At 36.0% G+C, this 72,089-nt stretch overlaps 3 protein-coding genes, 2 long non-coding RNA genes, 2 other non-coding genes and 1 pseudogene across 7 annotated transcripts; 6 read left to right on the top strand and 2 right to left on the bottom strand.

The window, feature by feature from the left end:
• Nucleotides 1-25,107: 25,107 nt before the first annotated feature.
• LOC113348132 (probable 3-hydroxyisobutyrate dehydrogenase-like 1, mitochondrial) lies at nt 25,108-26,334 on the top strand. Its single transcript, XM_026591837.1, has one exon. It carries the CDS (start codon nt 25,155-25,157, stop codon nt 26,205-26,207), a length of 1,053 nt encoding a protein of 350 aa, XP_026447622.1. The 5' UTR covers nt 25,108-25,154; the 3' UTR covers nt 26,208-26,334.
• Nucleotides 26,335-33,194: 6,860 nt separating this feature from the next.
• Nucleotides 33,195-34,421, top strand: LOC113348131 (probable 3-hydroxyisobutyrate dehydrogenase-like 1, mitochondrial). The gene has a single exon (XM_026591836.1). The coding sequence runs from the start codon at nt 33,242-33,244 to the stop codon at nt 34,292-34,294; it is 1,053 nt and encodes a 350-aa protein (XP_026447621.1). The 5' UTR covers nt 33,195-33,241; the 3' UTR covers nt 34,295-34,421.
• A 2,626-nt stretch (nt 34,422-37,047) lies between these two features.
• TRNAG-UCC lies at nt 37,048-37,119 on the bottom strand. Its single transcript has one exon. It is a non-coding gene; the product is annotated as a tRNA-Gly (tRNA).
• A 226-nt stretch (nt 37,120-37,345) lies between these two features.
• On the top strand, nt 37,346-39,281 carry LOC113351448 (annotated as a pseudogene).
• A 1,033-nt stretch (nt 39,282-40,314) lies between these two features.
• Nucleotides 40,315-40,755, top strand: LOC113353606. Its single transcript, XR_003361399.1, has 3 exons — nt 40,315-40,379; nt 40,505-40,576; nt 40,662-40,755. It is a non-coding gene; the product is annotated as an uncharacterized LOC113353606 (long non-coding RNA).
• Nucleotides 40,756-40,920: 165 nt separating this feature from the next.
• On the top strand, nt 40,921-41,564 carry LOC113353605. The gene is made up of 3 exons (XR_003361398.1): nt 40,921-40,961; nt 41,124-41,318; nt 41,503-41,564. It is a non-coding gene; the product is annotated as an uncharacterized LOC113353605 (long non-coding RNA).
• Nucleotides 41,565-42,519: 955 nt separating this feature from the next.
• TRNAM-CAU lies at nt 42,520-42,591 on the top strand. The gene has a single exon. It is a non-coding gene; the product is annotated as a tRNA-Met (tRNA).
• Nucleotides 42,592-42,926: 335 nt separating this feature from the next.
• Nucleotides 42,927-44,023, bottom strand: LOC113353604 (nicotianamine synthase-like). Its single transcript, XM_026597151.1, has one exon. It carries the CDS (start codon nt 43,899-43,901, stop codon nt 43,038-43,040), a length of 864 nt encoding a protein of 287 aa, XP_026452936.1. The 5' UTR covers nt 43,902-44,023; the 3' UTR covers nt 42,927-43,037.
• Nucleotides 44,024-72,089: the final 28,066 nt, after the last annotated feature.

Below are 72,089 nucleotides of genomic sequence, written 5' to 3'. Positions count from 1 at the left end.
TTGGTCGAAAGAAATGATCATCATCGAGATCAAGAGACTTGTCTATGATTGGGGGTCGGAAGTAAATTGGTTTAGAATGACATCTCTGAATGATTTGATCTACAATTGGGAAGCAGTAATGAGTTAGAACAGATAGATAAGATAAACGTGTTAATGGGTCATTGGGATAGTGAACCTAATAGTTTTGGTCTGTTCTTGTAATAAATATTTTTCTTTTAATAATATTTCACCTCTTTTCAAAAAAAATTGTTGCAATTGAAGTAGATGATGCTAGATATGAATTGGTGAATGTTAAAGGGCAGTTGATACAATGGTACTGTGTAAGTGATGAGTGCTAAAAAGTGCATATTTCTATATATTTTTCTTGTCATTTAACTCATCTTTTGTGCATTAATTCTACATTTTATCCCATATTCTGTATTTTCATTGTTTTCAAGAATAAATATTTTTCTTAATTAATTTTGCATTTTTAGGTACCAAATAAAGTCTGGATGATTTGCGGAGCAGAAAAGTAGTGAAAAGCCGGAAGAAATTACGCAAGGAAGCCGCAAAGAATGGAGCGCACGTACAAAAAGCTAGGAATGGGCTCAAGAAGGAAGAATTGTTCTTAAAGAAGATATGGGCTTGGCATACCCAAGGCCCAAAACCCTTACCCAAACCCATTTTCTATATCCATAACCGCCTCCATTCTCAGCCGTTAGATGGGACTACATCGAAATCCTACGGTCGCTCCTTCGTAGAGTATCAAAATCTGAAGTCTCTGACAAACACCACAGCGCCTAAATTCCAAGCCTTCAGATTAGATTGTAGTTGAATCCAACGATCGCTTCTATGCCTGTGCATCAAAACTAGATATTCCCGATCTACACTACAGTACCTAACATCATCTAACACCGTTGACTTCGTTGTGTTTCAAAATCCAACGGTTGAATCGATTCATCTCTCATCTCACCGTTAGATCTACCAACCATCTCCACATCCCACGGCTCATCCTCGTTGTTCATCCAATTTTCTACAACCGCCCAACACCCGAGCACCCGATACCTATACCCATACCAAACATCCCCTTCCCCTTCTTCCATCGACATCTCCTCCATACCCTGAGCAGAGCCACCACCACCTTCTCCACCTGCTCTGACCTCGCCACCACCACTCCCTACGCCACCAAACCAACCCTAAACCTAAGCCCATCATCACCATCACGTGCTATCTCTTTATCAACCACTAATTTCTCCAATTTCTCATCTCTCTTCTCACTGAAACCCTAGGTGAGAAATTGGGGAAATAAGTGATGTTAAAGCAACAATTGGAGGCGTGGGGAGCATGAGAATACGAATAAGAAGCATGGGTAGACGATTGATTCGTCTCATCACAGTTGGTGAGTAAAAAAATCAAAACCCTAATTTTACTGTTAATTTGGGGATTTTTGGGATTGAGCTTGCATGTACAAATTGAAGGCATGGGTTGCATCAGGAGAAGAATAAGAGGCATGGGTTGACGTATTAGGGCTGCTATCAGTAGGTTAGGTGAGTCAATTTCACTTTTTGGTGAAACCCTAATTCTCTGATATTTTGGGGATTTTTAGTTTTTTTTGCTTGCTTGTATAAATAGAAGGTGTTGGGTGTGAAATTGGCTTATGCTGGACTAGCCAGTGTCCAGAACTTAGTTCTGTTAAATGTTCATTTTGCTGTTCACTGTTTATCCATTTTAATGTTTTGATTTTCTCCATTTTATGTCACTGTGATGTTGTTATGTGTTGTTCCTGTTATGAACTCCACTGTTGTGTTATGTTTGTTCTTTGCTGTCACTCCCATATTCCTGTTATGTTATGTTTCTGTAATGTTTGTATCATGTTCTGTAATGTTCTTGTTATGTATGTTCTAAACCTCAAATGCTAGGACTAGATGAAACCATGAATCAATAAGATAGTCTTCATCATGTGCAGCTCATGTCCAATGTTGTTAAGCCCTTAGACTAGTTGTACTTTAATCAGACAATTAGTACTTTGGTAACTATCTTAGCTGTGAGTAGAATATCCCTTAGGTTAATGGTGGATTCAACATCCTAGTGTTCTTTCATCACTCTTGTTTACTGTTTTGTGTGAATGTTAGGCTAAAGCCTGTGAAGCATTGGATTGATTGAGCAGTGGGGAGAAACTAGTGCTCACTAGTGACTGTGAGCAAGCTGGTTCTCTTCCCACTCTAGTAGTATGCCTAGGCTCACCTTCACCATTTCACCTTCACCATCTCCCCTGCCCTTGGCTTAGGCCTTGGTTTACTTCCATTGTTCTTGTAGTTTCATTGTACTGTCACATTTACTTCACTATTACCTTGTGTTTATTGTTTTATCATCCATTGCCTCATTATTTCACTACTATCTTCATCACTTTCACAATCTTTTGTCACTGCTTTGTTTAGTGCACTGTTGTTTAGTTCTTTGCTGTTTAGTCATTGTCTTGTTTAATTTTCTTCATTGTCTTTGCCTTAGGCTAACTGCCTTTGTATTATTGCCTCACTGCCTTTTTCCTCTATCTTTGCTGTTTTGGCCTAGAGCCATTGTTGCTCACTGTTACCTGTCTCTCCTGGTCACTTCTTTTCTTCTTGACCAAAAACTCTCTAAGCCCACTGTCCATTGTTTGTACAAACTGAAGCCCAGTTCACTGAGGCAAAGACCCAGTTCAATCCAAAGAACCAAAGCCCAAAAGGCTTCATAGTTAACCAACAACAAATTAGAGCCCAAAATAGCTAGAGAACTCCAAACACACCCAGTCTCTGTGGATCGACCCGTACTTGCACGAGCTACAACTGACGACCGTGCACTTGCGGTATTACTGTAGGCCCGCGTTTCATTTCGCTTCAATTTTATACGCTTTCCCGGGCCCACCAAGTTTTTGGCGCCGCTGCCGGGGATTGGTGCTGTGTTTTTCTTGTAGTTTTATTAGCTATTTTTGCATTTCACTGCATAGCATTTGCATCTGCATCTGCTTCACTTCATTTGTTGTTGGACCTGCTGTTCTGAACCTGTTTTTCCTCTGCTGGGACGCCACCAAGGAAAAGAACCAAAACCCAACTGGGTTTTTGCAACAATATCAGAGCAGCTGGGCTGTGCTAAAAAGGTAACCCATTTAAGAGAACCCGAATTGTGGGCTTCCAATTTTTAATTGTGGGCTTGTAATATTAAAGCCAATTTTTGGGCTTTTTATTTTCTGTTGGGTTTGTAATTAATTTTTGTGGGCTTGTTTGTTTAATTTGTGGGCTTGTATTTAATTTTTGTGAGCTTGTTTAATTTGGACTTGTATTTTGTATTCTGGGTTTTTAAACCCAGCTGAGCTTGTAACCGATCACGCTAGGTTAACTCGTTAGTGGGCCGAGTACCCAAATTCTAGGCCGAGATTTTGGACTCAGTTTCACCAAACGTTTTCAAACCAGCTGAGCCAAAGCAAACACAAAACCAACAGTGGGCTTGCTCCCATTCAAAAACCAAATTTTATTTTCTTTTTTTAAAAAAAAAAAAAAAAAAAAAAAAAAAAAGTTTCCAAATGTCTCCCGCAAAACCAAATTTTTCCCACAAAACCAAATTTTTCCCAAAAATCCAATTCCATTAAAAACCAAATTTTCTTGTAGATAATGTGTTAGTTAAATTTCCTTTTGTATATATTTTGTGCTCATCCATTGTGACTCCGAATATGTTGGAGTTTTGCCTTGGATAACGGAGTTTTAATTCTGCTTTCGCCGAAATCGGGTATTCTCTCTCCTTTTACTCTACTCTCACATGTCCCTTCCATATGTTGCATTTAATTTTTCCATATTTTGAAACATTGAGGACAATGTTTAGTTTAGGTTTGGGGGTATAGAGTAGATACCACGATAATATGCCATAATTGAAAACAAAACTCCTCTTTTTGAAAAAAATGAAAAATGAAAATAAAAAAAAAAATTGAAAAAAAAAAAAACATAAATGGAGCTCATTTACCTTGAAATGTTGACTCTTGTGCAAATATGTATTATTAGGAGTCTTAGTCTAGATATTTAGGCACCCTGATTCTAGCACAATTCACATAGTGATAAGAATTTGCACGCGCACGATCTACCAATACATGTATAGCCTCGATCTTCAAGGTGTTTGATAGGAAGTCGATTGCCAATCACTTTAGAATACTGAACGAAACTTGACTAGCTTGTTCTTTGGTTGGTTGGGATAGAAGGTGGAGGTTACATTAAGAAAACAACCATCGAATTTAACTGGGTGCATCAAAAAGGGCTACCTCTTGCAAAGTGTCATGTAATCTTTTGTTTCCTTTTGTATATGTATCAAAAGTGTTTCTTATCAAAAAAAAAAAAAAAAAAAAAAAAAAAAAAAAAAAAAAACGATGTATATATTCAGAAAAAATATCAGAAAATACAAAAAAAAAAATCAAGTATTTATCAATTCCATCCTCTCTTGTTCCAAAATAAAAGAGAGTAGTCAATGTAAATAAGAGTCATGTAAATAGTCATTTTGTTGTTTCATTGTAATAAGCAAGGAGGGTGTATGCCATTGATGTACAACGCGAGTAATTGTGAAATACCTCCAACTCATTCACAATTCTCGTAAAGTCCGGACAGCTAGCTAGATTTCGACCTTGGTTCTTAGCCTGAGAAACTATCTCTTGGTGATTAGTAGTCATAACTTCAGATCTTTCTTTACACATGTGTAGATACACTTTACACTCTTATCACATGTCTTTTTTGTTATCAGTGCTAGGATTGTGCCTTGATAGCTAGATTGACATCTCCATTTTGCTGTGAGCTTAAACTGTCTTGCACATGTCACATTTGATGGAATCTGAGCTTATATTTTGACCTAGAACTTTGTAGGTACGTTCTAAGCAAACCTTCACGAGACTTCACTCGTCCACTAGGGACACTTAGTGGTTTAAAAGGCTTAGTGCATACGCTAAATGCATTCGAGAGACCAGCGACAGTGGTATAGTTAGGATTTCCTTAGTTTTGTTTTACTTGAGGACAAGTAAAATTCAGGTTTGGGGGTATTTGATGAGTGCTAAAAAGTGCATATTTCTATATATTTTCTTGGCATTTAACTCATCTTTTGTGCATTAATTCTACATTTTATCCCATATTCTGTATTTTCATTGTTTTCAAGAATAAATATTTTTCTTATTAATTTTGCATTTTTAGGTATAAATAAAGTCTGGATGATTTGCGGAGCAGAAAAGTAGTGAAAAGCCGGAAGAAATTACGCAAGGAAGCCGCAAAGAATGGAGCGCACGTCCAAAAAGCTAGGAATGGGCTCAAGAAGGAAGAATTGTTCTTAAAGAAGATATGGGCTTGGCATACCCAAGGCCCAAAACCCTTACCCAAACCCATTTTCTATATCCAACCGCCTCCATTCTCAGCCGTTAGATGGGACTACATCGAAATCCTACGGTCGCTCCTTCGTAGAGCATCAAAATCTGAAGTCTCTGACAAACACCACAGCGCCTAAATTCCAAGCCTTCAGATTAGATTGTAGTTGAATCCAACGATCGCTTCTATGCCTGTGCATCAAAATAGATACTCCCGATCTACACTACAGTACCTAACATCATCTAACACCGTTGACTTCGTTGTGTTTCAAATTCAACGGTTGCATCGATTCATCTCTCATCTCACCGTTAGATCGATCCATCATCTCCACATCCCACGGCTCATCCTCGCTGTTCATCCAATTTGCTACAACCGCCCAACACCCGAGCACCCGATACCTATACCCATACCAAACATCCCCTTCCCCTTCTTCCATCGACATCTCCTCCTCCATACCCTGAGCAGAGCCACCACCACCTTCTCCACCTGCTCTGACCTCGCCACCACCACTCCCTACGCCACCAAACCAACCCTAAACCTAAGCCCATCATCACCATCACGTGCTATCTCTTTATCAACCACTAATTTCTCCAATTTCTCATCTCTCTTCTCACTGAAACCCTAGGTGAGAAATTGGGGATATAAGTGATGTTAAAGCAACAATTGGAGGCGTGGGGAGCATGAGAATACGAATAAGAAGCATGGGTAGACGATTGATTCGTCTCATCACAGTTGGTGAGTAAAAAAATCAAAACCCTAATTTTACTGTTAATTTGGGGATTTTTGGGATTGAGCTTGCATGTACAAATTGAAGGCATGGGTTGCATCAGGAGAAGAATAAGAGGCATGGGTTGACGTATTAGGGCTGCTATCAGTAGGTTAGGTGAGTCAATTTCACTTTTTGGTGAAACCCTAATTCTCTGATATTTTGGGGATTTTTAGTTTTTTTTGCTTGCTTGTATAAATAGAAGGTGTTGGGTGTGAAATTGGCTTATGCTGGACTAGCCAGTGTCCAGAACTTAGTTCTGTTAAATGTTCATTTTGCTGTTCACTGTTTATCCATTTTAATGTTTTGATTTTCTCCATTTTATGTCACTGTGATGTTGTTATGTGTTGTTCCTGTTATGAACTCCACTGTTGTGTTATGTTTGTTCTTTGCTGTCACTCCCATATTCCTGTTATGTTATGTTTCTGTAATGTTTGTATCATGTTCTGTAATGTTCTTGTTATGTATGTTCTAAACCTCAAATGCTAGGACTAGATGAAACCATGAATCAATAAGATAGTCTTCATCATGTGCAGCTCATGTCCAATGTTGTTAAGCCCTTAGACTAGTTGTACTTTAATCATACAATTAGTACTTTGGTAACTATTTTAGCTGTGAGTAGAATATCCCTTAGGTTAATGGTGGATTCAACATCCTAGTGTTCTTTCATCACTCTTGTTTACTGTTTTGTGTGAATGTTAGGCTAAAGCCTGTGAAGCATTGGATTGATTGAGCAGTGGGGAGAAACTAGTGCTCACTAGTGACTGTGAGCAAGCTGGTTCTCTTCCCACTCTAGTAGTATGCCTAGGCTCACCTTCACCATTTCACCTTCACCATCTCCCCTGCCCTTGGCTTAGGCCTTGGTTCCATTGTTCTCTGCTTGTAGTTTCATTGTACTGTCACATTTACTTCACTGTTACCTTGTGTTTATTGCTTCATTTCCATTGTCTCATTATTTCACTACTATCTTCATCATTTTCACAATCTTTTGTCACTGTTTTGTTTAGTGCATTGTTGTTTAGTTCTTTGCTGTTTAGTCATTGTCTTGTTTAATTTTCTTCATTGTCTTTGCCTTAGGCTAACTGCTTTTGTATTATTGCCTCACTGCCTTCTTCCTCTATCTTTGCTGTTTTGGCCTAGAGCCATTGTTGCTCACTGTTACCTGTCTCTCCTGGTCACTTCTTTTCTTCTTGACCAAAAACTCTCTAAGCCCACTGTCCATTGTTTGTACAAACTGAAGCCCAGTTCACTGAGGCAAAGACCCAGTTCAATCCAAAGATCAAGCCCAGTTCAATTCACATCAGAAACCAACTGAACCCAAGTTCAGCCCATCAAAACCACTGAAAGCCCAACTCATTCCAAGGGTATTCATAACCCATTAGCACTCAAAAGCCCATTGATTATTCATAGCCCAATAGCAATTTAGAGCCCAAAGTAGCTAAATACTCCAAACACACCCAGTCTCTGTGGATCGACCCGTACTTTCACGAGCTACAATCGACGACCGTGCACTTGCGGTATTACTGTAGGCCCGTGTTTCGTTTCGCTTAATTTTCACGCATCTCCGGGCCCACCAGTAAGGATGTTTGAGTGAATCATGAGAGTTCTGAGTTACAAATCATGAAACAGATATTGCTGAAGCGAATGCTTGGTAGGCTTCTAAAAGGTCCTAAAAATTATCCCCGGCAGCGGCACCAAAAACTTGGTGGGCCCGGAGATATGTATAAAATTAAGCGCAATGAAAACGCGGGCCTACAGTAATACCGCAAGTGCACGGTCGTCGGTTGTAGCTCGTGCAAGTACGGGTCGATCCACAGAGATCGAGTGTGTTTTGTAGTGTTTAGCTATTTGGGTTTCTAAATTGCTATTGGGCTATGAAGCCTTTTGGGCTTTGGACTTAGGGTACCTTTGGATTATAGGCTTGTTTGATAGTGAAATGAGCTTGGGCTTAGTTGGTCTTGAAATGCACTAGGCTTTGGCCTTAAACTTAGACTTGGGCTTAGTGAACTGAAATTAGCCTTGAAGGCACTGGGATTTCACAATGAATTGGGCCTTAGCTTTTTGGAGTGAGCTGAGCTTTGGGCTCAGTTGGATGGGCCTTGGGATTAAACCTGGGCTTTTAGCCTTTGGTTTCACTGAATTGAACTTGGGCTCAGTGTTGAAGTGAGCTTTGGGCTCAGTTGCAGCAGCAACAGCAGTGGAAGGGAGGCAATGCAGCAATGCAAAGGAAAGCAGCAACAGCAGGGTTGCAGGGCAGATGGGTTGCAGCAGCAGCTGCACAAGCAGTGCACAGCAGCACAAGGCCAAGAAAACAGCAGCAACAGCAGTAGGAAGGAAAAAACAGCTGCAGCAACAGCAGCTGCAGAACAAGGAGAAGAGATGGAAGTGCAAGTAGTGGTGGCACTAAGCCAAGGTAACAGTGGCAAAACAAGGTAATGAAGAACAAAGGCAGTTAACAGGAAAGACAATGGAGAAAATTTACAAGACAATGACTAAACAGGCAGAGAACAATGCAAAAGAACCAAGGCCTAAGCCAAGGGCAGGGATGATAGTGAAACTGAAATGGTGACAATGCAAGGCCAAGGGAAGAATACAGGCAAACAAATAGAATGGGAAGAGAATTAGCTTGCTATGAGCACTAATTTCTCCCAATGCTCAATCAAATCAGTGCATCTTAAGCATACAAAAAGGAATGGCAAGATAATCAGCTTGCTATGAGCACTGATTTCTTCCATTACTCAATCAGTTCAATGCTTCAAAGGTAACTAGCCTAGCATTCCATCAAACTAACAGCAAATTAAACATAACAGTAAACATTTACAGTGAATTAACATGACACTAACATGACATTAACAATGAACACAAACATCAACAGGAACATCACACATTAACATCACACATGTAACAGGAACAACAATTTTAACAGGAGCACATTTAACAGGAGACAAACAGGATATGAAAAATATTAACCTAAACATGAACCCTAAACAGAACACTAAACTGGACACTTAAACAGAACAAGAGCAGGAATTACAGTGAGCAAAACATAAGAAGAATAGGAACAGTAAGCATTAAACATCAAGTAACAGGACATGGTATTCAGAAATTAAACAGGTCATGGAATTATAAAAACAGCAAATATTAAACAGAAATATAACAACAAGAATTAAACAGCACAAAATAACAGAATTGAGAACAAATTAAACATAACCCTAAAGATTTAAATTGATTTGAAGTTGAAATTGAAAATTAAAAGTGAACCTAACCCAAATTGGGTGGTTACTTGGCTAGTCCAAGAACACCTTCTACACATACAACACCCCCTCTATTTATACCCAAAAATGAAGAACCCTAATTTACGAAACCCTAATTTTCAACAGTGACCTAGGGATCGATTTTGTAACCTGATTTGATGTGATGAGACCATTCCATCTTCGACCCATGCTTCCACTTGTTCTCCTGTATCACCTCCATGCATCAATTGCTTCTCTAGCACACGTTAATCCATCAACCCATAACCTAGGGTTTAGGTTAGGTAATAAGTTGATGGGATAAAGGGCTAGAATGATGGGGGAAGCTTTCAATCACGTGTAGGATGATGACGGAGGTGGTATGGTGGTGTCAGGGTTGGTGGAGCAGGTGGCGTAGCAGGGTTGGTGGAGTTGCTGCTAGGGAAGGAGGAGAAGAAGAAAAACTATGGGGAAGAGATTAGGGGGTGTTTGTTTTGGGTATAGGTGTTGGGTTTCTAGGGTGTTAGGCGGCTTCATCAAATTGGATGAACAGCGAGGATGAGCCGTGGGATGTGGAGCTGGTAGGTAGATCGGACGGTGATGCGGAGGCAAGCGGGGAGCGACCGTCGGATGAAGGGATACAACGAAACGAACGGTGCTAGATTAGGTTAGGTGCTGTAGTGTAAGGCGGGGATATCAAACTTTGATGAACATCAAGGAAGCAACCGTTGGATTCAACTACCATCTAATCTGAAGGCTTGGAATTTCAGCGCTGTGGTGCTTGGCAGAGACTTCAGATTTTGATGATCTATGAAGGAGCGACCGTCGGATGCTTCTGAGAACTGATCTGATGGCTGAGAACGGAGGCGTTTTTGTGTGTAGAAAATGAGGTTGTGCGCACCATTCTTCGCGGCTTCCTTGCGTAATTTCTCCCGGCTTTTCACTACTTTTCTGCTCTTTTCGCTCCGCGACTCATCCGAACTTTATTTATTACCTAAAAATGCAAAATTAATTAATAAAAATATTTATTCTTGAAAACAATGAAAATACAGAATATGGGATAAAATGTAGAATTAATGCATAAAAGATGAGTTAAATGCCAACAAAAAGGGATAAATATATACAATATTTGGCACTCATCAATGCTAATGATGGATGATTGTGGGATTATAGTTTGTGACTCAGTGAAGGCTTGCAATTACTTTAATTGCAGGTAAGTTGAGTTTGTATTTGGATGTGGTGCTGAGAGTTATAGTTGTAGACAACTATAAACTGAAATGCTAAAGATAAATTGATATTGTATGAACAGGGGCTGAAGTGAAAATATAACTTAGTGAGACTTTTTCTCATCCTGAATTTATTGTGTTGGACCATTTTGGTGCAACATTTCCTTGTAATGCGCCATCATGGCGCTATAGAATTCTGGCTTATGCAATGGCTTTTTCCTTGTGCCATTTTATCCAAGTTAGATGACTCTTCGGTCTGAATCAATCCTTGATAGGTGCAGGTGCACAATTTACATGATTTTAATGTCTGTTCCATACTTGTTTAGCTATAAATCTTGCATATTATCTTGTTATTACTCTTGTTTTCCTTTATTTGTTTCTATTAGGTGAATCATCTCAAGAAGATTGGAAATGGATACAAAAGAACTAGGAAGTGGATTACTTCAAGTATCTAAGTGGTCAAGTCAAAGAGAAGGGGAAAACATGCGATGAAATGGAGTAAAAAATGCTCACAAACATGAGAAGATCCAATCACCAAGTTCAACTCACTCAAATCCAGGAGTTCTTCATAATACCATTTTGAAGAGAACAAAAATACAAAATGAACGTAGAAAGAACGAGGTCATTCTGAGTTCGGACGAAGAAATTACGGCCAAAATAGACGAGATGAAAAACGATAATCTACAACACTACAGTATGCCGACTATAGCAATATTTTTGGGTAGAAAAGGTGTATTTTAGACACCTGCAGTCGGCATTGCTCATGGAGAATCGACAATAGTGACAGGAGAAATTTTTAGGGCAGAGAGTTAGGTTATTTTGAGCCTTAGAGTCGGCATTGTTCATTGGAAATCGCCTATGCCGACTGAGACAAACCTATTTGGCCCCTTTTTGGCGTATTTTGACTTCCAAATCAATGAAACTTGGTCCCAGGTGTATTTTAAGACCTAGATCTCATGAATACTATATAAGAGGACTCCCACAACAATTAGAAGACATCTTTAACATTATTTTGCAAGATTGGAGAGGAGAACCAACACAACAAAGTAAATGCTAGGGTTTCAGAGCTGGTTCTCATCAATCGTAACAATATATCTTCACTTTTCTTACATATATAGTATGGATGCTACTACATCCATGAGTAGATAAAAATCCAATTTATTATGGATGAATTATAAGTTCTAAATATGATTTTATTTAGTATATGAATATATTTTGATTTTTTCATATGATTATCGATTGTCTTTGCTAGTAGTGAATGTTTATGGTTGATTGATAGATTGTTTTGGTGGCTAATTCAATTTGTTAATTAATCTAAAGATAATAAAGGACAGTGAGACCCGTAATTTTTTAACGACCTTTTAAACAAGTAATAAACGTGAGAATTTGCAAAGGGATTTTGTGGAACAATCACGTGTAAAGACTGCCAGAGCAATGCTCGGTTGAACCCACAAATTTTTATATCTCAAGCTTGTTGTCAATGTTAGATGATCAAAACTATATATTGATTTCTAGTATACTAAGTCAAGTCTCGGACTAGGTTAGAATTTGGTAGTTGAGTATCAGACATCACCCTCGAAGACTGAAGATAGACGAAGACATTTGGAGAACTTCCATGCCCCGTATGTGAAAACTGAACCATCCTATTTACTTATTATCTTACCATTCTATATGTTGAGATGATATCGTATGACTTCTAGTAGATTTAAAAATAAGAAGTTTCGAGTCAAGCTTGTATTATTAAAAATGTCGAATATGTCTTTAGCAAAGATGCTCAATGATCCTTAAACAATATTAGTTGTAAGAAATTTATTGTTTCAATTAATTTGTGAATCAATTGAAAATTTCTCATGCAAATGATTTTATCACGTGGGAATGCTTCAAACATCATAAGAGAGAAATATTGAACTATATGATATTTCTGCTCAGGATAGGTTGGCGAACCAACTCGAAAACCATAAATATCTGAGTTTCAGAAATACAAGAAGGTTGGTGAACTAGTACCCAAACCGTGAGTTCAGTTGGGCCCGGTTCACGAAACATTGTGAACTGAATTTTGAAGTTGGTCTTGTAGGATAGCAGTTGGCGAACCCGGTTCACGAACCGTGGTCAACTAAGTTCGGTAGCCTCGTAGGGTTCGCAAACCCGGTTCACGAACCTTTGCACCCTGACTCGTGAACAAGCCTAATGGTTCTCGAACCGTTGTACCAACCGTCCCAGTAGATTTTAGCAGATGCTCAAAAAATTATTATTTTTAAATATGTTTAACATTACTAGAACTCTCTAAAACAGTTATAAGACTTCATTGATCACTCAGACACTTATATGTGTGCATCGTGATTAAATTCTTAGTCAAATTTCTTTTAGTTCTTTGGCATACTTTCCAAACTGAACATTCATCATATACGGTTCCAGAACCGGTTCCTAGTGTATATTCTTCTATTGTATTTTCAAGACCCAAAAGTGTTTGCTTGATTCTCAAGTTATCTTATCTTGAATTCTAAGAAACCCCTAGTCTTTGAAAACTATAAATAGAGATGCTCTGTGAACTGGGAAAATCAATTCCTGAAACTTTGAGTCCTAGTTGATTTTAGAATCGTCCTCTATAGACCTAGGTTTCCTCTGATAAACATAATTAGGTCTACGACTAAAAGACTTCGCTTTGGAGATTCGTGAAGCCAGTTCGACTATTTTGAAATTGATAGTTCGTGAATCCTGATCTTGCTTTTCTGTTATCGAGGTTTTCATAATCTCTTTCAGTCAAGATAGATAGTAAACGCAAAGTTCTCTTTGTCTCAGACTTTGTGACTCCTCAAAATAAATTTATGAAAACTGATCTTAATTGATCTTTTGAAAAATTTCCTTGGGAGGTGGTTAAGAATCTAGGATGGTCTTCGGGATTCGTAAGTTCTGGATTTGTGAGGTTGCTAGATTTGTCTATTACGAAGATATTTCCGCACCTTGATCTTTGATATAAATGAATCAAATAGGCTTATCCTTTAGAGGCATAATGGTACCAAAAGTATTCACTTAGGTTGAGGTAACTCTTAGGATGTAAAGGATGTCAGCTAATGGGGTTCAATTGCGTAGAGCCTTGCGAGATTCTAGAGACGTAAGGAGCGCGACTGTAACTGAATATCTTGGAGCGTGGATTCGGTCTCAACTACATTCCAGTCCGACGTCTCATAGTAGGCTAGTGTATGTAGCGGCTTAATACAGTTTGGTGTTCAAATTTGGTCGAGGTCCCGAGTTTTTTTTTTGCAGTTGTGGTTTCCTCGTTAACAAAACTTTTAGTGTCTTGTGTTTTCCTTTTCCGCATTATATTGTTTATCTTTATAATTGAATTTACACAAGTTGTACGTATTCAATCTTAGTAGATCCGTCCATCTAATCGTGATTGATTACGAGACTCGTTTCTTGTAGAATTAGTATCTTGAAAGATAGATAACAATAGGGATGCCAACGAGTACCCGATTACCCTGAACCGAATCGGACCCGGGTATATCGGGTCCGGTTCCGGGTCCTAAGATTGGACCCATTAGCAAAATTTCTACTCGACGGGTAGACCCGTTAGGAACCGATAAGTTTTAGGGTCATAACGGGTACCCGCCGGGTATCGGGTACCCGAATATTCATCATTTCCTTGTTAATTCTACTTCAAATGGAAAGATTTTGTATGGTTTTGCTTGAATTTTTTTTATTTTCTGTTTATTTTCTTACTTTTAATGTTAGTTAAAACATTTATATAGATATAATAATAATTTTATATGAAAAATTATAAAATTCAAGCTAGCATAACAAACATAAAAATAAATTATCAAAAAATATAGTGGAATTTATAGGACCCGATAAATACCCGGATCCGACAAGTAATTAAGGTTTTTAACGGGTCCGTTTCCGGGTCCATCAATTTAGGAACCGGATCCGGAATCGTTAGGACCCGGTACCGATTAAAATTAACGGTTCCGGTTCCGAGTAGTATACTACCCGGATCCGATAGGACCCGTTGGCATCCCTAGATAACAAGTTTAATTTCTTGAGAGCATTTATTCAGTTTGCATGTCCTGAATTCTTATCTGCTGCACGAACTTCGGATAATGATTGCAGGTCCAGTTTCAATCTCTGCATTGAACATATATTGGGCATGTGATACTTGAAAGGTTCATATGTTACAACCTACATATGAACAATTTGTTCCTTCGAAAACCATTTTTTGTTGTTCTAACAAAACCACAGGGATTTAAACCAAATATGAAATGGGAAACACATATTCAAAAATCAAAGACAATTATCTTTTACCTTAGAACTGGTAAAATTTTCAAAGAGTTCCTTACAACTGTAGATATATTTTACTGAAACAAAAATTTATGAACTAGCTTCTGAATGCTAAAACTTATTGTGATCTCCTCATTGCTTTTGGACTGTGATTCTAAAAAATGTCTCTTTATTTCCTTAACTGTTATAGGAGAATAAGATCACAAATACCAACAGGAATAAAGAAAAACAAATGTTTCATTATTCCTAGTTCTGGCGGAAGACCGTCATACCATCATTTTGTACTAAATTTTGAAGTGAGTTCAAATTAATCAGCGAAAAAGCAATCAGAAGTTCATCGAGAACCCTGAAATTCTAAATCCCCGAATGATAAAAGGAATAAGATGATTTTAGAAGTAAATTTTGAAAAGGATAAGTGAAGCAGAGAATTATAATGTTTCTATTTGTCTCTTTTTATGGCCTCAGCTGTTTAGCAAATAACTTGCTTGGACCTTTCTTCAAAAAAAGATATGCAAATATTCATGCATTTTTATGGTCCTTGTGGAGAGAAAGAAATAGAAAATTTACGCCTCCGAACATATTGCTCCCATATGTAAGAGTTCATCCACGTTGAAAGAATAATCCTAACCAATATTTAAGTTAATAGCAATATTTTTTAAAGATGATTAACAATTGATAAAAGTATTTCTACTTGCTGTCATATCAAACTAAAAGAAGCCAATTCACATGTAGCTATGGTCCTAAAGATATCCCAAAGCAACATCTTTTTGCCATTTTCCACCTGAAATACACAAGGCACAAAGACTATCTTTTAACTCGATCATTGTAATCAAAAGTATATACTACAAAATATACCCATCTAAATTAGGAGCTCCAACATTCCAATAACAAGGGCTAAATGAAGCTGATTTCACTGAAATGTTGTACAATTTCTAACCCTTGTTGGAAGAACAAATGGAGTCCCTATGTGACGAATTAGTGCAATTTTGTCCATCACGATTTTTGTATAAAAATAAAAAATAAAAAATTCTGGAATTTGAGAAACAAATGCAGACAATTCCTAAAATTGATCATGTATTTTGATCGAACACAATCAAATGAACATCTTTTAAGTTCAAACTTTTTAGAAAAAATAATACCATCAATCAGATGATTCGGACTCTAACAAAAAGCCATGTTTCATGAAAACCAATGTTTTTGGATCTGTGTCGGGTAAACCCATATATCACCCACGCTTTATATTTTCACCCCTATTCTTCTCTTCCTATTTCCCCCTTTTCATCTCTTGTTCTGAAAATCAATTTCTTTTAAACCACTGTATTGAGTTATTCAATTTGAGTTTTGATGTTGAACAGAACCATCATATTGATCTATTCAAATTGAACTATTCAATCATTGTATACTTCAATCACTGTGAGCATACATTTAACTGAATCACTCATGACTAGTTCATTAGTCATTTTCTTCCGTAAAATAACAAAATACACGTTATCAATTAAAAAAAAAAACATTGATCTCACTTCATCAATTACATCATCTCCACAATTCCAATGTTTTTGGATCTGTGTCGGGTAAACCCATATATCACCCACGCTTTGTATTTTCACCCCTATTCTTCTCTTCCTATTTCCCCCTTTTCATCTCTTGTTCTGAAAATCAATTTCTTTTAAACCACTGTATTGAGTTATTCAATTTGAGTTTTGATGTTGAACAGACCCATCATATTGATCTATTCAAATTGAACTATTCAATCATTGTATACTTCAATCACTGTGAGCATACATTTAACTGAATCACTCATGACTAGTTCATTAGTCATTTTCTTCCGTAAAATAACAAAATACACGTTATCAATTAAAAAAAACATTGATCTCACTTCATCAATTACATCATCTCCACAATTCCAATTACCCTTACAAACATCTTCTACTAAATATCTGATTATCTCCCTCCTCCTCCTTTATTTGTATTACAATCCATTTGTTCTTTTCTTTTTTCTACTCTTCTAATTTTTCTTTGCACCCAAAACATCAAAAATCAACAAAACCCACCATCTACCATGGGTTTATTCAATAAATAGAAGAAGACGTAAATAACACTAACATGGGTTTATTCAATAAATACTTTTATAGATTTGTAGATATTTAAAAAGAGCCACGAAAATTAATAACTTTCTGAGAGTACTACGAAATTAAGAAAAATCTTGCGGAGTTATGCTGAGTTGTCTAATGTTTTACAAAGATCTGCAGAATCATGAAGAGCTGTAAAAGAATTATATAAAAATGACATATAATAAATACTAACTTAACTAGATTAAAAAAATATATTATTATATGTACAACATTTTTTTTTCTGTTCAGTAAAATGCAATAAATCGTAATAATAATAATTATTATTATTATCATTATACATTCGTACATAATAATTAAAATAAAAAATGTTTAACCATATCATATAATTAATATGTATTAATGATATGGGTTTTGTAGATTGTATTTCTTAAATGAAAAAAATATATAAAAGAGAGTAAAAAATATCTTTAATTTTTTTGGAAGCCTTCCAAAATCTTACATCTTTTGCAAGACTTTCATCAAGGCAGATATATACAGAAAAGTCACTCAAAGTCTTGAAAAATTATGCAAAGTCTTGGAATTTTCAAGTTTATAACGAGTAACACAAACTTTAAAAGACCTTTTTATAATCCACAACTAGTAACATAAATTTTGAAAGAGATTTTAAAAGTAGACAACCAATAACACAATATTTTGGAAATTTATTAAAGTTTTCGGAAGGCATTAAAGTATTTCTTGAGTAAACCCCCGCAAGTGTTTTGAAGAAAATAAATCAAGAAAGAAAAAAACAAAAAATGAAAACTTAAAAAACCCATGATCAAAATGAAGATTCTTTTGCTTTTTTAGTGTTTTCTCTATATACGACGCCTCAATGTCTGAAATTGAGTTTATTGGTTGTTGATATAATAAGAGGTTGTGTAAGTGAAGAAAAGAGTACAAGAAGAGAAATATTTTTTAGAAAGGGGTAGAGAAGGAGGAAGGATCCATAAAGGTAAGATTAGGTTCCTTCTCATATTGTATACCAAAATAATAATAAAAACTTTCTTGTAATATTTCCATGTATATGCATTTATTTACATCATACTTCTGAAATAGTATTTGGAGTTCTTCAAGTTCGTGATAATGATAAACATCACACCAGATCTGCCTCTAACTGTTAAATACATTACCACGTTGTGATCACTTACACACAGTCCGTAACCGCCCCGTTCACGACTGCTAAAGATGATCCATCAGCCACGCAGTGGAGATTTCCTTGAGGGATTTTTTGCAACCTAACTCCAAAACCTGTTTTTATTAATCTAACACCAACATGTTCAAGAAAAAGGTTCAAAATCCAAATCCAGGACTGGCCCTTCCATACAAGCACGCAAATCCTTGCTTAAGACACAAACAACAGGGGGCCACACAATATTTTCTTTCCAGCTATGTATAGTTTGGCTAAGGAGTGGCATTGTGACAACGAATCACGACAGCTGGTTAAGTGAACATAGTTATTTACACTTGATTCTTGGGATAAAATTAGTGTTAAATGTATCATTTATCTTCCCCTGATTCGAGTAACACATATTCATGCCACATACATATGTACATATATATACCTTTATTAAGGTAGTTTTTTCTGGTAAGGAATCAACTAACTAAAGACGGTTTTTGTGATCGGTAATTTTTTTGATCTATAACGAATTTGGTGTTGACAAGTTTAATTAAATTCAGACTAATGGCGTCATTACCCAATGGCTCTACCACTATACTATAATGAGATAATCTCCTCTTTAATTTTTTATTTGTTTATTACTCATGTACTTGAGGAGGTTGTATTACTCGTGAGGTTGTTTACTACCCATGTACAAAGAATGTGAAGAATAATATGATATTTTGGTTTGAATATTTTTTTGAGAGTAATATGATGGCTTGACGCACTACAAAACCGAAAAATCCATAGTATATGATACAACATACATCTTGGATTATATGCCCTTTGCTTAGAAGTTAGAACCTTGCCTACAAGATTGCCTCAGACCAATGACCTAGCATTGAAGATCCAAATATTGTTCATTAAAGTTTAAGTATGAAATAATTGATACATATTGAAAGATGAAAGTATTGATTGTTCTTTTTAATTTAACTAACCAGGTAATATGAAATATTCACATCATAATAAACATCGTAATTTTCGAAGTTTACTGCTAATTTTATAAGATTTTGCATATTTTAAACATTTTTTTGGTTGAATAACGCTTGGATTTGAATTCCCAGGCCTATAAGACAAGAAAAATATGAGTATTGCTCAAATAACCAAGATTTCGAAACATATGGTCCTATTATCTTTTTTGGACATTATGCCCAAAGTAAAATCATCTTATGTAACTTCAAGTTACCAATATGCCCTTGTATAGAAAAGTTAAAGCCACATCTTTTTAACGTGAAGTCTTTTATCTCTATCTTCTATTCTCTCTCTAGTTTCTACATCTTCTGGGTCTTCCCAAAAAAATACAGAAGAAAAATATTAACCAGTCAATTGGAAAAAAAACTCAAATCAGTCGGAAAATGTTCGAACAGGGAGGAGTGGTTATATTTTCCTTAATCACTTGATTGCTTCAACTGAGGTTATAATTTTGATCCTTTTTTCTTAATTAATTGATTTGCAGTGGTGTGTTGTGATTAATTATGGGATTTCAGATATAAAAATTGAAACTTTATCTGATAGTACCACGGTTTGGCTTTCTTAGGCTTTGGGTTTTTCAATTGGATTAATTGATTAGGATTTTCGAGCTAGATGTTTCCTTGTGTTGTTATATGTGTTCGGATTATAAGAATATCCTTTTCCATTTTCAGGGTTTCACAATAGTCCAATCAGTTGAGTTCTTGAAAATAAGAGGGTACCAAGTACGCCACCAAATTTTTGTTCGGATTGTGTACAAGAATTCTTGGGTGATCTCAAAAATCAATAATTATGATCAACCTAGTATGTACCCGAACTGTACAAGATCAAAATTCCAACAAGATCAAGTCTTATAGTCTATGTTTCAAGATACGAATTAAACAAGAACAACTCTTGTATGATCTTAGCCAATCCTGGCTCTAAAACTAGCCTAGGTTGATTATTAAATAAATTGCTTTTACTTTAGTTATAAAAATCACGATTGTAACGCGGAAGTAAAAAAAATAAAGACACAAAGAGTTTTGTTAACGAGGAAAACTGCAATTTGCAGAAAATTTTTGGGACCTAGTTCAGTTTGAATTCCAAACTGTATTAGACTGCTACAGACACTAGCATACTATCAGACTTCGGACTGGAATACAATTGAGGCCGAATTAACCCTCCAATAAATTCATCTATAGTCGTGCTCCTTACGTCTCTTAAATCTCGCAAGACTTTGCATTTGATTCCCAAGCTGACTTCCTTTACAGTCTAAGAGTTGGATAACTATTCTCCACCATTAATAATTTGTTCCATCGAAGGCTGGTGGTACATTAATAGAGATTTAACTCTTGTCCATAGATTCAGATAACCGTAAACACAGGCTTGTAGGTATGATGGTGGTTGTCTGCTCTGATCCTAATTGGAAAAGGAGAGGGTACCAAGTACACTAAATTTTTTTTCGTTCGACAACCTATATGGAAAAAACCTGATACTATAGCAAATAAATCTAATTAAAAATCCTTGAACAATATGTATATAAAGTCTTTCTCTTTCTCTTCCACAATCAATATGTCAAGGAAACAAAGTCCGTGAACCTGATTGTGTAGAAGAGTTTTTCTATGTATCTTCCACATTCAATATGTCTAGCCACTTCCCTTGGCTATTTTTTTTTTTGTTAATCCAATAAAAATGTTATTTATGCAACGCTTCATGGCAATTTCATAACTAGCTAAGATGACTATTTCATAACAGAGAGAAGCAATAATCCCTGGAAAAAGTCAGGTTCTTTTTCTTTTCTCTCTGATGGCCTGGTCTGCTAGTAATTTTGTCTTTTCTCTTTTCGTCAATATGTGATGCTCTTTCCAATTAACTTCCTAAACTGTTGTGGCCTTAAGGTTTTTAGGTTTCCCGAAAAAGCCTTAGAAGGCCCAAGTCTTATTGTTTGGAAATTGAGGCCCAATTTAAGTTTTACAAGGAGTGTCCCACTTTTCACATGACATACTTAATATATAGCACGTTTGGATACACATTAAGTAGCTTTTCGATTATTATAAGTCAAACAACAAGTATAAAATATCACTCATTTCATAGACAATACTTAATTAATAGCGCGTTTGGATATACATTCAGAAATAGCGAAGTCAGAAAACAAAAAGTTAATTTTTTTTAGAGGGGAAGTGATCTGAGGAGAGCAAAAACCGTAGTCAACTCACTGATTAGGACCAATTCTAATCTTTTGTATGAATCGGTCTGAAATAGCCTTAGTGATTTACACACCCACAATTGAAATGATTTTATTGCCCACTGCCGTATCCGCTCCACCACAATCTTCGTTCCACCACCAATACAACCTTTCTAGCGTTCATTATTAGCCATATACCTTCAGAGTTCCTCTTAATTGAATCACATGGTTTTTTGGCTTTAACCTTTTTTGGTCCGCATACCGCAAGATCATCCAAAAGCAATCACTTTCTTCTTCTACTACTAAATAATAATACTTGACTTGAATCGAAACAGGTACTTGTGAATCAAGTTACATGCTTGTTTGATGTGAATACATATGCTTGTTTGCTCAGTAAATGAAGACCTTAAGTTTTATAATCAAGTTAGATGAACAACTTAGGTTTAAATCATGAAAATTAATTAATATAACTATATAGAGAAAAAAGTTGAGTGATTATATTTAGGGTTTGTTTTTTTATACGCCTTGACGCGAAGATAAATACAAATGATTTGAGAAGGGGATCTCTTATTTTTCCCGCATCCTGATTGCAGTGTCACTAGACATTTAAGTAGAGATCTTACAATCCTAAGACGATGTTTAGTTGCTGATAAAAGCTCTTGTGTCTGGAAAGGCATTTATAGACAGATTCAGTTCATTAAGGATAATACTTTTTGGGAAGTTAGGTGTGGTACAAGAATCAAGATTTGGCTAGATAAATGGGTAGTTGGTCTAGACAACCCACCTGTTCTTAAAGCTGGATCTAATGCTTTGTTTAATCTTAACCATGTTCATGAGCTTTTTTTGTCAGGCACTAGAATTTGGAATGTGCATCTCATTCAGAGTTCTTTGAGTTGACCACATCTAATAAAATTATCTCAATGCAAATTCCTAGAAGTGGTAATGACACTCTCAACTGGGTTTATCGCAGAAAAGGTATGTTTAGTGTAAAAAGTGCCTATAAAGTGCTTAACAGACACTCTGCTGATGTCCCTAGACCTCAAAGGGTAAGTAGTCATGTTTGGAAGTCTCTCTGGGAATGTAAACTCCCACATAAGGTTAAACTATTTGTTTGGAAGTGTCTTAAGGACATAGTTCCTACAAGAGACAATATTTCTAAGTACAAACATGGAATTGATGTGCACTGTAGTGTCTGTAACGCTACCTTTGAAACTATTGAACATATGTTATTGGATTGTCCTTATGCTAGATCCATTTGACTTGGTATTAATGTGAATGTAAGTAATGTTAGGAATATGCATGGCAGTTTGATTGATTGGGTCATTAGTTGGTTTAATACTAGTGTCTCTAACAATGTTGTTCCAAGCACAGACAGAATACACTTTCTGTATTTACTTATGATTATCATTTGGACTATATGGAAAGATAGATGCACAGTTGTATTTCAAAGTAAAAAGCCTAACATGACTTTTAATATTAATAGCATTCTGTCTTTACTGGATAGTTGTAAGAAGAATATTGCTATTGCTTCTAACAGATCTTCTAGTCTACAGGTGCAGCCTCAATATTGGTATCCACCAGAAGGAGAATACATCAAGATTAATATTGATGCTTCCTTTCTAAAAGATAATTTGACAGGAGGTACTGGACTAATTGCTAGAAATTTTGCAGGGCACTGCTATGGAGCTAAAGGGAGATTTTACAATAGAGGAATGATTAAAGATCAGGAATTGGAGCAACTGGAGTGTCTAACATTGCATAAAGCAGTGAACTGGGCCATTTCCAAGAATCTCTCTAAAGTCATTTTTGAATATGATAGTGAAGCTCTAGTTAAGTCAATAAAGGAAGACATCTCTTATGTTTATTGTCTAAATCAAGGTTTAGTCCTAGACATTACGTTTTTATTTCAAAGTAAAGTTAATTTTGTTTGTCAATCAATCAGAAGAACTAAATATAGAGTTGCAGATTTAATTGTTCAAAGAGATTTAATTGCTAAGAGTGTAGAACTAGTGGTACTAGTTTTGAATAGGCAGACAACTTTCCTCCATTAATAAATAAAGGGATATTTTGACTTTGGGTCACAAAAATGTGACCAGAATTGCGTTTGGGTCACCTAGATATTTTAATTAGAGTTTGGGTCCCAAGACTATGGTTGACCATGTTGACAGTTAACAAACTGGTTAAAATTGGAAATGACCAAATACTATTAAGTTTTTCAATTTCTTTACTAACTATACCTCCCGTTTCTGTTTGTACACGTGTGGCTATCTACCAAAACCTAAACCATTCTCTTCCAGAGTACGTCCTTCCTCCCCGCAACTCTTTCTTTTTCTTCGGAGAATGCATAGGATACTCCAAATGGTATTTCTATTTACTAGGGTACTGAAGCAGAGATTGAGAGAAATTTTGTATTCGATTTTGTTTTGAGAGATTTAAGAACACAGATCGTGGTGAAGAAATGGTGGGGAAGTTGAAGTATGTGAAAGTGTGAGATGGGGAAAATCAGTGAAGTTGTTTGGTGCTAAATTGGTTGATTTTGATTGAATAAATGAATCAATTGATTTCAATTTACTTTTGCTATTAGTCGTTTAATTGAGAATGGTGGAAGAATCGATTGATTTTGAATTCGAATTTGGTCTCCTCAATTGGTTCGATTTGATGAAGGGGGTTTGGAGTCTGGTGTGATTAAGAAGAGATGGGTTTGTGGTTGTTTGATTTAGGGTTCTTTCTGTTGATTAGAGTCAGAATTCAGTGAAGGAGAAAGGGTTACTGCCGTATTTGGAATTAACTTTGTTGGTTGTTTGGAATGATGAACGAAGTGGAATTTTGGGTCGCGAAATTAAGGGTTGAGAAACGAATTTTGGGGTTTAAGATTGAAGCCGTAGCAAGATGGTCTTGGTACAGATAGTATTTGGTGTGATTGATAACAAGAGTTGGAGGTGATGTTGTTATTTCCCATGGTTCAAGGGATAAGTATAAGATGTATTTGACAGACTAGCTAGTTGGTGCTACTGAGATTGAAAATGAATGGTGTTGGTTAGCTGGGTTGCAAAAGCTACAAAAATGGGTTAATGGATTAAGAAGAAGATGGCGGTGATGTTGTTGCTTGAATTGGTGGAGCTGGTGAAGGTGCAAGTGATAGTAAGAAGCTGCTGTTGCTATTGCTATTGATACAGAAAAGTCGAAATGGAAGTGGTGATTTAGATGGATTTACCTGTTAACAACAACTAACACTATTAAATAAATTGAAAATAATTTGAAAAATAAATAATTAGCTAACTGTCAACACGGTCAACCATAGTCTTGTGACCCAAACTCTAATTAAAATTTCTAGGTGACCCAAACGCAATTCTGATCACATTTTTGTGACCCAAAGTCAAAATATCCCATAAATAAACCCTATTTTGAATCAAATAAAGAAAAAGTGGGAGGCATGGCCTATTACGTGGTGACAACCTCAAAAGTGCCAAACTGCATTATTGAGGAGGATCCCTTATTTTATTTTTAAAAGATAAGTCCACGTCTCACTCTTAGAGCATCTCCAGGAGAGGGTGGATCTATTTATTTTTAATGACACATAGGATTTTAGACCTCCGTTTGGCATAAATTCATCTCCAACAATAGGATCCTACAAGTTAGGAGAAACCAATTACTAATTATCAAGGTGTTCAAGAAAGTGTTATCTACATCTCCGGTTGCACCTCCACGTCATGTTTTTAACCAATTTTCTTTTAATTCTAAGATTAAAATTCTCAATGTTTGAGATGGTGTTTTAGATATGAGGTCCTATATTTATTCTATCTGTAGACCTCATAAATAAAAGGATTAAATAAAAAATTCACGTAGGATTTTTTACGAGACTTCTGTTGGAGATGCTCTTAGTACTCCAACTCCAAAAAAACCTATTCACAAATGCGATCTTCTCCATCAGCACTCCTCCGTCCTTACACAACATCCAGAACAACAACCATTTTATCTCTCACTCGCACTCTCAACAACCACCACCACCACCGCTCCATGGCCACCACCACCACCACCACCACCGATTCAATCAATCCAACAAACACAAGAATCGGATGGATCGGAACAGGAGTAATGGGAAGATCCATGTGTTCCCATCTAATCAAAGCTGGTTACTCACTAACAATATTCACTAGAACTCGATCAAAAGCTCAACCACTCCTTGACATGGGAGCTCAATTCGCTTCATCTCCACTGACAGTCGCTTCTTCATCAGATATCGTCTTCTCCATCGTCGGATACCCATCTGATGTTCGTTCTGTCCTTATCGGTTCTTCAGGTGCTCTGAATTCTCTCCGTCCAGGCGGTATCCTCGTTGACATGACTACTAGTGACCCATCCCTTGCGGTGGAGATTGCGTCTGCTGCGTCCGCAAAGGGTTGTTCTGCAGTTGATGCCCCGGTATCTGGTGGTGATCGTGGTGCGAAAAATGGAACATTGGCGATATTTGCAGGAGGCGATGAGTCGGTAATTCGTAAAATTCAACCAGTTTTTGATTGTTTAGGGAAAGTTAATTATATGGGTGGTGCTGGTAAAGGGCAATTTGCTAAATTAGCTAACCAAATTACAATTGCTTCGACGATGGTTGGATTAGTTGAGGGTATGGTTTATGCTCATAAAGCTGGTTTAGATGTTGGTTTGTATTTGAATGCTATTTCTACTGGTGCTGCTGGATCGAAATCGTTGGATTTGTATGGGAATAGGATATTAGAAAGAGATTTCGAAGCGGGTTTTTTTGTGAATCATTTTGTCAAAGACTTGGGAATTTGCATTATGGAGTGTCAGAATATGGGTCTTGCTTTACCTGGTTTGGCACTAGCTCATCAGCTTTATATTTCTCTTCAAGCTCATGGTGAAGGGAATTTGGGTACTCAGGCTCTCATTTTGGCTCTTGAGCGACTTAATAATGTTAGTTTGGAAACGAAGAAGGCTTCGTCTTCTTAGTTTCGGTAACTTCTATCTTTACTTTACTATTGTTGTGAACTGAAATGCAACTATTCTCTGTAAGAAAAACCATTTGTGAAGAATAATGCTTATAATGGTGAAAAGTATGGTACTTCTTCTTGGTCAATGTGGTTTCCTTCATGGCTGTTGTTTGTGCTCTATTCAGTAAAAATAGGTACATTGTGATGGAGGGGTGGTAATTACGTGATGATAAATTGTTTGGTTTTGATTTTACAACGTTTGAGGTTTTGAACTATGATATGATATACTATGAATTCTTCATTTTATGTTATTACAAATCTGGTGGCATGTTCTGCATTTTCATTTATGGTTTTTGGTAACTAAATTACTAATTTTAACTAGATTCTTGGAACGTAGCTAGTGTAAAGTGATGTTACATGGATGAAACATGTAGATTGCCTTTTCTATTCCTCTACTTAGGTGGTGTTCACGTAGCTATGTGATTTCCATGGTTAGCAAGTATACTTGCATTGCAGTATGAATGTTTTGAGATGTTAGCAAGTTCAGATAGCCAACTTCTTGGCCAATTTTATATCAAAACGTGCATGATCTGGGATATGCTGATGTCCTTTTAATACCTATTAACCTCTCCGTGTTATATTCTTTAACCAACTTTGACGGTGTTAAATTGACAATTTAAGTTCCCCCTAGAGGATCTGCCTTCTGTCATCAGATAGCTACATCCTCTATGTTGCTCCCATTTTAGTCCTGCCTGCAGCCTAGTCACTTCTTAGGAGAGGCTGGTGAACCCTAATTACTAATAGAACTACACGTCTATACCAACAAACTACATGCCTGGTTGCTTCTGAGAGTTTCTTCCGCAGTGGCGTGGAGGAACTAAATGTCTATGCCGATAAACTTACTATAGTGACTGTTGAGTCTGACATACTGGCTTAAGGGGGAAATGTGCTAATTTTCTTTTTATCAGAAATTCTTTCTTGGATGTCAAATCCAAGATCTAAATTAACTGTATAAGGGAAGCATGATGTGGTCTCAACGTGCATATGGAGTAATGATGGAGCTGATTCAGCTCATCAAAATACTATCGTAACAACAGAGGTGGGATTAGTTGTGACTTGTAAGTATTATTAATGCTTATAAAGCTGGTTTATTTAAAGTATGCTATTTCTTTCTGTTGATAATTTTGTTCAAGTTACTAATATGCCCTTGTATAGAAAAGTTAAAGCCACATCTTTTTAACGTGAAGTCTTTTATCTCTATCTTCTATTCTCTCTCTAGTTTCTACATCTTCTGGGTCTTCCCAAAAAAATACAGAAGAAAAATATTAACCAGTCAATTGGAAAAAAAACTCAAATTAGTCGGAAAATGTTCGAACAGGGAGGAGTGGTTCTATTTTCCTTAATCACTTGATTGCTTCAACTGAGGTTATAATTTTGATCCTTTTTTCTTAATTAATTGATTTGCAGTGGTGTGTTGTGATTAATTATGGGATTTCAGATATAAAAATTGAAACTTTATCTGATAGTACCACGGTTTGGCTTTCTTAGGCTTTGGGTTTTTCAATTGGATTAATTGATTAGGATTTTCGAGCTAGATGTTTCCTTGTGTTGTTATATGTGTTCGGATTATAAGAATATCCTTTTCCATTTTCAGGGTTTCACAATAGTCCAATCAGTTGAGTTCTTGAAAATAAGAGGGTACCAAGTACGCCACCAAATTTTTGTTCGGATTGTGTACAAGAATTCTTGGGTGATCTCAAAAATCAATAATTATGATCAACCTAGTATGTACCCGAACTGTACAAGATCAAAATTCCAACAAGATCAAGTCTTATAGTCTATGTTTCAAGATACGAATTAAACAAGAACAACTCTTGTATGATCTTAGCCAATCCTGGCTCTAAAACTAGCCTAGGTTGATTATTAAATAAATTGCTTTTACTTTAGTTATAAAAATCACGATTGTAACGCGGAAGTAAAAAAAATAAAGACACAAAGAGTTTTGTTAACGAGGAAAACTGCAATTTGCAGAAAAATTTTGGGACCTAGTTCAGTTTGAATTCCAAACTGTATTAGACTGCTACAGACACTAGCATACTATCAGACTTCGGACTGGAATACAATTGAGGCCGAATTAACCCTCCAATAAATTCATCTATAGTCGTGCTCCTTACGTCTCTTAAATCTCGCAAGACTTTGCATTTGATTCCCAAGCTGACTTCCTTTACAGTCTAAGAGTTGGATAACTATTCTCCACCATTAATAATTTGTTCCATCGAAGGCTGGTGGTACATTAATAGAGATTTAACTCTTGTCCATAGATTCAGATAACCGTAAACACAGGCTTGTAGGTATGATGGTGGTTGTCTGCTCTGATCCTAATTGGAAAAGGAGAGGGTACCAAGTACACTAAATTTTTTTTCGTTCGACAACCTATATGGAAAAAACCTGATACTATAGCAAATAAATCTAATTAAAAATCCTTGAACAATATGTATATAAAGTCTTTCTCTTTCTCTTCCACAATCAATATGTCAAGGAAACAAAGTCCGTGAACCTGATTGTGTAGAAGAGTTTTTCTATGTATCTTCCACATTCAATATGTCTAGCCACTTCCCTTGGCTATTTTTTTTTTGTTAATCCAATAAAAATGTTATTTATGCAACGCTTCATGGCAATTTCATAACTAGCTAAGATGACTATTTCATAACAGAGAGAAGCAATAATCCCTGGAAAAAGTCAGGTTCTTTTTCTTTTCTCTCTGATGGCCTGGTCTGCTAGTAATTTTGTCTTTTCTCTTTTCGTCAATATGTGATGCTCTTTCCAATTAGCTTCCTAAACTGTTGTGGCCTTAAGGTTTTTAGGTTTCCCGAAAAAGCCTTAGAAGGCCCAAGTCTTATTGTTTGGAAATTGAGGCCCAATTTAAGTTTTACAAGGAGTGTCCCACTTTTCACATGACATACTTAATATATAGCACGTTTGGATACACATTAAGTAGCTTTTCGACTATTATAAGTCAAACAACAAGTATAAAATATCACTCATTTCATAGACAATACTTAATTAATAACGCGTTTGGATATACATTCAGAAATAGCGAAGTCAGAAAACAAAAAGTTAAGTTTTTTTTAGAGGGGAAAAAAGTGATCTGAGGAGAGCAAAAACCGTAGTCAACTCACTGATTAGGACCAATTCTAATCTTTTGTATGAATCGGTCTGAAATAGCCTTAGTGATTTACACACCCACAATTGAAATGATTTTATTGCCCACTGCCGTATCCGCTCCACCACAATCTTCGTTCCACCACCAATACAACCTTTCTAGCGTTCATTATTAGCCATATACCTTCAGAGTTCCTCTTAATTGAATCACATGGTTTTTTGGCTTTAACCTTTTTTGGTCCGCATACCGCAAGATCATCCAAAAGCAATCACTTTCTTCTTCTACTACTAAATAATAATACTTGACTTGAATCGAAACAGGTACTTGTGAATCAAGTTACATGCTTGTTTGATGTGAAGACATATGCTTGTTTGCTCAGTAAATGAAGACCTTAAGTTTTATAATCAAGTTAGATGAACAACTTAGGTTTAAATCATGAAAATTAATTAATATAACTATATAGAGAAAAAAGTTGAGTGATTATATTTAGGGTTTGTTTTTTTATACGCCTTGACGCGAAGATAAATACAAATGATTTGAGAAGGGGATCTCTTATTTTTCCCGCATCCTGATTGCAGTGTCACTAGACATTTAAGTAGAGATCTTACAATCCTAAGACGATGTTTAGTTGCTGATAAAAGCTCTTGTGTCTGGAAAGGCATTTATAGACAGATTCAGTTCATTAAGGATAATACTTTTTGGGAAGTTAGGTGTGGTACAAGAATCAAGATTTGGCTAGATAAATGGGTAGTTGGTCTAGACAACCCACCTGTTCTTAAAGCTGGATCTAATGCTTTGTTTAATCTTAACCATGTTCATGAGCTTTTTTTGTCAGGCACTAGAATTTGGAATGTGCATCTCATTCAGAGTTCTTTGAGTTGACCACATCTAATAAAATTATCTCAATGCAAATTCCTAGAAGTGGTAATGACACTCTCAACTGGGTTTATCGCAGAGGTAGGTGTTTAGTGTAAAAAGTGCCTATAAAGTGCTTAACAGACACTCTGCTGATGTCCCTAGACCTCAAAGGGTAAGTAGTCATGTTTGGAAGTCTCTCTGGGAATGTAAACTCCCACATAAGGTTAAACTATTTGTTTGGAAGTGTCTTAAGGACATAGTTCCTACAAGAGACAATATTTCTAAGTACAAACATGGAATTGATGTGCACTGTAGTGTCTGTAACGCTACCTTTGAAACTATTGAACATATGTTATTGGATTGTCCTTATGCTAGATCCATTTGACTTGGTATTAATGTGAATGTAAGTAATGTTAGGAATATGCATGGCAGTTTGATTGATTGGGTCATTAGTTGGTTTAATACTAGTGTCTCTAACAATGTTGTTCCAAGCACAGACAGAATACACTTTCTGTATTTACTTATGATTATCATTTGGACTATATGGAAAGATAGATGCACAGTTGTATTTCAAAGTAAAAAGCCTAACATGACTTTTAATATTAATAGCATTCTGTCTTTACTGGATAGTTGTAAGAAGAATATTGCTATTGCTTCTAACAGATCTTCTAGTCTACAGGTGCAGCCTCAATATTGGTATCCACCAGAAGGAGAATACATCAAGATTAATATTGATGCTTCCTTTCTAAAAGATAATTTGACAGGAGGTACTGGACTAATTGCTAGAAATTTTGCAGGGCACTGCTATGGAGCTAAAGGGAGATTTTACAATAGAGGAATGATTAAAGATCAGGAATTGGAGCAACTGGAGTGTCTAACATTGCATAAAGCAGTGAACTGGGCCATTTCCAAGAATCTCTCTAAAGTCATTTTTGAATATGATAGTGAAGCTCTAGTTAAGTCAATAAAGGAAGACATCTCTTATGTTTATTGTCTAAATCAAGGTTTAGTCCTAGACATTACGTTTTTATTTCAAAGTAAAGTTAATTTTGTTTGTCAATCAATCAGAAGAACTAAATATAGAGTTGCAGATTTAATTGTTCAAAGAGATTTAATTGCTAAGAGTGTAGAACTAGTGGTACTAGTTTTGAATAGGCAGACAACTTTCCTCCATTAATAAATAAAGGGATATTTTGACTTTGGGTCACAAAAATGTGACCAGAATTGCGTTTGGGTCACCTAGATATTTTAATTAGAGTTTGGGTCCCAAGACTATGGTTGACCATGTTGACAGTTAACAAACTGGTTAAAATTGGAAATGACCAAATACTATTAAGTTTTTCAATTTCTTTACTAACTATACCTCCCGTTTCTGTTTGTACACGTGTGGCTATCTACCAAAACCTAAACCATTCTCTTCCAGAGTACGTCCTTCCTCCCCGCAACTCTTTCTTTTCTTCGGAGAATGCATAGGATACTCCAAATGGTATTTCTATTTACTAGGGTACTGAAGCAGAGATTGAGAGAAATTTTGTATTCGATTTTGTTTTGAGAGATTTAAGAACACAGATCGTGGTGAAGAAATGGTGGGGAAGTTGAAGTATGTGAAAGTGTGAGATGGGGAAAATCAGTGAAGTTGTTTGGTGCTAAATTGGTTGATTTTGATTGAATAAATGAATCAATTGATTTCAATTTACTTTTGCTATTAGTCGTTTAATTGAGAATGGTGGAAGAATCGATTGATTTTGAATTCGAATTTGGTCTCCTCAATTGGTTCGATTTGATGAAGGGGGTTTGGAGTCTGGGTGATTAAGAAGAGATGGGTTTGTGGTTGTTTGATTTAGGGTTTTCTGTTGATTAGAGTCAGAATTCAGTGAAGGAGAAAGGGTTACTGCCGTATTGGAATTAACTTTGTGGTTGTTTGGAATGATGAACGAAGTGGAATTTTGGGTCGCGAAATTAAGGGTTGAGAAACGAATTTTGGGGTTTAAGATTGAAGCCGTAGCAAGATGGTCTTGGTACAGATAGTATTTGGTGTGATTGATAACAAGAGTTGGAGGTGATGTTGTTATTTCCCATGGTTCAAGGGATAAGTATAAGATGTATTTGACAGACTAGCTAGTTGGTGCTACTGAGATTGAAAATGAATGGTGTTGGTTAGCTGGGTTGCAAAAGCTACAAAAATGGGTTAATGGATTAAGAAGAAGATGGCGGTGATGTTGTTGCTTGAATTGGTGGAGCTGGTGAAGGTGCAAGTGATAGTAAGAAGCTGCTGTTGCTATTGCTATTGATACAGAAAAGTCGAAATGGAAGTGGTGATTTAGATGGATTTACCTGTTAACAACAACTAACACTATTAAATAAATTGAAAATAATTTGAAAAATAAATAATTAGCTAACTGTCAACACGGTCAACCATAGTCTTGTGACCCAAACTCTAATTAAAATTTCTAGGTGACCCAAACGCAATTCTGATCACATTTTTGTGACCCAAAGTCAAAATATCCCATAAATAAACCCTATTTTGAATCAAATAAAGAAAAAGTGGGAGGCATGGCCTATTACGTGGTGACAACCTCAAAAGTGCCAAACTGCATTATTGAGGAGGATCCCTTATTTTATTTTTAAAAGATAAGTCCACGTCTCACTCTTAGAGCATCTCCAGGAGAGGGTGGATCTATTTATTTTTAATGACACATAGGATTTTAGACCTCCGTTTGGCATAAATTCATCTCCAACAATAGGATCCTACAAGTTAGGAGAAACCAATTACTAATTATCAAGGTGTTCAAGAAAGTGTTATCTACATCTCCGGTTGCACCTCCACGTCATGTTTTTAACCAATTTTCTTTTAATTCTAAGATTAAAATTCTCAATGTTTGAGATGGTGTTTTAGATATGAGGTCCTATATTTATTCTATCTGTAGACCTCATAAATAAAAGGATTAAATAAAAAATTCACGTAGGATTTTTTACGAGACTTCTGTTGGAGATGCTCTTAGTACTCCAACTCCAAAAAAACCTATTCACAAATGCGATCTTCTCCATCAGCACTCCTCCGTCCTTACACAACATCCAGAACAACAACCATTTTATCTCTCACTCGCACTCTCAACAACCACCACCACCACCGCTCCATGGCCACCACCACCACCACCAACACCGATTCAATCAATCCAACAAACACAAGAATCGGATGGATCGGAACAGGAGTAATGGGAAGATCCATGTGTTCCCATCTAATCAAAGCTGGTTACTCACTAACAATATTCACTAGAACTCGATCAAAAGCTCAACCACTCCTTGACATGGGAGCTCAATTCGCTTCATCTCCACTGACAGTCGCTTCTTCATCAGATATCGTCTTCTCCATCGTCGGATACCCATCTGATGTTCGTTCTGTCCTTATCGGTTCTTCAGGTGCTCTGAATTCTCTCCGTCCAGGCGGTATCCTCGTTGACATGACTACTAGTGACCCATCCCTTGCGGTGGAGATTGCGTCTGCTGCGTCCGCAAAGGGTTGTTCTGCAGTTGATGCCCCGGTATCTGGTGGTGATCGTGGTGCGAAAAATGGAACATTGGCGATATTTGCAGGAGGCGATGAGTCGGTAATTCGTAAAATTCAACCAGTTTTTGATTGTTTAGGGAAAGTTAATTATATGGGTGGTGCTGGTAAAGGGCAATTTGCTAAATTAGCTAACCAAATTACAATTGCTTCGACGATGGTTGGATTAGTTGAGGGTATGGTTTATGCTCATAAAGCTGGTTTAGATGTTGGTTTGTATTTGAATGCTATTTCTACTGGTGCTGCTGGATCGAAATCGTTGGATTTGTATGGGAATAGGATATTAGAAAGAGATTTCGAAGCGGGTTTTTTTGTGAATCATTTTGTCAAAGACTTGGGAATTTGCATTATGGAGTGTCAGAATATGGGTCTTGCTTTACCTGGTTTGGCACTAGCTCATCAGCTTTATATTTCTCTTCAAGCTCATGGTGAAGGGAATTTGGGTACTCAGGCTCTCATTTTGGCTCTTGAGCGACTTAATAATGTTAGTTTGGAAACGAAGAAGGCTTCGTCTTCTTAGTTTCGGTAACTTCTATCTTTACTTTACTATTGTTGTGAACTGAAATGCAACTATTCTCTGTAAGAAAAACCATTTGTGAAGAATAATGCTTATAATGGTGAAAAGTATGGTACTTCTTCTTGGTCAATGTGGTTTCCTTCATGGCTGTTGTTTGTGCTCTATTCAGTAAAAATAGGTACATTGTGATGGAGGGGTGGTAATTACGTGATGATAAATTGTTTGGTTTTGATTTTACAACGTTTGAGGTTTTGAACTATGATATGATATACTATGAATTCTTCATTTTATGTTATTACAAATCTGGTGGCATGTTCTGCATTTTCATTTATGGTTTTTGGTAACTAAATTACTAATTTTAACTAGATTCTTGGAACGTAGCTAGTGTAAAGTGATGTTACATGGATGAAACATGTAGATTGCCTTTTCTATTCCTCTACTTAGGTGGTGTTCACGTAGCTATGTGATTTCCATGGTTAGCAAGTATACTTGCATTGCAGTATGAATGTTTTGAGATGTTAGCAAGTTCAGATAGCCAACTTCTTGGCCAATTTTATATCAAAACGTGCATGATCTGGGATATGCTGATGTCCTTTTAATACCTATTAACCTCTCCGTGTTATATTCTTTAACCAACTTTGACGGTGTTAAATTGACAATTTAAGTTCCCCCTAGAGGATCTGCCTTCTGTCATCAGATAGCTACATCCTCTATGTTGCTCCCATTTTAGTCCTGCCTGCAGCCTAGTCACTTCTTAGGAGAGGCTGGTGAACCCTAATTACTAATAGAACTACACGTCTATACCAACAAACTACATGCCTGGTTGCTTCTGAGAGTTTCTTCCGCAGTGGCGTGGAGGAACTAAATGTCTATGCCGATAAACTTACTATAGTGACTGTTGAGTCTGACATACTGGCTTAAGGGGGAAATGTGCTAATTTTCTTTTTATCAGAAATTCTTTCTTGGATGTCAAATCCAAGATCTAAATTAACTGTATAAGGGAAGCATGATGTGGTCTCAACGTGCATATGGAGTAATGATGGAGCTGATTCAGCTCATCAAAATACTATCGTAACAGCAGAGGTGGGATTAGTTGTGACTTGTAAGTATTATTAATGCTTATAAAGCTGGTTTATTTAAAGTATGCTATTTCTTTCTGTTGATAATTTTGTTCAAGGTTTATCAGAGTGTCAAAGCATAAGTATTTCTTTACATGGTCTAGCTTTAGCTTATCAGCTTAATATGTCTTTTCTTGCTTATGCTGCATGAAAGTTTGATATTCTTACACCTATTATTTCGGAGTAAGTGAAACGAGACTGCCCCTCTATCTCTCTCATCTAGCCTTGTTTGCAGAGCCGATCATCATGAATAATGTAATTTTATTTGATTGTTCGAGTCTACTGCAATTGTGTTAGTTAGATGACAACTTAAAGTTGTTCCACTCAATGGATTCAGTAAAAGGTTGAGATTACTGTTGGTGAATATCTGCAAGTTACCGAGGTTCAATTTTTATCCTAGTTAGGTTATCGTGTTTAGATGAATAATAATGGTGCTTTAATAAGTACTAGTATGCAGTGCTTTCTTTATGCTTCCTCTTGCTGATAATGGTAGCAGATATTGAACTATTACAAAGATTCCATTTTGGTTCTCATGCTTTGCAACGGTGTTTGGTGTTACTTACACATCACCTCAGCTATATCATCAGTTAAGCTAGTCAGTTTATCTGTGTGTATGTGATGCATGAGACACCAAGTATGCTTTAGACGTTTTGCAGTCAGTTGGTGTTGGTGCTGTTTGTGTAATTTGAGCCATTAGGTACTGACTGTGTGAGTGTACGTAAGGTGAATTTTTTCTGGGGTTCTTAGTGGAATACAAGCATGGTTGTTACATTTATCATCTCTCAACAGTCTCTGCTGCTTCTCGTGCCATCCAACCTGCTGAACTGCTGCCTACATGATTCTGTCGTTTGCTTGCTTTTAATACTTCTCGTTGCTAGTGGATTTCCCAATGTTAACAATCTTATGTGCTTCAGTTGGTGATCCTAGGAAGCGTGTTCGCTATTTGGTTGCCGGTTCTGTTTTTCTTTTCCTTCTAGTATCGAGTGTTGTGTGCAGGTCTTCTATTGTATTGCCACAACCATCTGCAAGTTTATTCATTGTGCCTTCATTTACAAGGGTTTGGGAGATGCACAGACATCACAATTCAGACACCTACCAACTACTCTCTCTTATGCTACTGCCATACTTCCGCACCAACTGGTCCTGTTCTGCGTCAATTGTGTCTGTCATTTGGTTGTTTCGTTGTGCTTCTTGATTGTTAGCTCCATTATTGGCACTTTTCAGATTTATTGCTGCTGGTGCTTTCTGAACGTTCCGCACACTTATCCAACTGCTGATATATTGTCTGTTACACCAATTTCTGCAATATAATTGGTGGCCACTCCTGACTCACCTGCAACTGCAATAATGCAACCTCCATCACTAGTTCTTGCAATGAAACCATATCCCACATCTCCTGGATTGCCTCTTAAGGCTCCATCACAGCAGATGAGGATTTTTGGAGCGCAAGGAAGTCTGAAACAGCATTGAGTAACTTTGACAGATTGAATATTACCGCATTTCAGTCCAAAAAATCTCAAAATTTGTAGATTATATGATTATGAGGAGTTCCACATTGTGCCCTTTGGTCTGAAATATATATATCAACCAAAACTGAAATATATTCTTCCATCTGACCGCATAAAAAGAAATATATTATGCGTCTGCCGGGAGTCGAACCCGGGTCTATTGCTTGGAAGGCAATTATCCTAACCGTTGGACTACAAACGCTGCTTGGTTAAGTAGCATTTCATATATCTGTAAACAGAGTCTTTACTAATCAATCAAAGACGGATTTGTCCTCGTATCTCTAAATGTTTTTATTTAGAGGGAAACCTCAGGATTTAGGGGTTATCTTAATTTTGTCTCCTTTTCTTTTTCTTCAAGATTTTCATTTTTGCTCTTTTGATATCAATTTCCCAACTTCATATTTCTCTGTAACACCTGCTAGAAAACAATGGATCGTCAATGTCATTCTAGTACGAATTTTCCAGTTCCTCACAAAAGATATCTGTAGATATCAAGGTAATCTATATATCTTGTGTTTATATTTTCAGTTCTCGATTTTGTATATTGAAAATTTTCCAGGAAACCACCAAAATATCTAGGTTTTAACATGAATCAAATGTTACTTGAGAATCAAAATTTGAATTAGTTTTATGTTTATGTCTAATTGTCTTGCTCTTAAATTATAAGAAGTTTGAACTTCAATCAAGGTAAGAAATTCAATTTTTTTAGTTTACTGCACACAGTACATGTTTGATGCAATGCTTATGTATACAAATCCATCAATATCTGGAGAATTCCTGTTTTTGAAACTGCAAAAGAAACAAACATATAATGTCATCAGTGTTAATTTTGAATTCTAGTTTGATCTTTTTCAAGTTATTATTCTCAATCAATTCTGGGTATGTGACTTTTCGTTTTTCAAGGTTGAGCACGTACTTTTGGTTTATGAATCAGGAATTCTTACATTATTTTTTTTTCCAGAACTTTTTGACACTGAATATTAAGCTGGGTATGTTTGGTATATTACAGGGAATTAAAACGGATATAATAACATCCGTCTATGACGATCATATTCTAGTGAGTATTAAAGTTAAGTTTTATTGGATTTTGAAAAATTAGTTTCTCCAGAAGAATCGTTCTAATCGATACATTGTTAGGTGATGGCAACTCAGATTGGAGCTATGGGAACGATACTGCATGCAAGGTTTATACATGATTTCTACATCTCCTTAAAGATTGTGTGCCTTTTTCTGTTGAGTATATAGTATCATGTTACAACCTTTTTTTTCCTCTGCTAGGAAAGAGGAAGGGATGGCCATTCATCCAACTTTCAGTGTGTCAGTAATTTTCGGTAAACGAGATGAGGTAAGCAATTCACTCTATCAGCTCGTGTAACTTCTGAATATGTAGATTATTGAGCTTAAAGTCTTCTAATGTACAATCTTTGCAGCCAATGCTAGTGGCATGTGCGCGTCAGCTAATCGAACAGATAAGATATGTTGCTTTTCCACTATGTAAATTATTGGTGAACTACTTACGGTGATGTATTGGTTGTACGAGCCTTTATTCTGTTGACACCCCAAAGAGGTCCAGCCTCATGACCAAAAGAAATTGTGAGGGTGATCCTTTACTGGGCAACCACCATTAGTAAAGATCAGTGACTTTTCTATTCTGATTCTTCCAATCTTGTAAACGTCAATTCACGGATAACCATTACCTGCATTACTATTTGGATTCCACATTTTGATATGTCTAAAATCTCACTATGAACTAATATCTGAGAACTAGATATCATCCATTGTGTTACCATAAGAAGAAGAATCATAATCACCATATATTAGCTGTTGTGTTACCTTCATGTGAGACCAAGAGTTTATGTGATTACGTGTACTAAATCACACACCAGTAGATTCCAAGATTAGACACATGTGTTTTCTGTGGAGACGCTGTTACTGAATATGGTCACCGTTGTGTTACCATAAGAAGAAGAATCGTAATCACCATATATTAGCTGTTGTGTTACCTTCATGTGAGACCAAGAGTTTATGTGATTACGTGTACTAAATCGCATACCAGTAGATTCCAAGATTAGACACATGTGTTTTCTGTGGGGACGCTGTTACTGAATATGCTCAATGCTGTCATCCTTATTTTGTGTTGCAGTAGCTCTGGGTCTCCCAGGACATTACTGCTCTCTCTTGGTCTCAAAGACCACTCACTGGTACTACCTTGAAACTTTACATTTTTCTTTCATATATATATATATATATCTCAAAGAAAGTAATAGTAGGCAGTGATAAACATTAAGATTACTCTGTTCTGCAGGATACATTAAAAACCATTGTTTCCTCTGTAACTGAGAATCGCGTCTGGTAGTTAAATGTTTCCCTAGTAGCACGCCTGTTTCTGCGTTCATCTATAATACATCAAGGAATCAGTTATTTAGTGGGAATAAGAAGGAGGTGGATCAGTTCCATAGGTTCATGATCGAGACATCTTGTATTCCTAAAAAGAAAAGAAGAAAAGCATCAAACCTTACACTTTGGTTTTATCGTTTCATTTTCATCACTCTTTTCTTGTTCTTGTAATTTGATAGTAGTTAACTTTGCATGTTTGACTATAGTTTTATTAATCAACAATATTAATTAAGCTCTTTTTTTGCTAATTTGTTCCATTTCTTCTTGGCCAATTTTATATCTCGACATGCATGATCTGGGATATACTGAGTGCACTTTTAATACTAATTAACCTCTCTATGTTAATAACCAGCTTTGACGGTGTTAAAATGACAATTTAAGTTCCCCCTACTAGAGGTTCTGCCTTCTGTCAGCAGATAGCTACTTCATCTAAATTGGTCCCGTATTAGTCCTGCCGGGTCGCTTCTCAGGAGACTGGTGAACTCTAATTGCTAACAGAACTACATGTCTATACTTATCTGGTCGCTTCTGAGAGTTTCCTTCGCAGTGGTGTGGAGGAACTACATGTCTATACCAATAAACTTACTACAGTGACTATTGAGTCTGACATACTGGCTTAGGGGAGCAATGTGTTTATCAGAAAATCTTGCTTGGATGTCAGATCCAAGATCTAAATTAACTTTTTATAAGGGAAGCGTGCTGAGGTCTCAACGTGCATATGGAATAATGATAGAGCTGATTCAGCTCATCAAATTACTACTGTAACAGCAGAGGTGGGGTTAGTTGTAGCTTGTAAGTACTATTATGCTTATAAAGCTGGTTTATTTAAAGCATGCTATTTCTTTCTGTTAATCACTTTGTTCAAGGATTATCGAAGTGTCAAAGCATAGGTCTTTCTTTACCTGGTCTAGCTTTTCGCTCGTAATGTTTAGTTATTCGTTTTCTGGTACTCAATAAGAAATAGGAAATTCCGATTTAGTGGATTTTAGGATTTCAATGGCGAAGATAAATAAAAGCAACATGAAGAGGAAATGGCAGGCCAACAACAAGAAGAATATCCCAAATGTACGCTCCCCTCTCTTTGTTTCTTCAATTTAGATGTTTTTCTTTTTTCTTAGGGTTTTATTGAAAAAACTGAATTTATTATTCAATCTACACACTGTATTATTGATGAATTACTATTGTTGTAGGAATCTACTGATAAAAAAGAGCCAATTACTCAACCTGCTCCTTATTTTATTGTAGTTCATGGACCTCCCAAGGTGATTTACTTAGTAACTGTGAGTAGTTTTTACTTCTTTACTGGAAATTTGGATTTGAAATTTAAAGCCTAAAACTGATGTGCAGGTTGGGAATTCCATGTTGATTTAGCGTCTAGTAAGGCATTATACCAACCATAATCTTAATGATACTGCAGGGCCCCATTTCGGTCATAGCAGGTATGTTATCTTCATAGTTTTGACTTATTTTAACTAGTAGACATTAGTTTCACAATCTCATTGTGCTTTTGGTTGAGTGTTTTTGTTAGGTGAACAAAGACGGATAGAGTTTGCAGAGTGTCCTACTAATATCAATGGCATGATCGATGCTGCAAAGTATGCTGACACAGTGATATTCGTCATCGATGTTTGTTATGCATGCGAAATGGTATGTTACACACTTACACTTTACTTTTGTGATACACAAGTTTAGGAAATTCAGCATGGGTGTTCCAAGTATGTTCAACTTTTAAACAAGCTATAACCAATATGTTTGCCTTACTATAACCAATATGTTTGCCTTACTGCAATATGTTTTTGCTGATTTCAGGAAACACTGAGTTTGTCAAACTTTAAAAAGTTCATGGCATACCCATGGTTAGTTTGGGTGTTTACACATCTTGACTGCTTTGAAGATATAGGTGAAGATAATGAAGAAATACGAACAGCACACTTCAAAAAAGATTCAGGAATGAAATATACGAAGGAGCACAGATTTCTGCCTATCTGCTCCAGTTGACGAGATGTAAGTATATTTGGATGGACATATCTAACTAACTTCATAAAGTTCTTATTCCAACACCCTAGCATTTTGTTCATAACATTATCCTACTTTTGATTCCAACGGACTCGCGAAAAGGGTAAAAGGAATATGAAAGTAAATTCAAGGAGTGTACAACATGATTTCTTATCCATCTTGTGATCTGCAGGTATCTGGGGCAAGGTATTCGCGTACCGGCAAGCTTCATATTGGTTATAGAGTTCCATCCTTTGTCATGGCGATCTGCACATCCTTTTGTGCTGGTAGATTGTTTAGAAGATATCACTCCTACAGACAGATTGTACATGGATAAAAACTGCAATAGAGACATGATTTTGTATGGTTATCTCCAGGGTTGTGATATCAAGAAAGGAACTAAGGTACTTCTTTTGGCTACATTCACTGATAACGAACTTGATTTTTATTCCCATCACTATACATGAGTTATTTTAGATAAAATAATGTGTCACCATCTATGTTATCATGAAGAAAACAGCAGTGTGTCTTATGTTTCGCTTTCATTCATCTTCTTCTATTATATCATGCTTAAAAAAAAAATTTGATAACAAAGTGTCGTTCTGACACAGCTATCTTATTAATGAGAGCATATCCGAATGAATCTGCTATAACATACTCCTAAATCACAATTTGCTCATACTTTTGCAGTCTTTATTTTCCTTCATATTTTCCTGACTTGTGCAAATTTGTTTAATTGAGAAGGGTACTGAAAATACGATATTCAGTGCACATTTTAGGTAATAAAGATAAAGAGCGGCCTATTTGTTGAATTTTATGGACTTCTGGACAGGGCTCATTAGCGGAAGAATGGGAACAAAAAAAAGGTCATAGTGATTATTAGTAAAAAATTATCCTTGTGAAAGTTGTACTACTGTTCTAGTCCATTCCCCTTGGTTTTTTGCACTTTCTTTACTTCTTTTGGCACAAGTTGTACTTGCATTTTGTTCCGTCAATATATGGACTAATTAGCTGTGTTACTTCAGGTGCAGGTGCATATTGCTGGCATCAGTGATTTCCCTTTAGCTGGCGTTACAAGCTTAGGTGAAACTCGTCCTTTACCACATATTGATGGCACTGATCTGAAGGTACCCACTGCAGATGTTTTAGTTTTTACTTTTTGCTTGAGATAAACAATTCTTCATACCTATCTTCAATTCTTAAACAACAAATCAGAGTGGCGCAGCGGAAGCGTGGTGGGCCCATAACCCACAGGTCCCAGGATCGAAACCTGGCTCTGATAATGATTCTTTTTTTTTCCTGCTCCTGATCAGGAGCTAAATGAAATGGCTGGATTGGTGGAATACTAATATGCCATATTCTCGGTATGCTAATTCATTTTTTGACTTTTGATTTAAGTAATCCGTTGGATAGCCAATTGGCAGATAGAAGTTAATTGGTATATCTCAACATAAGTTGAAACAGTAGGTGCAATACCCCTTTGCTGGGTTTGAACTATACTATATTTATGTGGAGCTTGAATGACACTGACTGGAGTGGACTAGACTAGAAGTAGAAGCAGATAAACATGTTTATTAACCAAAGAAAGTGGCACTAGAAACCATGCATCCGAAGACATATCAAACATAATTTTATTGAACTAAAATGGGACATACACCTCACACGCTCACAACATCCATAATAGGAATTTTATTGAAGTGGACATTTCTCACTTTCACATGTTGAAGACTAGTACTGGTACTTACTCTTACTTTTACGTGCAACAATCACCGAGTTTATGACGTCGTCCATCGGATGAAAAACAGCAAGAACCTCGAAACCTGGTAAATCACTAGGCTCAACAATTGGGTATAGAAAACCACGAGCACCATGAGCACTCCTCAACATTAATAAGGACCCTGGTTCCATATACTTAGCTAGATGATCAATCACTTTGCGCTTATCTTCTTTGTTCAAACCAACCAAAGCAGCTAAGAAAACGACTTCATAGTCGCTTAAACCAGTAGTAACATCCATGATATCAGTATCATGAAATAACATACGCTCGGACAAGTCAGGATCTGCAGCTACCAAGTTAGAAGCCAGAGCATTGGCTGATCGGTCGATATCATAATTGTGAAACGTAGTGGTTTTCAGGTGGTTTGAAGCCAATACTATCGACGTGAGAGGGAGGGGTCCGGATCCGATGAAAGCGATGTCACTTGGGTTTGCATTTGTGATATAATTGCTCATTATAGTATATTCAAGACGGCCAAGTTTGATGTAATTGGTGTAGTATGGAAAGATGTTAATATGATCAAGTGGGATATCATAAGAACCTAATAAAGATGAGAAGTGTGATTCTAAGAGACCTTCAGCTTCTCCACAGAGACGAATGAGTTTGGAACGGATTCCTTGAACTTTTCCTGGTAATTTGGTCACATCAATTGGAGATGGTGGCATACAAGTTAGGACAAGTCGAGTGAAAAGAGTGTCGACATCTTTTGAAGGTTTGAGGCTTTGTAAGGTTGATAGGTTGTCATAGATCTCACAAACATTTTGGATCAGAACTTCTTCTTGATCACATGAAACCAATGAACCCAATGAACCCATGCTGACAATCTAGCTGTGTGTGTTGTTTCTGGATACTGAGAGCAAAAACTTGAAGTATCTTTAAAGCGGATGAAGTATTGATGCTGAAGAGAATTTGATGACTGTTTGATTGTTTAACGTCCAAATATAGTGGCTATTTATGGACCGTATTTGCAATGATATACACAATATAATATGGCTGTTGTGAACATGAGCACGGCGTAACATAGATCTTAGGTCAGAAAAGTGGTCATGTGGTTTTTAAGGCGCATATGGCCTCATAGCTTATGGAACGAGTATATCTGTTGACATATATAACACACCAAATAGTATATGGCCTCATAGCTTATGGAAAACATCAAAATCAAAATCTATAGAAACATAGTTTATTACGGTATATTCATTTTTACATCCAACTTTTCTTTGCAAGGTCGTTGTCATATGATTAGGTTTATTTAACAGCCAAAAGATATCACTTGTGGCAAATAATACCTGGATTAGGTTAATGTGACATTCAAAGATCACTTGTGACTATAATACCTAAATTTCGAAAAAGATATATTTCACATTCTCTAAGACTCATCTAGGTGTAACAGTTGATGTTTACTAAGGCACATGAGTTGAGAGTGGCAGTTGTTTTCTTCCTGTTTTTCCTCTTAATTCATACCAAATACAATGATATTTTCTTCCGACCCACAAAACCAACTGAGAATAACTATCAAACCATTTTTAATCTTCATGCCGCTCAGTTTTTCAAATGCATACGTTCATTTTTCTGGAGACATACATAGAACCTTATATGGCCAAAAAGCTAATTTTGTATATTATTTTATGCTTGCAACCATTTTCATTACATGCATATCCAGCATATTGTCTAGTGGATGCATATAACATGTTGTCATTTGTTCAACGAATACATTATACATACAGATACAACATTCAACCATGTTTTGTAGGCCCAAAAATAAGGCTAGCAAATCCGTGCAATGACGCAACATCCCAAAGGGAGCATCAAAGCTCATAACTTATGTGAAGGGTTTTGTAAACTCGAGAATGAGTTTTGAGCTTTCATGAATTTCTTATACTCCGCAGTAAATAAAGCACTCCATATATAGTTGCTTTCTTCAACTGGTGTGTCTCTTTTTCCCGGCAAAGTGTAAACATCCACTTAAGTTGCGCCTAATTTTTGAATTCTTTTTTGTCTGACTTCCGTCAATCTTGTGAGTTGAACTTTTCTTTTTCTTGACAAATTTTAATTTGTTCTTATTCAAAGTACTTAGTACTTTAAAAGTGCATTTATAACACAATTTTCATGCATATAATGTTAATTATTAGTATATGAAAAGAAAATCGTTGGTAATTGCTTAAACGCGCTGCTGAAAATTAACCAAAGTCAACCGTTATAGAGAATAGTGTTTTGCTTCCTTGTGCAAGGACCTTGTGCTGCACTTTCGATCTCTGCAGTCCAGGAGCATCAACAGGCATGACCATAGTAAAGCGGCTAACTCACGGGGCATGAAGAATATCTGACTAAAAATGAATGGTTTAGGTTCGGTGTAACGATTCCTAGTGAAATATGGGAAATATAGGACAAGTGGGAGAAACTGCTCGAGCTAAAAAAAAAAAAGAATCTCCCAAATTATCTTTTTGTCTTCTTTTGTTTGTTTGCCTAAGTTTATCTTCAAATCCTGACTCCTCCACAACGAGTGATCCTAGTTCCCCGAACACCCACCACTTGTGAGAGTTACATCTTTGCATGCAACAAACAACTCAAAATCTATCTCTCTTAAATTGGGTTGAAACGGTAAGACTCTGTTGTTGGTTGGTAGAAGAAAATTCTGTTCAAGGATCCGTGTATTTGATTCAAATTTGAAATCCTAAAACTAATTCAATTTCAACACATCCCACAATCCTTCAACAACAACTTTATGTTTGACCAAGTCAACATTGTAAAGCTCAAATGACAAAATCCTATAAATACTCCCACATATCTCATTATATTCCAACATCATCGTAATTAACCAAAAAATATAGAGAGAACTAAAATATATATTCATAAACCTATAATTTCCCTATCATATTAACCATCTCCAAGAAAAAAGAAAAAAATATAGAAGAAAGAGCTAAGATATATCCACTTAAATCTCATTTTTCTCTTGTATCAACAAACAATCATCAAGAGGATATTGTCATTCACAAACATGGGTCTAATCAAAGAAAGAAGAGATGTTCTCAACGTAATCGTATTTACTGTCTTATCCATTTTCTTGTTCATCAACAGTTCCCAACATGTTGAAGGGATAAGGATATTACGAGAAGACAGAGATTTGTTATTGATGAAAACAGAAAATGAAGGCGTTACCGACTCGAATAACCAGCTTGAATTTACAATTTATCAGCAGTAACTACAAAATAGGTGGCTTCTAGGGACCGCCATTTTCCAAAACCGTCCCTAGAAATTGTTATTTAGGACGTTCATGATCTGACCGTCCCTATAGGTCACGGAATAATTAATTTAAGGCTATTTTTAGGCCGTCCCTAAGAGAAAGTATGACAAAAAAGTATTAGTGACGGTAGAATAGGGGACGGACACAAAGCCGTCACAAATGCTTTTTGGGACGGTTTTAGGGCTTCTTGGGACGCTTTTTGGCCGTTCCAAGAGGCCTTCTATTTTGTAGTGAGTCATTACAAAGTAGGACATTTCCGAATCCTCGTTCACCTTCTCCGTGCACTAATCTCTCTGGTAGAGGTAACAGTGGTAGATGTCCATCGAGTGCCATGACGACCATGAACATTGCTGGTAGCCTTGAGGATAATGAAAATGTGAATCAGAAGACTGACGAGGTTGAAAATAGAAACAAGATTGAGCTTGTAATTCATCCACAGTCCTTACAGAGAGCAGTTCCAAATCCTCGTACACCATCTTCATGTACTAACTTTCCAAGAGGATCTGGTGGTAGATGTCCATGAAATAGTAAGATAACCAATGACGGTTATTAATCCAGCTCGGCCATCTGCCATCCCAAAGAAGATGAAGTTGCATAACTAGATCGTAGAGAGCTTAATCTATACTAATATATAGGATTTGATTGGTATGCCGTAAATATCCGATCCTTAATTAGTCCACTCTGATATTTTTTTATTCTTTTTTCTTTTGCATGGGAACACATTTTAGGCAAAAGTCTCCGGTTGTGTGAACCATGCAAAAGGTGCATGATCAATTGACCATGTTAATTAATAATTTTTTCCCAATTAAGTTGGGTAGTAAATAATGTAATATAATATTACAAAATTTGATGATGTGGTTTCTTTGTTTCCAAACACAGATATCAATAAATTTCACATGGTTGTTATTACGGGTACTAATTTACTTGAAGTGTACCAATTCAAAGGTGTTTTGTCTTATTAGAAATTTGGTATATTCCAAATAATTCGGTACCCTTATTAGTAACTTTGTAAATTTCAAGGTCATAGTCTGAATAATCATTTTTATCGACATCAATGGTAGATTTTTTTCTTTTTCTGTTTTAAATTATTATTTTAATAATTTGGCACCCCTTACTATTGATGTACCACATCAATGGTAGATATTTAATAAAATGGGTTTAATTAATTTTCTACAAACAAGTTAGAAGGAATTTTTTATAGATTAAGTGGGTTAAGCATGACCTCCATGAAAGACAAGACAAGAAAATAAGAGAGACTACCATGTTATAAATACCAAAACCTATAAATATAGAGTCGTTAAAGACTAGACCAACAATAACGCGACGGATAACATTTCATATGTTGTATTTTGTGTCTTGAATACAAGTGTTAGTCTTGTATGAGCCTTATTCCTTTAGAGCCCAGGTGATAAACTTTTGTTGCACCAAAATTAGGTATCAGGAGAATAAAAGGAAAACCTATTTCCTTTTGTTAGTAAGGGAAACTCATGTAATAGAGAGAGAAAGGGAAGCACCAAAAGGGGGCTAGGGTTCTTGAGAGGGGATTTGGGGAAAACACCTTGTAACCTTGTTTAATCATAGTGGAATCGTTTCATTGTCTTCGCAAGTAGATATAGATCATCTTGATCGAACCATTATAAATCATTGTGTTGTGTGTGCTTGATTTTACTTTGATTTCATTTCCATTTTCAATTCTTGATTGATTGCGCTTGATTGAGCCATTTTTTACAACAAATTGGTATCAGAGCTCCGGGTGGGAGCGATCTAGGATGACAGCAAAGTATGAGATTGAGAAATTTGATGGAAGGAATGGTTTCAATCTATGGAGGTTAATTTGAGGGCTGTTTTAGTACAACAAGGTTTGGTGAAAACTTTGAAGGGGAAAACGGGTTTAGGAGCAACATTGAAGGATGAGGAAAAGGATGAAAAAATGGAGAAAACACATGGATTAATTTTATTGTGTTTGAGCAATGAGGTCTTGAGAGAAGTTGCGACGGAAACGACACCGGACGGGCTATGGAACAAGTTGGAAAAGAGGTATATGACTAAATCCGTAATTAATCGTTTGTATCTTAAGAAGAAATTACGTACTCTTAAAATGCATGAAGGAATGTCTATTATAGATCATATTGATGATTGTAATAAAATTCTCCTGGATTTGGCAAATATTGATGTCAAAACTGAAAATGAATACCCAGCATTGGGTTTTCTTTGTTCCTTACCACCATCTTATGATAATTTTGTTGATACCGTAATGTACGGAAAAACCACAATTTCCATGGAAGACGTTAAAGCGGCTTTGAACTCTAAGGAGTTAAATAGGACGGGTATTGATGGTAAAGATATGGATTGTTTGTAAGAGGAAGAGGAAACCAAAAGGGTGGTTTAGGTAGAAATAGATCAAAGTCAAGGTCTAAATCTAAATCCGGTAAATTCTATTGCTACTTTGTAAGTAACAAGGGCATTTTAAGAAGGATTGTCCAAAAAGGAAGAATGTTGAGAAGACTATGGTTAAGTGCAAGCAAACCCAATCCGGTAAATTCTATTGCTATTCATACTTAATCACAAAGATGAAACTTTTGTTAAGTTCAAGCAATGGAAGACTATGGCTGAGAAGCAAACCGGAAGACAAATCAAGTGCTTGAGGACAGACAATAGTTTGGAATTTCGTGGAGGTGAGTTCAATGAGTTCTGCAAGGAGAAAGGGACTGTGAGACACCGCACAGTCAGAAAAACACCTCAGCAAAATGGTGTTGCAGAAATGATGAACATAACCATAATGGAGAAGGCAAGGTGCATTCTCTCCAATGCAGGGTTATCAAGAGAGTTTTGGGCAGAAGCAGCAAACACATCAGCTTATTTAGTTAACAGATATCCATCGACTGCCATTGAGTGTAAGACTCCAAATGAAGTTTGGACAGGTACACATGCTAATTATGAAGACTTGAAGGTTTTTGGATGTCCAGCCTATGCTCATGTGAATGAGAGGAAGCTAGAGCCTAGAGCAAAGAAGTATATATTTCTTGGGTATGCAAAGGGTGTGAAAGGCTACATGTTATGGTGTCCTGAGGAAAGATCAAACAAGTTTCTAATCAATAGAGATGTGAAATTTGATGAGCAATCAATGTTGAAGCAAAAGAATGAAGATCTAGATGGAAGAGCAGAAGAGGGTGTTAGCGATAAGGTGAAGCTTGGTGACCAGGTGGAACTTGAGATGCAAGTTCAAGGAAGCAATGCGACTTCCGATGATGATAATGATCAAGACATTGTGTAAGAACCTGCCCAAGAAGAAGAAGCACAAGTTCATCAATACAATCTTATAAGAGACAGAGATAGGAGGCAAGTTAAAATACCTCAAATATATTCATGCTGATTTTGTTGCATATGCACTTGCAGTGGGTGAGAGCATAGATAGGGATGAGCCAAGAACCTATGAAGAAGCAATCAGTGGTGAAGAATCAGCAGAATGGGGAGCTTCTGCAATTGAAGAAATTGAGTCTCTTGACAAGAATGACACTTGGGAGATAGTTGAAAGACCTAAGGGACAGAAGATTGTGGGAAGAAAATGGGTCTTCAAGAAGAAACAAGGTACTTCATATGGTGAAGGAACAAGGTACAATGCAAGTCTTGTGGAAAAGGGGTTTACACAAAGAGAAGGGATTGACTACAATGAGGTATTTTCTCTCATTGTTAAACATAGTTATATTAGAACATTACTTTCTATGTTTTCTTTGAATGATCCAGAATTGAAACAACTAGATGTTAAGATAGCTTTCCTTCATGGTGATTTGGAAGAGCGTATTTATATGCAACAACCAAGAGGGTTTGAAGTTCCTGAAAAAGAAGACCATGTATGTTTGTTGAAGAAATATTTGTATGGTTTGAAGCAATCTCCAAGGCAGTGGTATAAAAGTTTTGATACGTTTATGTTGGCAAATGGATACGACATGAGTAAGTATGACAGTTGTGTATATCACAGGAAACTCCAAGATGGTTCATTTGTGTATTTACTCTTGTATGTTGATGATATGTTGGTTGCTTGCAAAGACATGTTAGAGATGCAGAAGTTGAAAGTGCAGTTGAATAGTGAGTTTGAGATGAAGTAATTGGGTGCAGCAAAGAAGATATTGGTATGAAAGATGCGAAACCAGTAAGTACTCCTTTGGAAGCTCATTTTAGACTCTCTAGAAGGCAATCACCTCAAACTGCAGACGAGGCAGAGTACATGTCTCGAGTTCCATATGCAAGCGCAGTTGGTAGCATCATGTATGCTATGGTTTGTACAAGGCCGGATATCGGAAAAGCTGTGAGCGTGGTAAGTAGATACATGGGAAATCCCGGGAAGGCTCATAGGCAAGATGTAAAGTGGATTTTAAGGTATCTAAGGGGAAGTACAGATGTTGGTTTAGTGTTTGATAAACACTATGGTGATTCGACAGATGTTGTGGGTTATGTTGATTCTGATTATGCAGGTGATCTTGATAGAAGAAGGTCGTTGACATGTTATACTTTTACATTGTGTGGTAGTACTATCATTCGGAGGTTGGTTTTGAAAATCACAATTGCATTGTCTACAACTGAGGCAGAGTACATGGAACCCGCGAAAGGAGTGAAGGAAGGTATATGGTTGATGGGTTTGGTTGGTGATCTAGGATTCAAGCAAGAGAGTGAAGTTTTGTTTTGTGACAATCAAAGTGACATTTACTTGACCAAGAATCAGAAGTATCATGAGAGAACGAATCACATCGATGTCAGGTATTATTTTATCAAGGATGCAGTTGAGGAAGGGAAGATAGTGATGCTAAAGGTTTCTACATCAGATAACCCTGCAGAATTGTTGACGAAGACGGTTCCAAGTATCTTCTTGAACTTGGTGTTGAGAGCCCTTGAAGGGCTACGCGAAGACGATGATGATGAATGGTGAAGATATTCAAGTAAACATGGAGATTTGTTGTATTTTGTGGCTTGAATACAAGTGTTAGTCTTGTATGGGCCTTACTCCTTTATAGCCCGGGTGATAAACTTTTGTTGCACCAAAACTAGGGCATCAGGAGAATAAAAGGAAAACATATTTCCTTTTGTTGGTAAGAGAAACTCATGTAATAGAGAGAGAAAGGGACGCACCAAAAGGGGGCTAGGGTTCTTGAGAGGGGATTTGGGGGAAAACACGTTGTAACCTTGTTTAATCATAGTGGAATCATTTCGTTTTCTTCACAAGTGGATATAGATCATATTAATCGAACCACCTTAAATCCTTGTGTTTTGTGTGCTTGATTTTACTTTGATTTCATTTCCATTTTCAATTCTTGATTGAATGTGCTTTATTGAGCCATTTGTTATAACATGATATAAGATAAAAATTATATTAGATTTTGGCGGTTAGATCATCCAATGGTACACGTCTGACTAAGCTTGGTATCCACCTTTAGAAATCATGTCAAAACAAGAAATATATGACCTCTCATTCCCATTGCTGTAAGAAGAAATTAAAAATAATACAATAATGAAAACGATAAATTATATTTGTCGTCCTATGGATTTAGCCAATTTATAACATGTTTTTCATATTATATTTTTTTTCAACTTTCTTCTCTTGTTTAGGTGTTTTTTTTATTCTTTTTTGTTTCTTTTTGAGAAAAGGATTCCATTTTATTAATAGCAAAACATGATTAGAGTGCCATAAATTAATAAGTAGCAAAGAATCGTGGAACATCAAGAACATACAAGTACATGTCCGAGTATTACGACAAGAGAAAGAGAGGAAATACTAGGCAACGACACGTTACAAGCATAAAAAGCCGATTAAATTAGAAGAGAGGCGGTTTTCTAGACATAGTCTAACCTTATGCTGAATCTTTTTTGAAAAGAGATATTTCAAATCAAGAGTTTTTTTCCTAATTCTTCTTGATCGGAAGAGTCCAGGTTTAAATGCCAGGACCAACAAAGAACAAAATATTCACAAATGCAAGGAAGAAATATGGAAAACACGTATCAAAAAACTCTATGAAGATGCAGTACAAATGGTCAACAACAAAACAAATAAATAAAAAGTTTGGTCAAATAACTCAACACAAATTACCGATTAATGAATCTCGAAAACCGATTTACAACGTTAGGATTTTCCAAAACTTATTAGCCGCAAGAGCTTAAATAACACATATGATGTGGGACAGTGTATACAAGCTACCGGACCATTTATCTCTTCGGAAACCAAAAATGTAATAGAAATTTGTTATATTATAATTTAGTGTTTACTAAATCTGAGTTCAATAGTTTATTTCTGAGTCTTTAAATTATTTCTGTAGTTCTAAATTTTTCCGTTCATTCTCCAAACATGCACACGGTGCATGATCAGTTGGTTAGGTTAACTTGTTCATTTTCTTTTCTCCCCAAAAATAGATAAATTCCAACTGTTAATATGTACTCCATCCATATATAACAAGATTAAAGCGAAGGGCCCAAGTGCATGACCAATCTAGACTAATCTAACGGATATTCGATCGGCATACTGTAAATATCCCCTCCTCGTTCCACCCGATTATTTTTTATTCTTTTATTTTTTTTATTTTTTTTTTGCATGGAACACATTTTCGGCAAAAGTCTCCCATTGTGGGAACTGTGAACCATGCAAAGGGTGCATGTTCAATTGACCATGTTAGTTTACTTATTTAAATAGGGCATCAGAAGAATAAAAGGAAAACCTATTTCCTTTTGTTGGTAAGAGAAACTCATATAATAGAGAGAGAAAGTGACGTACCAAAAGAGGGTTAGGGTTCTTGAGAGGGGATTTGGGGGAAAACACCTTGTAACCTTGTTTAATCGTAGTGGAATCATTTCGTATTCTTCGCAAGTGGATCTAGATCATCTTAATCGAACCACTATAAATCCTTGTGTTTTGTGTGCTTGGTTTTACTTTGATTTCATTTCCATTTTCAATTCCTGATTGATTGTGCTTGATTGAGCCATTTGTTATAACATCAAATAAGACAAAAATTATATTAGATTTTGGCGGTTAGTGTTGGAAAATGATTAATAAAATATGATTTTTAAAGTTTTAATAAAAAGTTATAATTTATTGTTTTCTTTTGTGAATGAAAAAACTTATTAGTCCCACACCGTGGAGTTTCCACTTTTTAGTTGTTTTAAGAGACTATATAAGCTTTTTAGTCCCACATCGGGGGGAGTTCATCTTTTTAATTTATATTGTTCCATTATATAAAGAAATTCACTACTTTTGTAAAATCTATGGGAAAGGGGATTCTCCAGTTTTAAGAGAGAAACCTCCAAGAGAAAATATTTTATAGTGATTTCTTTAATGTTCACGATTTTCCTCAAGTGTTTTTTTCGGAGTTGCCAAGCTCAAGTTGAGCATCTACTACATATGCTAGTAGTAGGTGTAGTAGGGTGTTTTATCCTGGAGATATCCATCCTGTGAGGGCTATAGCATCACTCTTGAGTGTATCCGTGCGCTAATGTCTTAAGGGAAGCGTGTTGAACACGTGACTCACTCTATTTTTCAAAGTTTTTCCTTGTTGCTATTGTGGAGATATGGGAAGCTCGCTCGTTTCGTCAAATCCACCACTTCCATTACAAAGGAGCTAAGTATCAATAACTTTTTCTTATTTGATTTTTCTTTGTTTTGATTATTGCACCCAACAATCTTAAGACATTAGAATTTGTAATAATCATGGATGTTAATTGTGGAGTGAAAAAACGAAAAACGAATTTTTGGTCAGCTGTAGAGTTTCGAGTTTATCTCTTAACCTTTAAGGAATTTAGTTGAACCCTTTGGACATGATGTAGTAGACATCTTTATAGTTATCCACATAAAGTTTTAGAATTTTTTGAGTTGTAAAAGTAATTTTTTGATATTTTACAAAACAGAGAAACGTTTCTGAAAAATTCTGACGTGCATAAATTTGTTGTTAATTAAAGTAGTTTTTATTGGGTAACCATGAGTTTTTTGATATGGTGATTAAAACTAATTTTGTAGATATAGATGTTATCTTCAAAACTCATATTTTATTTTCCGATTCGGAACTAAGGTTTGTGAGATGTGGTGTATTAGATGATTAGAAAATTACCGTGTCTGTGGTCAAAGTATAAACGAAGATTATGACATAAAATTGGAAAGGGACATGGATACCACGAGCATGTGGATGAACACAAGTCTTCCAAAGATGACAAAGGCGAGAACATCAAACAACTCTAAGCGTAGTCTTCAGAAGAAAGGTATGTTTCGTAAAACTGAATCCGACATTACTTTAATTAAGGGTGATTGTTATATTTGTAAAATTCCTGGACACGCGGCGGTAAATTGTAGAAAAGATAAAACCTTTATAAGTAGAAAGTTAATGCTAATTGAATTTAAAAAAACTAGAACGAGTTCAGTGGCATGATGTCGAAAGTTATTTTAATAACCAATGTGAGAGACCAGTAGGTGGATTCTGGAGCCACCAAGAATGTTTATTGAAACAGAGACATGTTCGCCTCCTATCAGAGGATAAGGGATGTCGAGAAACTATTTTTGAGTAACTCATCTGCAATAGAGGTTGCATAAAAGGAAAAGGTCGAGCAGAAGATCATATCTGTAATATTCTCACATTGAATGAAGTTTTCATGTCCCGAGCATATGCGAGAATCTTGTATCTTGTTCTGTTGTAGATGGAAAAAGATTTAAGATCTTAATTGAATCTGGAAAACTTGTTGTAACTAGACAGTGATTTTTTAAGCAAGAGTTATAGGACTTCGGGTCTATATAAGCTTAAAGGGAAAACTGATGAAGTGAACATAGTTGATTCTTGTGCTTTCTTTGTGTGATTGAATGTTTTTCGTGGTAGACTTTGAACCGTAAACTTATAAGTCAATGCTTAAACTAGCCAGCATAGTCTGCGTACCCAAATTTAGTTTGGATTTTTGAACACAAAAGTGAAATATGTGAAGAATCAAAATATGACCACAAATGTTCAGAGTAATTCTATGCCCTTAGAATTAATTCAGTTAGGCCTAGTTGACATGAGTTCAACCCAAAACCACTGTGTTAAAAGATGGTTTATAAATTCCGTAGATGATTGTACGAGGTACTATCTTGTATACTTTCTTAGGGATGAGGATGATGCCTTAGAAGCCTTAAGATGTATAAACTTGAAGTTGAAAACCAATTAGAAGCCTTGAACATAAAAACTGTATCCTTAAGAGGATGATAATTGCCATGTTGATTAGTTCAGGATTACCTGCGGCCTTGTGTGGGGAGGCAGTCCTCTTAACTAGTATATCCTGAATAGAGTACTCTTTTAAGGATCAGATGGAACCCCATATGATTTATGGAAAGGTGGATGACCTTCTTATGAATGCGTCAAAGTATGGGGGTGTTTGACTAAGATTGTAATTCCTCTTCCAAAAAGAACTAGTTTGAAACAAAAAATGTTGATTGTGTCTTCATATAGGGTATGTCGTATACTTCTACATATAGATTTTTGGTTGTGTGTTCTGATTTTTCAGACTTTGGTGTGATTTTTCTGACTTTGGGTGTGAATATCATTACGGAATCTAGGGATGCTGAGTTCTTCGAACATGTTTCTTCTTAATCATGTACCTCATTAGAGATGTGATGTTGATCCCCTAGATTTATTTTCAAATAGTCATAACTTATCTTAAAGGAAGATGAAGTTGAGGTTGAGCCTAAGAGAAGTAAAAAAATTAGACTTGAGACTTCTTATGAAGCCGACTTCATAACATGCATAGCTTAGTCTGAGCCCTAGACTTGTAAAGAAGCCTTGACATCTACTGAAACCCCATTCTGGTAAGAAGCTTCATTTAGTGAAATGGACTCAGTCCGTCGGAACCAGACTTGGGAGCTTGCTAGTTTACCTCCAGGGAGTAAGACTATGTGATGTAAATGAGTCTTTAAGAGGAAACGTTAGGTAGATGGAACTGTGGAAAAATATTAAGCTAAGTTGGTAGCTAAAGGCTATAAACTAAAAGAAGGTGTAGATTTCCTTGATTCTTATTCACTTGTGACGAGAATTACTTCTGTTGAGATACTAATTGATATTTCTGCCATAAAAAACTTGGAGATACATCAGATGGATGTAGTGAAAGGTAATGAAGACAAAGTTTGTAAATTGAACGAATCTTTGTATGGTTTTCAAATAAGCACGTAAACAATGACATGGAAAATTTGATCATGTGATAATGTGTAGTGGATTTAAGTTAATGAATCTTACAAGTGTATTTACAAGTAACTTGTTAAGGATGCCTGTGTGATTGTATGCTTGTATGTTGATGATATGCTTATACTTGATACAAACATAGATGTGATTAATTCCACTAAAAACACATGCACTGAATGAGAACGTTGACTATAAAGACTTAGGCTCTTTCGATGTAATCTTAGGGATGAGGATTAGAAGAAAATCAAAAAATTATAGTCTTATTCGTTCTCATTATGTTGAATTTGTGCTTATGAGATACAATCAGTCTGATTGTAAGCCTGCGTATACTCCATACGATTCTTCTTGTAGACTCGAGAAAAATAAGGGTAATGGAGTATCTTAACTTGAATACTCAAGATTCATAGGATGTCTGATGAATTTAATGAACTATAAGAGTTCAGACATTGCCTATATTGTGATTAAGTTAAGTATATATACTTGTATTCCAAAACAAGAGCATTGGGATGCACTTAGTAGAGTATTGTGGTACCTAAAATACTCTATTTCCTTTTGTTTGATTTATGAAAGGTATCTTGTCGTCCTTGAGGGACTTCGTGATGCAAACTAGATAGTTGACTCAGAGGAGTCTAAGTCTACGAGTGGATATATTTTCACTCTAGCAAGAGGGTTTGTTTTTGGAAGATTTCCAGACAAAAATATATTGCACAATTCATTATGGAATCTGAGAGTATTGCGTTAGATAAGGCATGAGAGGGGGCCGAGTTCCTAAGATGCTTTTTAGAAGACATTCCTCTGTGGCATAGTCCTGTGCCATGCTATATCTATACATTGTGTTAGCCAAGCTATAATAGCTAAAGCTAAAAATAACTAATCTCAATCGACGTTATTTCCATTGATTGGATAAAGTCCAAGGAGAATATCGCACAACCTTTGATGAAAGGTTTATCCAAAGAGATAGTTAGAAATGCATCGAGGGGGATGGGGCTTAAGCCCATGAATTAAATTTGCCATGAAGGACACTCAACCTTGCTGACTGGAGATCCCAAGATCAAGGTTTCGAATGAGACAACTAATTTGTGGTGGGTAAAGGTAAACACTATCAGAGAATTTCATTCTCTGTCCCTTCCATATGGTGTAGACGTGATAGTGTGACTGCATGTGAAGGATGACTTTTAAGAAGTCTTAATGAGTCTATAGTTTCAATTTAAGATTGAAGTGGGGTGTAGCAGTAACACTCTTTATGGAAACTCACCTATCTGAATGAGAAAGTGTGGCCGCTTCCTATGAGAATATGAGCTTTGATTCTCTAGAGCATTTTTAGAAACAGGATATGTCCAGGGCCAAATTGGACAAAACAGCACGAGCTTGGCAACAACCTTGGAGATATCATCCGTGGTTGTTTTCGCGAATCAATCACTAGCAGTTCAAGACATAGTTCACTATCTCTAGCAAGTAATTCCGGTAATATCTCACTAAGAAAAGGTTCAAGACCTCATGGACACCTCTGCCTAAAATGATATTTCTGCGTTTTTTATGTGATTTTCGTTTTGATGGTTTTGGTATTACTGGAACTTAGGACCTAAGGGTAACTAATGGTTCACTAGTTCATGATTTTTCACTTTGGTGAAAGGAACCTTTAGTCTTACTTGTGAGGAACTAAAGATGAAAGCTCTCTATATATACTATATGATTTTTGCAATACATAGTATGACTCTGGGGTCAACACACTGTTGTGTGAAGGAGATGATGTTGGAATGGCTAGTATAACTTCAACATGCACGACCTGTCTGTTTCTTCAGTCAGTTTGCGTGTGAGATTGGGTTGTTGATTTACCAAGATCTATATATGTTTTCGTGTTTTCTTGAGTTTTCATTCATGTGGGGGATTGTTGGAAAAAGATTAATAAAATATGATTTTTAAAGTTTTAATAAAAATTATAATTTATTGTTTTTTTTTGTGAATGAAAAAACTTATTAGTCTCACACCGTGGAGTTTCCACTTTTTAGTTGTTTTAAGAGACTATATAAGCTTTTTAGTCCCACATCGGGGAGTTCATCTTTTTAACTTGTAATATTCCATTATATAAAGAAATTCAATACTTTTGTAAAATCTATGGGAAAGGGGATTCTACAATTTTTAGAGAGAAACCCCCAAGGGAAAATATTTTATAGTGATTTCTTTAATGTTAACGATTTTCCTTAAGTGTTTTTTCGGAGTTGCCAAGCTCAAGTTGAGCATCTACTACATATGCTAGTAATAGGTGTCGTAGGGTGTTTTATCCTGGAGAAATCCGTCCTGTGAGGGCTATAGCATCACTCTTGAGTGTATCCGGGCACTAATGTCTTAAGGGAAGCGTGTTGAACACGTGACTCACTATGTTTTTCAAAATTTTGCCTTGTTGATGTCGTGGAGATATAGGAAGCTCGCTCGTTTCGTCAAATCCATCACTTCCATTACAAAGGATCTAAGTATCAATAACTTTTGCTTATTTGATTTTTCTGTGTTTTGATTATTGCACCCAACAGTTAGATCATCCAATGGTACACGTCCGACTAAGCTTGGTATCCATCTTTAGCAATCATGTCAAAAAAAGAAATATATGACCTCTCATTCCCATTGCTGTAAAAAGAAATTAAAAATAATACAATAATGAAAAACGATAAATTATATTTGCCCCGTCCTATGGATTTAGCCAATTTATAACATGTTTTTCATATTATGTTTTTTTTCAACTTTCTTCTCTTGTTTAGGTGTTTTTTTATTCTTTTTTGTTTCGTTTTGAGAAAAGGATTCCATTTTATTAACAACAAAACATGATTAGAGTGCCATTAATTAATAAGTAGCAAACAATCGTGGAACATCAAGAACATACAAGTACATGTCCGAGTATTACGACAAGAGAAAGAGAAGAAATACTAGGCAACGACACATTACAAGCATAAAAAGCCGATTAAATTAGAAGAGAGACGGTTTTCTAGAGATAGTCTAACCTTATGATGCTGAATCTTCTTTGAAAAGAGATATTTCTTCCTAATTCTTCTTGATCGGAAGAGTCCAGTTTAAATGACAGGAGCTCGTCGCTGGAGTGCTTCAACCAACAAAGAACCAAATATTCAAAAATGCAAGGAAGAAATATGGAAAACACGTATCAAAAAACCCTATGAAGATGCAGTATGGTCAACAACGAAACAAATAAATGAAAAGGTTTGGTCAAATGATTTAACACAAATTACCGATTAATGAACCTCGAAAACCGATTTACAACGTTAGGATTGTCCAAGACTTATTAGCCGCAAGAGCTTAAATAACACATAAAATGTGAGACAACATGTACAAGCCACGAGACCATTTATCTCTTTGGAAACCAAAAATGTAAATCGTGTTCAATAGTTTATCTCTGAGTCTTTAAATTATTTCTGTAGTTCTAAAATTTTCCATTCATTCTCCAAACATGCACACGGTGCATGATCAGTTGGTTAGGTTAACTTGTTCATTTTCTTTTCTCCCCAAAAATAGATAAATTCCAACTGTTAATATGTACTCCATCCATATATATACAACCGGGAAAAAGATCCAATTAGGAATCGATCCCAAAGAAAAAGAGAGAAGACAAATAGCCAACAGCGGGAGAAATATCACCACCCATAGGTCACGTACGTTGAAATTTCGAAAACTAAAAGCAAAAGGGCATTTCGTAATTTTATAAATGTACGTCAAAGTCAACAAAAAGCATGCTAGATTGCGACTTCTGTAATCCGTCTTTTCCTTCTCCGGCATCAGCTCCGTTTTAATTTGCTGATAGGAGCTTTGACCGTGTTCTTGTTAACTCCTAGATTAAAACCACTTCACTAATAGATATTCCAGTTAGGAGCTAGTATGTTTGGTAAAGTTCATGTTCCTCTATATTTAATTTCACCTATAACATGACATAAGTTCGTCTGTTAATTAGAAGCTTCAATTTTCTTCACACCATTGGGTGCCGTATGTCTCTTAGACGAGCACAGATGGGTATATATACAACAATGTTGCAATAGCAAAAATATTAGGAAATAATATATGAGAGTCTATATTTAGGAGATATGCACATTAAGTTGTGAGAGTTTATCTAAGGAAAGTGTCTATGTTTAGAGTTTGATCTTAGTTAGGAAAGTGCCTTGAGTGGTCGTCAAGTTTGTGAACAATATAAATAGGCTGTTGAGCCATGAAAGTTGAGACACCAAAATTATTATCAATGTAGTCTATTGCTTCCGCGCCTTTATGTTCTCCTCTCTCTTGCTCGATCCTTAACATGGTATCAGAGCAAGGCGAGAGGGAGAGAGGAGAGGAAGAGAGTTAGAGAAGTTTTTCATCGTTTTCGTTTTAAGGTTTATGAGAAAGTCGTTAAAAAAAAAATAAAAATAAAATAAAAATAAAAAAATCCTTGTTTGGTTGTTGTTTACATGAAGAAGAAAGAAGTTGAAGGTTTGTCAAGCCTTGTTGTTGTTGCTGAAGTGTTCGTTGGTAATTGAATCACGTCTGTGAGTTCAATATGTCTAAGAAAACTAGGTCAAGGCTGGTGATGTTGTTGATCGAGAAGCACTGCCCGTAATGGTGACGATGGACAGAGTTAGCAGTGGAGATGGATAACGGTGGTTGATATGGATTCATGATGGAAATGATAAGAAAGATGGATGAAGTTACAAAGAATAGAGATGCTTCTGTTGATCACGATGACACAGTTGAGGACTGTTGACGCTGGGATGGTGGTTTTGGAACGAGAAAAGATAGGGACATGCTGCTGCTACTGTTGGATCTCTGACATTGTTGATGATTCTCATGGTGCTGTGTTGTCGACGTTGATTGATGGACAGAGTTGACAGAGAAGAGTATGGAGCTTCCGATGATTTATTGGTGCTTCCATTTATTGTTAGTAGTGGGTCGCTGCTGTATCGTAAGTAGACGATGAAGATCACTGATGGATATCGGTAATGAATGGAGCGAGAACTGACAGATGGGTTCTGGTGGCGAGGTTTGAGGTCGAGTCCGTGGAGTTATTTAGTCCAAGGTGGAACCCTAAAACAGTAAAACACAGAGACGAAGATACAAGCCTGCTGCCGTTAATGTTGCATGATGAGTATTTGGTTGATCACTTCCAAAAGGTTTCGCTGCTGCTGCCATTGACGGTTTCGACAGTGGATGCTGTTATTATTTGAGTAGTATTGCTGGATCGGTGATAAGGATGGTTGCTGTCACAATTATGGTAGTAATGATGAACACAGGTGATGGTTAGTAACAGACAAAGAAGATCGATGAAGTGACCAGGACTGATGGTTCTGTTATATGAAGAAGACTCGTTGCTGATTGTGAAATAGGTTTCAGGAATTGACGATGGAGTCAGCTGTGATGAAGAACAGCTTGTGTTTGAAAGATAGTGAAAAATTCCAGTTCGAATCTGAGACTCAACTGAGATGAGTTAGCTGCGTCGTTAGGGTTAGGGTTATCACTCGAATTTGAAGACAAGAAGGAAGCTGCGTGATGTTTGAAGTAAGCTGCAGTGTTTGATGTGGATTGTGATTTATGTTGATCAATCGTTGGTGCAGTGAAGAAGGAGACTTGATGGAAAGAGTTCCAAACTCGAAGTCTGTGATGCTGATCGATGGTTGATGATGGCTGGTGCATGGAGCATGGCAGCGATGGGGACGATGAGTGATTGGAAGTGACACCACAACCGGTGATTGATGGCTGGTGATGAAGAATGTAGTTGGCTGAAAGGAGATGAAACGATGATGCTCGAGATTGAGAGGAGTCTTGGAACTGTGGTTCAGGAATTTGGTAAGAGATTTACATCTATTAACAATGACCTGTGCTGCTGCACAGTGAATTAGGAGATGTACGAGGCTGTAGTTGAGTTGTTCTCAGATTTCAAAATCCGAGAAGGCTGAGAAAGAAGAAAAAGTTGCTGCCAACGGCAGTTCATGGTAATGATCTCTGTGATCATGATGTGATGATGGCCTGGATGATGATCGATTTTTCTGGTTGTCGAGATGAATAAAAGAAACTGTTGTTGTGATTGTTACAACAACCTTGAGAGGAGAAGAGAAAGTGAGAAGAAGAGAAGGCGTTTGTTTAAATGCTTGCAAACAGAAGTGTGACAATAGTGTCACAACATTGCAAATATGTTACGAATTTAGAAATGTGGCAAATCTGGATAGCCTGGCAAATTTGTAACATCAATATAATAAGAAGAAGATTAGAGCTTGTGGCAGAAGCTTGAAGAAATGAAAGATTGTGAGAGAATCTTGAAAAACAAAGAAGTGTGACGGTTTTCGCAACAATAGCGTGACTGGAACAAGAGAAGAAGAAACAACATTCATATTGTGAAGAAAGAAAAAAAAAAAAAAAAAGAGAGAAGAAAAAAATCACCAAGAGGTGATGAGAAAAGAACAACAATAATAGGCTGAAATCCTATGAGTTGTCGAGAGAGTACAAAAAGTATTCTATCGAAGAAACCAAGAAAACAAGAGTACAAGAAGTATTTTTCAGAAGATGGGACCGAGATGTCCTAAAACTACGAAGGGGACCGAGATGTCCTAAAACTAAGAAGATGGGACCGTAATGTCCTAAAACTTCCGAAGGGGACCGAGATGTCCTAAAACTATGAAGATGGGACCGAGATGTCCTAAAACTACGAAGGGGACCGAGATGCCCTAAAACTAAGAAGATGGGACCGAAATGTCCTTAAACTACGAAGGGAACCGAAATGTCCTTAAACTACGATCTGAAGATTTTTTTTTTTTCGCAAAAGCGTTGAAAAAAAAGAAAGAAGAAAATCGAAGTTAAATTTCTTTTGTCTAAGATGAGCATTCGTGATCTACATGCTCCATCTTGAGGGAGGGTATTAGGAAATAATATATGAGAGTCTATATTTAGGAGATATGCACATTAAGTTGTGAGAGTTTATGTTAGGAAAGTGTCTATGTTTAGAGTTTGATCTTAGTTAGGAAAGTGCCTTGAGTGGTCGTCAAGTTTGTGAACAATATAAATAGGCTGTTGAGCCATGAAAGTTGAGACACCAAAATTATTATCAATGTAGTCTATTGCTTCCGCGCGTTTATGCTCTCCTCTCTCTTGCTCGATCCTTAACAAAAAACAACGACAATATCATCCACAAATCTTAAACACAAGCACTCCAAGTATAGACACACAGCTTATGTTGATTTTTAAGGCTTGTGACCATAGTTGCTTTTTTAGTAGTGAGTACTTAATTGTTGAAACGGTACGAGTAGTGTTATTTCTTGGTAAAATTGATATTCTGTTCAAGGATCCGTGTATTACAAGACATTCAGTCAAGGTTCAAACTTGAAATCCTTAAACTAATTCAACTTCAACATATCCCGCCCTTTCTTTTACTACAAACAATTTTATGTTTGGCCAATTCAACTCAAAGCTCAAATGACAAAATCCTATAAATACAGAAGAGCTCATCATCCAACATCATCATTCATACCAAAAACATATAGAGAGAGCTAATATATCCTTTTAAACCTAATATTTCTCCAGATCACATTTAACCATTTCCAAGAAAGAAAGAGCTAAGATTTAATTATCCTCTTGATTGAGTCTCATTTTTCTCTTACATAAACAAATTAATAATAAAGAGGTTTAAATTCAGTTCATTTTCTTTTCATTCGCAAAATTCAGAATATGGGTCTAATCAAAGAAAGAAAAGATGTCTTCAACGTATTCGTATTTGCTGGTTTGTCCATTTTCTTACTCATCAACAATTTCCACAAGGTTGAAGGGATGAGGATATTGCAAGAAGATAAAGATATGTTATTCATGAAAACGGAAAATGAAGGCGTTGTCGACTCGAATAATAGGCTTCAACTTACAATTCATCAGCAGTCCTTGCAGAGCAGGAGGACACTTCCAAATCCTCGTTCACCTTCTCCGTGCACTAATCTCCCTGGTAGAGGTAACACTGGTAGATGTCCATAGAGTACGAGTGCCATGACGACCATGAACGTTGCTGGTATTTTTAAGGATAGTGAAAATACGAAAGAAAACGGAGGTTGAAAATAAAAACAGGATTGAGCTTGTAATTCATCAGCAGTGTTTACAAAGAGCAGTTCCGGATCCTGATACACCATCTTCATGTACTAACCTTTCTGGAAGATCTGGTGGTACATGTCCATGAAGTAAGTTTTACTATGAAGATGGAGTTGCATATATAACAAGATTAAAACCAAGAACATACCTATCTAGACTAATCTAACGGATATTTGATCGGTACACTGTAATTATCCGATCCTTATTCCACCCCGATTATTTTTTATTCTTTTTCCTTTTGCATGGGAACACATTTTCGGCAAGATGTGGGAACTGTGAACCATGCAAAGGGGGTGCTATTTTTTTTTCTCCCAATTAAGTTGGGTTCTCTTAAAAAGCTTAATTGTAAAGATTTGTTTAACAATAAAGATTTAGTAAACAAATATATTGATATTACATGTATTTGGTTTCAAAATGACAAATGACAATACACCTCATGACTTATATCCCCATCGAAGGTGGATGTCTACGGGATAGATTTAGTAGATGAAGGTACTCCTATATAGTGATATGATCAGCGCCAGAGTCCTAAGTTTGCAATTCATACAACAATAATGACAAGCTTGTAGGGTAACGCAAAAAAACATTTTACGCGATATAAGTCTTTTAAAATTTCATATTTCTTATAAGTAATCTATGCGTTATCTTTTATATTTAAGTATATAAAATATTATCATTCATGTGATACTTTTTGTTTTTCACATTATTAAATACTACATATTAGAGCTGGCAAATGGGCGGGCCGGGGTTGGCTTGTGACCAACCCGCGGGTTACGGGTTAATACAAGCCTAAGCTTGCGGGTTGAAATTCTTCACGGGTGGTCATTTCTCCAACCCGCGCCCGTCCCGGGTAAAGCTTGCGGGTTCACGGGAGCTCACGGGTTAGCTGGTTTTTGTTGAGTCAACTCGCCAGAAATCGATTTCTGGGCTATTTCCGGCCACATTCAGGCCATCTAAAGCTCCTTCCCAACCTAAGTACTTAATTTAACATTCATCATTTCATCTAATTCATTTGATTTCGATTCAAAAACTCAAAATTGCAAAACTAAACTACTTTGCAATTATATTAGAAGATGGTTCAGCGTTATCAGTTTTGGACTTGTTATTTATCAGGGATGCTTCATCAGTCTTCTCTTTGTTTTTCATCTGCAACAACCATAGCTTAGTTAAAATGAGAAGCTATACGGAAATTGGTTTACACTGCAATTGAGATGACAAGTCTTAACCTTTATTTCCAACTGCTTGACCGGCTTCTTCTTTACTGCTTCCTTGCTAGTCTTCATTATTGCAGTTATGCCTTGCAAAAACAGAATTCAATTATCAATGTGGCTCAAAAGCTAACACAAAACCATCATTTCATATCCAGAACATGAACTCTTGTGCATATTATTATTATTTCAAATAATAAATAAAGCATGTGAATAAATCAAAATCATTTCATACACACAATGTGAGTTGACACACTCTAGCAAGGAAAGAACATGAGTTGATAATTACTGACACACTCAAGTTGATATTATTATCATTTCAAATACTTATCATCAACCAAAGAAAAAAATTCAGTTGATTTGTGCGTACTTATCATCAATCAAAGCATGTTAACAAATGAGTTGATTTGCATAAATGAGCTAAAGAGACAAAATCATCAAAAAGACCAAAATTATGATAAAAATCATCATGAAAATCAAAGACCAAAATTAAACACCAAAATTAAAGATCTAAAATCAAAAATCCCCAAAATTAAACAGGACCCAATTTAAATTTCATCATATAAACAACAAAACTTAAGTTGCATGTTAAGATCTAAACATTTCTGAGAGGAAAAAAAAACCCAAAATTATACAATCCCTAAAACAGAAAACTGGAACAGAAATTATTCTTAAGATTTGAGAGTATGAGAGATTCTTTCCCCTTGGTGAGATCTGATTGAGTTCGAGAGATTGATCCTTTGAGTTTCTGCTGAATAGATTGAGAGATTGCTTCTGAGTTAGGGTTTTCTGATTATGGGTTATCTTTTGAGAGATTTAGAGATCGAGATATTGCTTCTGAGTTAGGGTTTTCTGATTATGGGTTATCTTTTGAGAGATTTAGAGATCGAGAGATTGCTTCTGAGTTGCAGGGTTAGAGAGTTTTTCTTTTCTTTTTTTGGTGAAGAGGGTTTCGTTTTTAGTGGTTTTCGTGTCATTGTATTTGTGTGACACGCGGCCTAGTGAACTGAGCCGGGTTACCCGCGGGTTTCACGGGACGGGACGGGCCAACCCGCGGGTTTTGGCTCGGATTTCCAGCTCTACTACATATGTTCTTGTAATTGTAGTTAAACAATGCTTTGTATTTTTAGGATTATTTTTTAGTTTCTTAATTATATAATGCCCAAGTCAAATTATATACATAACAATCGAATAGTGTCAGAAAATTCCGGTTGGTTTTACGAAATCTCGTTTATATGAAAGTGCATTTGTGAAATAAATTTTCAAAACATTTCAAAAATCTAAGGGGTATTTAACGTTTGGTACCCAGTAAATGTCCAACACCTAATTTTGGTACCCAATATTTGAAATATTCCGCATTGGTACCTAGACTCGTGAGAGACTGTCAAGTCAGACGGTTGACTTAACCTTCCATTAACTAAATAATTAACATTAATAATAAACAATAATATTTAATAGCGTTTGTATTTAACAACGTTTGGGGTTTGTTAGTGTGTGACCTACAAATTTAATCTGACGGTCAGAAATCGACTGATGTAACGACTCATTTGATAGTTTGTGTATATGCTGCAGCTTAGGGTTAAGTATACTGATTAAAATTGAAGGTCAGAAATCTATATTCCTTTTTTTTTCTGAAAGGAATATAGATTAGTATGTTTGCTTTTTGGGTTTTTTTGAGTGTATCCTTAAGTTTAGTTTGGTAATGCTGCAGCTTTTGTAAAAGCATTTTTTTGCTGTGTTGTGCTGTGCTGTGAGAAAAAAAAATAGTTAGACTTTTGGTAAAATATTAAGTAAAATTGAAGCTGATTAAAAAGATAATTAATAGGGAGAAAGCCACTTTTACTAGAGGGAAAGCTGACTGTGGTCTGGTCTTGTTGACTTCGGGTTAATATGGGGTGAATTTAATAATTAGCTCTCGCAAACAAAAAACATTTTGCAGTTCGATCTCCCAAATACCTTACCCGATATCTTTTTTTTTGATCGATCAAAAAGAATGGATTAAAAAGCACACAAACCGTCTGCATGCGGATACAACTGACAAAGAGCGAAAAGCCCAGAAAAACAAAAAACAACTAAACCAAAGAAGTTTCTAAGAATACAAAGAATACCAACAAAAGAAGACACAATTTGTGAAAACTAACAACTTGTGAGATCTAATAAACCAGGAGCAACTTGCTGACCGCAATGAGTCACCATTGCCAATTGTCAATTAGCATACTCATCAACATCTTCTATAATTAAATCATCGTGGTTTTTTGCAAGATCGCTAAACATTTTTTTACGATTAAACTTTTGAGATGGAAACTCTAAGCCTCGTGAAGAACCAAACTCCAAGAGCTTATCTAGATTGCCTATACATCAACATAACCTATCTCAAATTATAATGGTGGAACCTCCACTATTGGAAATTGTTAAATCATTTGTAATTAAAACACAAACAATAAGGAATATTAGCTTGATTCCATATTGGTTCATAAACTATAGTTTTCTTCTTGTATAGGGATGTCCGGACAACACTTCCTGTTTCTGGTGTTGCAATCACGAACTTCCTCTACGGACTCGAACATCTAATCACATAAAATAACAAAAATAAAAATAGGTCGTGTGGACACTCATATATGTTAGAGGTGATCGGGTGGACTCGAACATCTAATCATATAAGTGATCATATATGTTAGAGGTGAGTTCAGTTAAGTCCAAAATAGATCGGGATGGACACTCATTGCATATATCATCTCCAACTGGAGCAACATAAAACTGTAAGTTATATATATGAGTAAAAAATCATTGTATATGCAAACAAAAATAATTAAAGAAGTAAGCTAATAGAGATCATTCTAGTTGCGATCATGACAAATCGAAAACTATATATTCTGCTTAACAAGTTATTATATATTTTCACTTTGAGCTATTAATCATCTCTCCATCTCTGTGTGTTGCAGATCTAGTATAATTAAGATCATTTCTTCAACTCGGCTTTGGTATCTTGGGTTTAAGATGATAGACTTTGAACAATCGAACGTATTTGATATTGTTAGGGTTTACGGATTGTATATATAGACTGGTTTAGGTTATACAGGAAATCAAAATCCAAAAGCAATTATTACGAGAAAGCATAATTCTAAATCTACCCAAAGTCAAATAAGTTGGACAAAAGTCAGCTTTCCCTCTAGTAAAAGTGGCTTTTTTCCTATTAATTATCATTAAAAAACAATCAAAGTATGTTTGGTAAAATTTCAGATTCAACCATTGTTGTTATAACAAATGACAAAAACAGACATATCTCTGATGGCAGTTTTATTCAATTTTATTGAGTTTAAAAATAATTAATATTTGTATTTATAATATTATAATGTTCATACTAACTACCACTATTATTATGATTATTAAAAAAATATTTTACTTAATATATATGTATATATATTCAATGAAACTAAAACTAAATAATTATTTAATATTTGTTTTATTTTTACCGTTGACAAATTGAATGAAATGGTATATAAAATAGTTTGAAAAAAAGTAACAATATTTAAAGAAAGCAGTATAAGAAATAATGATTGAATATAAATTTAAGGGTAACTTTTGTCATTTATAAAATAAAATAGGGATAAAAAAGATAAATCAAGCATTAAACTTAGGTGAGACCACAACTTATGCTTTTGTAGCTTTTATAAGCTCCTCCTCTCCAGCTTTTAAAAATTGAGGAATTTGGGAAGTGCTTTCGATAAAAAACACTTTAATTTTTTTTATACCAAACACCAATATCAAAAATTATTGACATATATAGGTTTTGAAAGTGCTTTTGACAAAAAAAAAGCTTTACCAAACTGAGCCTTAATCGCATTTGTGATTAGACTTTTTCCCTTAAATTTTAATAGTATAATTTTCCATTAAAAGTAACATTTTTGTCCAAAATACCCTTAATGTATCCGTAAAATTTGATTCAAAAGTTGTTGCTATGCACAATGCAAAATTAAGTGCACCTCCAACGAGACATCTGTGTCTTTAATATTCGGATATGTAAATAATCATCTGCGGATGCCATCAAAACTTTCCTTAATTATATATAGGAAGCTCAACAAAATCATCTTCAACTACCTAAAATTCGCACTTACTATCAACATAACGACATCTATTATTGATTAAAAGAGGTATATATTTGAAGTTTGGACACAAATGTTTATGATTTTTTGACCGATTATTGTAATGATGTTTGCACGTGGAGTTTTACTTTTATATTCTTCCATAAGTTTTTTCTTCTGAAAATTAATTTACCCAACCAACATAACTTATTTTTCATTGTTAAAGCCCGTTAAAGAAAAGAATTCACTAAAGAGGAAAATTCATACTTAGATTATATAGTTGGAGTTTGAGAACCAAGAATTAGATTTATTAGATTTATTTATCAAGACCAGAATACTCTTTAGATTTATTAAATTTTCTTTCTTATATCCCGTAATATAATTAAAGCTGATGTGGATGATTTACATCCTAAGAGATCCTATGAAACAAGAGGATAAAATAGAAAATGTTAAGCTAACCACTTGCTACATCATCTTCACATTTCTTTTCAAGAGTTCTTGGAGATAAGGCAAAATCGACAACCCAACAAATCAAGTGTTTTTGAATTCATGTCAGTGATCATACACATTTCAATATCAATGATGATATTGAATCCTACTTCTACTTTTAGTATACGTCTGACATTACATAACTTTACAAGTATCTCTTTAGAAGCTTGGGGATTCCATGCTGATTGTAGAACTAGAGAAGAGATAGAAGTAAAGGGAGTTGAAGCATCTTTTCAATGGGAAACTCAGTTGAGTGGTCACAATGTCATTTTCCAATGTGACTCTGAACCTATTCTCAGGTTGTTGGCGGGAATGTACGCGAAAGCTAGAGAACAGAGATTCAAGATTAGTGAAGACTTTGACTCAAACCCTAATAATTGCATAAACTTTAAAGAGCAAGGTTTTATATTGAAAAATAGATTTTTAATATCTCAAGAAGCTTATATTCCAACTTATTGTGATAGATTTGCTATAACCAAATACTGGACATGGGAAAATCTTATAGCACTTCTAAACAAACTGGATTTCCAATTTTGGAATGCAACTGTAATCAACTCTTTTCCTCACTATAATGAGGTAGCAGATAATTTATTATATGGATGAGGTTTCTCCAACCTTTTCGGAAAAAAAATGCTTTTTGAATTTATCAATGATTAGTACAACCATGTCAGTTTCTGTCATTTGAAATGTTTGAACCCAAAATTTTGAAATATAATTTATGATGGGAATAATGTTTCGTACAATGGTTTCTTCATTTTCGTTGAACCACCTTATAATTTCAAAAACAAAGATCTTTCTTTGCATTAGCTTTCACCTAAGGTTGACATGCTTTTCATTTATTATAGAAACGAATGAATGCAATAAAACAACGTCATGGTTTAATTTCTCGGTCTTTACTGTTTATATTTCCTCGGAGATACTGATCAGAAGCCGACGTAAAGCCAAACTTACCCTGGGTGGGTTGAGCTAAGGTAAGAGGCCTAAAATTGCGTTTTACCATTTTTGTTGGGCCTAAATCGTTTTTAGTGGTGAGCAATAGATGGGTGGATGCGGATTCGGTATCACCCGCGTCAAATCCTTATCAGTGATGGACTTAAGATGTCTATCCACGTACAATCCATTATCCGTCGGGTTTGACATTTGCATGTGGACTGATGAGCGGTTTGGACGTGGCCGTACTGAAGGATTTCTATTAAAAAATAAATGAACACCGGTAAATGTTTATTTAATTAAAGTAATATGACTTAGTTTTAAAGCTTAGGTTACTGAAATTTAAGGATCCAATGGCATGGTTAAAATGACATATCATGACATGGCGACACTTTTTATTCTCAAAAACTTAAACGACGATGAATTTGAAACTAAGATTTTGGTAACATGTTTATTGCTGTCAATTGCCTAAATTTCAGCCGACAAACGAGCCCAATTTCAACCCAATTTGTATTTCCTTCTTAGCTCTCTAATCTGCAATCTTATTCTTCATCTCCCAAACCATCTGACCTTCGAACTCTCAAGTGTTCTTCACCCTGTCTTAATTGAAAATAGCTACAGATCCAATTTCACCAGCAGCAACTGATGAGAAAGAAAAGAGGAAGACAAGGATAATTTGGGCATTTCACCATTTTTTTTACTTTTTTTCCACGTGTATAGTACTGCCATTGTTGTAGTATTAATTTTGCGGTAAATAAGAATTCGTTGCTCGGACTTGAAAAGATTTTTA

This window comes from Papaver somniferum, chromosome 2 (genome assembly GCF_003573695.1).
Source record: "Papaver somniferum cultivar HN1 chromosome 2, ASM357369v1, whole genome shotgun sequence".
Classification (NCBI taxonomy): domain Eukaryota; kingdom Viridiplantae; phylum Streptophyta; class Magnoliopsida; order Ranunculales; family Papaveraceae; genus Papaver; species Papaver somniferum.
The sequence above is the reverse complement of the archived record's forward strand: the minus strand, read 5'-3'. Positions and strand labels throughout refer to the sequence as shown.

Coding starts and splice junctions, on each gene's coding strand:
- LOC113348132 (XM_026591837.1), top strand. CDS start 25,155: ATGCGATCTTCTCCATCAGCACTCCTCCGTCCTTACACAACATCCAGA.
- LOC113348131 (XM_026591836.1), top strand. CDS start 33,242: ATGCGATCTTCTCCATCAGCACTCCTCCGTCCTTACACAACATCCAGA.
- LOC113353604 (XM_026597151.1), bottom strand. CDS start 43,901: ATGGGTTCATTGGGTTCATTGGTTTCATGTGATCAAGAAGAAGTTCTG.